Here is a 72,089-nt window from a genome sequence, read left to right on the forward strand (position 1 = left end):
GAAGACATGGATGATCAGGTCAAAACTATTAGACAAGACATCCAAGCTACAAAAGACTGCTAGAAAGCTTATGTTGATCTAGGACAACAAGAGCATATCTTCCAAGAGGAAGATATAGTTTTCATTTGTGTATGCCCAAATAAGAGTTCTCTGTCATTAGGAAAGTTCAAAAAGTTGAGTCCAAGGTATTGTGGACCATACAAGGTTCTCAAATGCCTAGGAGCTAATGCCTACAAACTGTAACTTCCTAATCATGTGAAAGTCCACAATGTATTTCACATTAGTCTTCTGAAAGCTTATGTGGCAAATCAAGATCATATTTCACATTAGTCTTTTGAAAGCTTATGTGGCAAATCAAGATCATATTCTTGATGACCATCAAATTGTAGTGCCTAGTCAAGGAGCCCTTGAATTTCAACTTGATAAGATTCTAGATGTAAAAGAGAAACCTCTAAGAAACAAAACCATTAGAGAGTATCTTATCCAATGGAAAGACTATCTTGAGGAGGGTGCCACCTGGATAGAAGAGACGGTTCTAGAAAAATAGTTTTCCCATTTATTTTCAAGATGAGGACATCTTGATTTCTCTAAGGAGGAGAGGATGTAATATTTCCACCACAGCGCTTCATATCAAAAAACGAATTCAGAATGGGGCATTTTAAAAATTACTCATCGAGTTGTCACATAAGTGACCACACATAATTTTCTTCATATCGAGTCTTGCATTGAATCAATTCTATAATCCGACATGAGAAGACGCCTCAATGTTCCCAACCAACAAAAAGTAAAGCCACATTGTAAATAATATTACGCATGACTTTTTTACGCTTGGAGGGAGAGAAAGCATAAAATAATCATCCCCATGCACCATCCAACAAGTAGGTAATCAAAATGCATTTTCAATAAAGCTCAATTGGCTCTTGACGAAAGAATGAGTCAACTACATGCTCTCCTTCATGCCTATAAATACACCCCCTCTCCTTCACAAAGAAAGCAAGAACGAAGACCTCATGATTATGGAAAATTTTCTCTATTTCTCTTTTCCATTAAATTTTGAGCCTTGAAGGAGGAAAATGCCCCTCTTCTACCTAGTTTTTATTTTCTCTACCCCCTGTTATACCTTTGCCCCATATGACCATACCACTAAGCAAAACCCTAGCGAAATTTTTTTGATAACCACCAACTCTCCCTGAACTATGTTATCAATTTTTCTTGACAGCCGATGGCTCCACGAGGTTGCAAAAATTCATAAAGCCCATTTGAAGCGAGGGAAGCAAGAAAAGTGGTCGATGGAAAAAACGACGCGGTAGGAATTGGTGAAACCCCTGTTACAGCAAACCTGAGAGAGGTAGCATCTCGTCGGTTTGGAAAAAATTAATGTTTTATAAGCATATCACTTTATTTTGGCTTTAAACGATTACAAACGCTTTCTAATGAAAATGTATATGAACTACCGCTTAGGAAAATAGCCTAAGTAAAAAAACAATTAACTATTCAATGAAAATACTTTTTCACTTGGAAAATGATTATATGCTTATCATTAAGAAAATATCTTAATTATGATTTATTGTATGATATTTATTGTTATTTCATTAATGACATAGTGATTATAATAATACAAAAAAGGTAGACATTGTTAGAGAAGAGAATATTTTATAATTTTTTGTTGAAAGTGACTATCTCTATTTCATTTTGCTAATGATAAGCAGATGCATATGAATTTTATAATAGTTTATAGAAAAACATTTAGATAATATCATGAAATAATCAATTCATTAAATCAATAGAAAATTGTATAGAAAAATATATACTAGACGTGCATAAATTACGTCCATAGAAATATAATTCAATGTTTGAAAGATGAAAGGAAAATTATACTTGTGATTTTTGCATTGCTTGCAATAAAGTTTTTAGAAAAACAATCAATATTGCACTTAGGATAGCTAAATGAAAATTGATCTTTCTAGATAACATTGAAAGTTTGGCAAATGGTCAGGGACATCATCGATTAAACTATGAGATATGAGTAGAATAAAATAAAAATTAATTTCTTACTGAAAACACACACAATGTTAATATTAATGATTATATTAACAAGAGTGTCAATATCATGAGTTGACCCATGTATGAATTAGCAAGAAAACCTAACCTAAAATATCGAGAATGTTGAAGCGGAAATAACTATGAAATACTTTACAACCCTAAAACTATCAGTATCAAAAAATTAAATAAATATCAAAATTTTATAGGACTTGTTGGACATTGATAAGAATTTTTCGATACAAATTCTAAAGCCTAAACAGACTTGGAAAAGCATTTGAAATCCTGCTAAGCGCAGGTTAGGGCAAGGCAGTGTATGAATTACCTGCCATAGGCATAAATACCTATATTATGTTTTAGGGAAAAAATACAAAATTTTTCATAAGGATAAAATATACTTCAGATTCAAGAAATAACTTGTGGATCCCAAAAAAGAGTTGCAAGTAGAAAGCGAAGCCCTAAGAATAATGTGGGACCTTAAAAGAGAAACCCTAGATTTGGGTGGGGCTTGCTTCCTATGCTAAAAACACTTGTTTTTGTTCCTTTTTTATTTGTGCATGCATTGATGGTTGCACAGGAAAGATTGATTGTGATTGCAGTAGTTAGATCTGATTGTAAATATATAATCAAGATAATAGGAGGAAAGATCGCACTTTGCCTCCCCACAGCTAGACGCGGAACCCTGCTCCAAGGGGGATTGTTTTGTACCACCCCGAGGAGCTTAGGACCAGCCCCAATAACAAGAAGTTGCTCCATGAGGAATCTATTCGGCAAGAGGAGGCAGAAGTGTCAAGGGGGGCTCTAGCCATAAATATCTCGATCTCTCCTAGGAAGTGCCTAACCCACACATGAATCAAGATGGGATCTTGGAGTCCCCAATACTAGTGAAGGGATGGAAATCTTGGAGGGTTTATTTTCTTCTATGCAGATAGAAGGGATTTTCCAGTGAACAAAGGTTTATCTTCTACGTAGGCAAAAAGGAAAAATCATTGTAAATAAGTTTGCAAAATATATTTTTCCAAAAGACCATTTTCTTTGTCTATATCTTGTGCCCTAAAAATTACGTAAAGGAACCTGTGATAATGGGTTAATTAACGAAGCTACTTTCATATGTCATAACTTAATGTGATGGCTAATTAGAAAACTAAAGAAAACCATTTGTGAGAAGTGAGTGGGCGAGATCCCTAACGGATCCGTCCTACCAATGGGTGGTCCTAGTAAGTTGGGAGCTTCTCTCAAGAGATTGAATGAAATGTTAATTAGAAAAATTTTAGGTAGAGCCAAGAGTTGACTTACCTAGGATCAGGTCATAAAACCTTGATTAGAAATTATCTTAGGGGAAAGGTGCGGTGGCTATGCCAAAACTCCATTAAAGTTCCCTAAATCCTAACCAGTTACTAGAAAAAAATGTTGCACTCCATGAACCATACGATCACTCTAGTCAGGACAAGAAGCCCTTGTGGGACACCTCCGATGGAGCTAGTTGATGTATCAAGACCTCAGTTGTCAAATTCAGATCCTGAACTTGTAGATTGATCCTCGTGGGGACAGCACATACCCTCCATTATGGGTTGGGCTTTGGGAAACATAGATGATAGACCCCATGTATTCTCGCGAGTGCCAAGCAAAGCTATCTGGGATAGTTCCCCGATGGACCACTAAAACATGCTACTAGGGAATTGTTAAGCAGGCACATGACAAAGAATAAACATTTTTAGCAAGATTCTAGATAACCTTTCATCCCTTTAAATTTAGCCCCATATGGAGGTGGTTTCTGAGGCACTTCTATGCCTAATAAGAGCCTGAAAGTACTACTTACCCCACCCTCCATGCTAAAAGAAACATGGGCACTTTTGGGACAACATTTGGCTCTAATGCCGAGAATAAGTATGTTGAATACAAATAGTCCATTGCATCACCTTCCCCTGGCTCCAGTATAGCCAACGCTTCATTTCTCTAGACGTTGTGAAGGAACAGAAGGAAAAAGGTCTATGCTTTAAATGTGGGGATAGATACACTGTTGACCACGCCTCCAAGTGATTGTACAAGATGACTAAGGTCAAGGTTCATAGCATGTCTGTCATAGAGGATTGGCACAATGATGAGGATGACCTACCCACCAACCAGACTAAGCTTGCTGAGGATGTTAATCACGAGTAGTTCTATGACCTAAAGGATGGGTTTTCTTTTTACCTAGGTGGTGATCCATCACAAATACTTGATCTGACATCCCACCCACCTATCACTTCCCTTTTCTCTATCTCCTTGGATGCTTTGAAGAGTTCTTGAAGCCCCAAATCCCTACACATTTGAGAAAGTATCCATGGAAAGCATGTCTTTATCCTTGTGCACATGGTAGCACTCACATTTTTGTCAATAAATCAGTCATTGATAAGTTGAAATGCACCCCTATGCAATTACACCACCGCTTGAAGGTCCAAATAGAAAATGGAGAGGAAGAAATCAACACACATGTATGTCTCACAGTCCCCTTATGCTTGGCTGAAAATTATGTGGTGCTCGTCAATCTAATTGCCCTAGATGTTGTCTTAGGTTGTGATTAGGTGAAACAATTGGGAAAATTTTTCATGGACTTCTCTCAGCTCTACATGGAGTTTATGATGCATGGACAACCCATCCACCTAGAGGGAGTTCAATATCATTTTGATTTTCAGCTCATTACAGAAAAGCAACTCAAACAAGAGTTTAAGAAATGCTCACAAATATTTGTCTTGCAATTGAATAAGGACAATTCTGGTTAGCCCTTTGCAATATCTAATGATTTAGCCTTTCAAGCCTTACTTAAGGAGTACAGGGACCTATTTCAAATTCCTATAGCCCTTCCTTCTAAGAGGCAAGTGGACCATCCACTTGATTTAGAGCCCCATTCCAAGACAATAAATAAGCCCCCTTACAGACTCTCCACGTGTGAGCATGAAGAGGTTGCAAAGCAAGTCAAGGAGTTGTTGGATCTGGGTTTCATTGAACTGAGTTCTTCCCCCTATGCATCCCATGTCTTGTTAGTCAAGAAGAAAGATGGCTCCTTTCACATGTACATCAACTACAAAGACTTGAACAAAATCATGGTGAAGAACTGCTACCCCATCCCATGGATTGACGACTTGCTAGATGAGTTGAAAGGGGCATGCTTCTTCACTAAGATTGACTTGTGCTCTAGCTACCATCATATTTGTATGAGGGATGAGATGAGGTCAAAACAGCCTTCAAGATTGATTGTGGCATTTATCATTTTCTAGTGATGCCTTTTGGGTTGACTAAAGCCCCCCACCGCATTTCAAAGCCTCATGAACAAAATCCTTCAACCCTTTCTATTCAAGTTTGTGCTTGTTTTCTTTGATGGCATCCTCAATTTACAACAAGTCATCAAAGGAGCACTTGGCACATGTCAAAAGGGTGTTTGACATATTGAGAGAGCATCGACTCTTTGCTAAGGAGAGCAGATGCACCTTCATGCACACACATGTGGAGTACTTGGGACACATTGTGAGCAAAAATGTCATACATGCCAACCCGAAGAAGGTGCAATGTGTTAGGGACTACCCACTCCTTCTAGCACCACTTCATTGCGTGGACTCCTTGGTCTCTTTTCATTATATACACGCTTCATTAAGCACTATGCCATAATTGCATAACCTTTGACTAATTGATTAAAATAGGAGTCCTTCCTTTGGGATGCCACTGTTGATTATAGCTTCAAGCAGTTTAAGGACGTGCTTACTTTCACCCCCATCCTTGTCTGCCCTAACTTCTAAGTTGTTTACCATTCATTGTGATGCCAATGGCAGGGGTATTGGTGTAGTATTGTTGCAAAAGCATGGTGTGATTGCATTTGAGAGTCACAAGATTGATGAGAAGGAGATGCAAATGAATGTATATGACTAAGAGATGTTGGCCATCCTCCATGCCATCAAGAAATGGCACCACTATTTGTACGGCATCCGCTTCTAAGTAAAAAGTCACCACTAAGTCCTCTAGTACTTTTTGACTCTGTCCACTTTGACTCTTAAGCAAAGGCGATGGGTGGCAAACTTACAAAACTATGACTTTGACATTTCTTACACTTGAGGCAATGATAATATTGTGGTTGATTCACTCTCTTGGATGTGGGCATGCAAAGTATCCTCTATTTCAAAATTGCACAGTGATTGGGTTGAAGAGCTTCAAGAGGCTTACTTGTTAGATAATCACTTCAACCACATCTTCCAAAAATTATAGCATGGGGTCATGGCTGAAAACTCCCAATATTTGCTCAAGCATGGCTTTATTTGGTCCCACGACAAGATTGCCATCCGACACACTTTCCCCTTCACAAAAAAGATCATGGAAGAGATGCATTCTTGCCCCACTACTAGTCACTTGGGTATTTGCAAAACATATGATAGGATTTCCAAGAGCTTTCATTGGAAAGGCTTGTGGAGGGATATCAAGAACCTTGTGACCAAATGTGCTCCATGCCAACAGAACAAGGATAGTACACTCAAGCCCATTGGCCTCTTGTAGCCCCTCCCTATCCCTGAAGGAGAATGGACTCATATCACAATGGACTTCATCATTGGCCTTCCTGCAACCAAGAAAGGTTGGAATAGTATCTATGTGGTGGTTGTCGCCTCATTAAAGCTGCCCACTTTATCTCCACTAAGACCCAATACACTGCCTCTTAGGTGGCCACTAAGTTTCTGGAATATGTCTTCAAGTTGCATGGCTTACCACAAGTCATAGTACCTAATTGGAATGCAAAGTTTATGAGAAACTTTTGACAGACATTTTTCACATCCATGGGGACCAAGCTTGCTTCATCCACTGCATACCGCCCTTAGACTGGCTAAACTGAAAGAGTGAACAAATGGCTTGAGACATATTTTAGGCACTTTTTCCATGATATACAACATGGTTGGGATATGTGGCTCCACTTGGCTGAGTTTGCATAAAATAACTCCACCCACTTCAGCATTGGAGTTTTCTCTTCTGAGGCCTTATATGGGTATTAGGTTCCCCTTCCCACAATCTTATTAAATAATAATATAAACCCTCAGAGTCAAGGTGAGTTGGATCTCATGCAAGCCTTACTTCAACAATGTAAAGTGAACCTTCAAAAGGCCCAAACACACATGAAACTCTATGCTGATGAGAAAAGAAGGCATTTGGAATTCTAAAAAGGGGAATTTATCCTTTTGAAAGTGCCTAAGTCCCACTACTCCACTCTCAAAGAGGGCAGTAGTAACAAGGTGGCCCATCGCTTCTATGGCCCATATCGGATCCTAAAGAGAATTGGTGACTTGTCCTACTGATTAGAGCTTCCTGCTACCACCAAAATCCACAATGCGTTTCATGTCAACCAGCTAAAACTCTTCATGGGCTCCTCAATGAACTATGTGGAAGAACTTCTCCCCATAGATGAAGAAGGCATCACTCAATATATCCCTAAGGCAATCATTGGGCAGCAAGATAAGCACGTAAGGTCTCTATGAGGTCTCGGTCCATTAAAGAATACCTCATCAAATGGTAAGGCCTACCCTTGGAAGAAGCCTCTTGGCACTTGGCAACCATTGTCAATGAATTTTCCCACCTCCAAGAGGCCCAACGAATTGAAGACTAGCTGGTTATGCCCCTTTAACTACCCTCTACCTATAGACTGCACACTATTTTAGAACAGGTTTGTACTTATCTAAATTTCATGCATATGCACCTTACATAACTTGAAAGTAGTCTTCATAATTAGCTCCATTTTGACATGTGGCATGCCCCATTTGGAGTAGCCTATCAAAAGTTATGACCCGTTTACCTCAGCAGGCCAGTCATGGATAGCATGATATCCCTGGTCTTTACCCACCCATTTTTCATTATAAAAAGGCTCACATTAGTACTTTGTATCCCTCCCTTAGCCCATCCATCACTCCCCTCCAGTTCTCTTTGTTTTTTAGGGAAAAAACCTTCAGGGTGGGGATGGATTGTATCAAGTGCGGGATAGATACGAACTAGGAGTTAGACACCCATTCACATTGACCGGGGTATGTAAGGTGTAAGAGTTCCAAATTAGGGCAACCAATTATTATCAAGAACATACCCTCCAGATTCATCTTCAGTTTCATCTTCAACTTCCATGGCTTCCACCTTCCTTCTCTCCTCTTTTCTATCTTTTTCTCTCCTCTTTTAGTCTTATTTTCTCTTCTTTTTGCTCCCTTTCTCTCTCTTTAGATCTTTTCCTCTCTCCTCTCAACATCATTCATTACATATAGAAAGACTGAGTGTGAAAGCAATAACTACAATGTTGTCATGACGCTATGCGTCCACCACTACGAACCTGAGGATAAAAATTTTTGCCAAGAATTTGAACTCATTAATCAATGTAATTAGGAATTTGTTTTCTATTATGTGTGTCTTTTCGTTTGTCGTTCAATTTGAACTATTAGTTTGAAATTTTGATTGATTGGTTCCATCCTAAATTTTTTGTATTTTTTAAGTAGTACTCAAGGGCAAATAGCGTGCATGTATGTCTATGTGTGTGGTAGCTCATATGAATGCTTGTTTGTGTGTCTACACTGTTTGTGTATCTAGAAACTTCTAAAAATGATGACAAAGGTTTTCAGTGTATGCAGTTTAATATAAAGATAAGCGGGAGCTGCCACTCGTGTTCACTCACTATACGTTGTACCTACAATCAGAATTCATATCCAAGTTAACAAGAAAACTACTATGAAACCTGAAGATGGAGACTTAAACTCTCAAGGAACTGCGTGATGGTGGTAATGCTAACAATCATAACACTAATAAGATAATTGTTGTAGATGCTATGAATGTTACAAGTGCTACAGATGCAAAGGCAGAAACAATGATATTGCCAAGGGTGATAAGACAATGAGGAAGCCTTGTCTTCTTTGGGATTGAGCCACAAGGAGAATTTGATAGGCAAAGAAAATGCTTCAATTTCAAAGCCTAAGGCTATAGTGCCTCAAACTTTAGAAGGCCTTACAGTGGATAGTAGCAGCAAATAAGTGTCCTTGGGAAACAATTCCTCTACCAGTGACTTGGATGGAAACCTCAACAACAGTGTTGTTATTTCCAGTGTGGATAAACCTAGCAAAAACAGTAAACAGGGCCACAAATCTTTGGCATTAAGAAATTCAGGTGCTGCAAAAGCAAAGCTAATGATAGCTAGAAAAAAGCTTTGATCTTTGGAGGAGGAGGAGAAGCGTTGTGGTGAAGGTAGAAGAGGCAGATCGGAGGGAATTGGAAGTCACAACTAATGCTAGGGGCAGCATGACGTGTTTTTTGGAGGACACGAAGGGGTTGTTTCTTCTCTCAATAGCATGCTTTTGGAGCCAGAGATCTAGGGGGCATATGGCGCAACATTGTGGGGGACGGGGCACGAGGTTCTCTAATCGGTAGTTCAGTTGAGTCCATATGATCTTTTGGAAGCTAATTGTGAAAGTGAGACCAAACTATGCTTTGCACTAAGAAAACAACTTGAAAATCAAAGAAAGCACTGATGTGAGGAGGAATCATCAAACTAGGGCATATTTGGTGATGAAAGCTTTGCTCATGACCTATAGGGACTGCATATGCTATGTCTCACAAAATCTAAGAAAGAAGACATTGATGACAATAGTAGCATAATGAAAGTAAGTCAGCAGGAAAGGTATCATCATCATGTGAACTCGGTTGGCATCTCCTCAATGTGTTTTGCAAGTAATCTTAAACTTGAGGAGAAGACGCTTCATGAAATGAGAGAGCACTACTTCTTCCTTGGATGTATTGAGACGGAACTCGAAGTCACAACCAATGCTATGGTGATGCTAAATTGCCCATATTAAGCATCCTTTGAAGTAGAATTGAATGACTTGATTCAAATCATGAAGATGTCAAAGCTGTCGAGAATCGTATTGCTAAAATATTGAAATAATCAGGTTGCTACTACAGATAAGAATTTGATTGAGAGGATGTTGTTTGTGCAGGAAAGAAGCTACAATGATGATGTTCTATATTGGATCAATTGAGTGCTTTGTTTTCAACAACCATGAAGGCAATACTTGCTCAGAATATGCAAAGAATGCAGGAACTAATCTGGCTATGTATGCAAAGTTGACATGAAGACAAACCTAGTGCTGGAGGTATATTTCAAGAAGCATTTGTTGTTGTTGATGAGTTCATTACATGGTAATTTAATAGGCTTCAGGGGTTAGAACTCCTGTGCTAACATCGAGAGCTCTTCTTCTATCATCAAAGAGAACTTTGGGACTTTCCATGTATTACTACAGTATGGAATAAGGGTTGCAAAGAGTATGTATATGCTTTGATTTGATTGGGCTTTGGATTTGTACTTGGAAGAGAACTGCAATATACTAGATCTTTGTCATCAAATCTATTGTCTTGAATCGATCTTGATCTTTCTTCCATCTTACATCGCGTCCCTACGACGAGTGACTTTTGCAAACTCTCACACATATTCTGTGTGACATCTAGTGGACCCGACGTGAAAGTGTCACTTCTAATCATTGAGATGGGAGACCATTTGAATAATCCACCTTCATCATCAACTGTTTCTTCCTTTTGGACCAATGAGATGAAGACTTTGTTACAAACTCTTTCGTCAACCATTATGATGCAAAATCAGGAGATGCAATTATCTATGCATTAGCAACAGTTGGATTAACAACGTTTGTTGCATCAAGAACAAGAGTATATGCTTGGTGTGACTAAGGCGATCGAGGTTGTGGCTAGTGAGCAAAAAATATTTGATGGCCAGAATGTTTCAGCCTACATTAAGACCTTTGAAATCCAAATGTGCTTCTTCAAAATTTTAACCAACTAGAGCAACTATTTCTTATGGCTTTTAACACCTGCTTTGCGGGTTAGAGTGACAGATTTGTTTGTATAGGATTCTAACTTGAATACTCTCAAGAAAGCGCTCAAAGACAAATATTTTCTAGAGGATTACGGTATTCTATGCAAAAAACATTTAGAGAGTGAGTTTATCAGTCCAACAAAGGACTTGTTGCCTCTGAATTGTTGCGAAAGTTTGAATGGTGATACAACCAGTTGGTTGCACTAGAGCAAAGAGCTCTAAACTTAGAGAAAGTGGAGTTATTCTTACAGGCGGCTAATCCTGCACTTCAAGATGAGTTGGGAGAACTATTAGAGAACCATATGCAACTACGAGATTGAAAACGGATTGGTAGGATGTTGTTGATGTGGTTTATACACTGACAAAGAGGTCAAGATGAAAGGCTCACTTGCAGAATGGGATGTAGTCACCACCAGCGATGTCTTCTCCTACCACGACTTCTACTTCTCCTGTTGCACCATCCACTACTTCTCCTATTTCTTAGCCTGTGTGTATGCCTATGCCTATTCCTGCTACAGTTCTCAGACCAACTGCAAAACCATTTGTTGAGTATATGGTGGAGGAGATATCAAAGAACTTAAAAGACCTACAAATCAAGATGATTAGAATGGAACAATAGCCGCTTAGTCCAACTTCAATTTCAACCCCAACTTCTTTTACTCCTGCAAATTCTTCCAGGAGTGATCATGTCCATAATTGTATGTGGTATGATAGTCTAGATCATGAGTGGAAGGGCTGTCAAGATTTTGAAGAGGTGAGAAGGCTAAAGTTGGTAGTCTAGAAAGACAAGATGATATGTTTTGGAGATACAGATCAACTAATCAAACCAAATTTGATAAGGGTGGAATGAAGAAATTGTTAGAGGAGTCTTTTTGTGCTCTTCTTATGTGATGTGAGAGGCGGCAAGAGAAGCTATTGTCTATGGCCTTCAGTTAGAGCAGTTTGCCTAGGGACAAATCTCCTTTACGGTCATATGCACTACATGTAGAGAAAAAGGAAAAAGCTTCAACATCCAAACTTTCGGCCATAGGTCATGAGATCAAGAAAGGGACTAGATGGGATGATCGAGTTGATGTCTTTTCTATCTACGTCTATATGGTGAAATATCAAGGATTCAAGGCACTTATTGAGGAGAAGTGGAAAAGAGATGATGATCAGCTGGAGGGTTTGAAGAGGGCGACTAGGAGGAGTGGTCTAGTTTCTCAGCCTTCTTCTTCAAGACCAGAACAGAGTATGGTTGATGTTAGAAGCCAAAAGTACAGGAAGAATAGAAAGCCCCAAAGACAAAAGATCCAAAGCCAAAAAAGTAACTTGGATTCAAGCTACTTTCCGACATTGAGACAACTATAAACTTGAGAAGAAGGTGCTTGAGGATTTGATTCTTAACTACAAAATTGAATTCACTCTATTGTCTATCTCTACTTCTATTTTCATAAAGATTGTCTATCCAATTGCTTTGTTAGGTATACTGTTGATGTTGGATCACTCTAGGTTTGAGTTTTGATCATGGTGAATGCCTTAATCATAGATTTTGCACTTAGCCTTTTTGTGAGCAAGATTCTTTTGTATAGACTATACACTTTACCCACATCATTCTGCTTACTTTCTCTTTCTCGCTACTCTGCATTCATTAGCCATATCATGAGAGGTTGTCTTTGTATCCATGTTTGGAAAAGTGGATTATGAAGAGGTTGTCAAGAATGATTATTTCTCTACCATTTCTAAGCCACTAAACCAAGTTTTCCCTTTCTCACCTTCTCAAACAATCCAAAGGTATGCACTTTTCTAGAGTTAGATATAAGGATGTTGGCCTTGCATTACTCTCATACTATTTTATAAAAGTATAGGGATCATCCCCCATACTACTTTTATTGCCTTTTTTAGCAATAAGGGGATTAGTTGCTTACTCTTGATTCCCAACTGTTTTATCTAATCATAGTGGTAAGCCATTGGCTATGTACATTCCTACTTAGTGCGTGTTGGAGTTATTGGGATTTCAATGTTGTACTAGGTTCATTAGGGAATCATTAAAGAATCTAGTTCCATCTAAGTTCAAAATTAACCTCTTGAGATTTTTGGTTTCTCTTTGTATTTCCACTTTTTTTTTTGTGGCTATGTTCAATTCTAGCAATCCATTGAGAGTGTCTTTTGCCTTGGGTTTGAAGAGTTTGTAGCATGTCTAGTACATCTTCCTCTATTGATGGGCTAAAGTCAAATTTTGTGGAATTTTGAAGTTTTAGATGGACTCTTGTAGGTCTTGTAGGATATTGATAGGAGTTAGTAGATTACTTCAATTTATCCCTCTATAGCTACTTTCCCTCTTGTATACTTGTACTTTCCATAAAAACTATGACCCAAGTAGCAACCAACACATAAAAATTTTCTAATAGTAATGGTAAACTTTTATTAAAAGGTTTTAGTCTTTTTTATTTCTAAATGTATACATTGCAAGTAGCTTCTATGATTGCAATCATATAGACATTTTACAAGCAAGGGAACATATACATAGTGCAAACTAGGAAAAGTCTCTTCAACCATGGAGCATGTACATAGGGCAGACTTTTTGCAATCAAGGAAACATGCATATAGTGCATAAGTTTTACGATTAGGGAAACACATAAATAGAGCAAGTTTTTTACAAGAAAGGGAGCATGTATATAGTGTAGATTGGGAAAAGCCCTTTCAAGAACCATAGAAATGCCATAGATCTCTTCAGATAAATATCCAAATAGTATGACCCCTCTGATGTGAGAGGGGAACTCTAAAACGAGGTCCACTTGTCAAAGAATTTCCAAGATTTTATCTCAACACATGGGCATGCACTTGAATCAACATGCCATACATCATCATGTGTCCCCTTTCCTGTAACAGCATTCATCATATGCTGCATAACAAACAAAGGCTCATTTTGGTCTTTATTCTATCATGAAGACAATGCATAGTTTTCTTGATCCAATTTACCATTGCACATATCATCCTTCTTAGCATTACAATGGGCCACAATATGACTTGTTTTGCCACAATAACGGCAAACGATAACAGAATTTCAAAAATCTATGCTCTGTAACAAGCGAAATACATACAAACTAGGGGTTAGACACCCAATCACACTAACTAGGGTATATAAGGTGTAAGAGTCCCAAATTAGGGCAACCAATTATTATCAAGAACATACTCCACCTTCATCTTCAACTTCCATGGCTTCCTCCTCCCTTCTTCTCTCTTTACTATCTTCTCTCTCCTCTTCTTGTTGCTCTCTTTCTCTCTCTTCAACTCCTTTCCTCTCTCCTCTCAGATTCATTCATTATATAAGTGGTATCAGAGCTTCATACCGTGATCCTTTTCTTCTTTCCCTTTTCTTCCTTTTTAAATTCCAAAAACCCTAGTTAATGAGCTTATAGGTACATGTATAGCAAGAAGGACTATAGTTAAGGACTACATTTAACCTCAGCTTTTTGGATCAAGCAGGAGCTATGGTTGGAGACTCATACATATTTGGAGGTAAAATGGTTAAAATAGTAGGTTTTCACTTCTTTTGATGTAAATTTTAGGGGTTCCAAGCCAAGTTTAGAGTCCTAGGAGTTGGAAGAGGGAAAAAACCCTAGTTACTTTTTCCCTCAACCCTCCTCTCTCCCTCCTACAAGGTGCGATGGCTGCCAACCCACACAACCTCTCAAAGATTGCTCCAGACACCTCCAAGACATCATCCAAAATTGGAGCCTAATCCCCCTCATCTCCAGTGCCATTTAGAGTACTTGGGCGGTCAAGGAAACCCTACCACAAGCAACAAGCAGCAGCTCACAATTTGTAGTGCAAATTGCACTATTGCCCTTGGCCTCTCCTCCTACCTCTCCCACTCTTGCTCTTGGCCTCTTCCCTAGAACTCTTGGCCTCTTGGGGCAAGGGATGAACCCTCTTTCAGTAAGATTTGACCCTCCGTCCCCCAACATTGAGCCCCAATTGAATTCCCTAATGTACACTACCTGTGTGGGTAGCCATTACTATTCAGTTTAAGCTTTTGATTCAGCCCACAACATATGGGAGATCTTTCAACCCCTTTTGCCTTTCCCTACCCGGATTAAAGACATGGAGCTCAGCATGCATGGGATTTTTGTGGGCATCTATGAAAGCTCTATTTAGAGCTTTCCTTCTTTGAAGCTTAGGCTCGGTAACAAGCACGAGAGCCAACATCATCATTGGAAGCATTCAAATGCTAAAGCCTTCATCCATGGGAGTGCCCCAACCAACTGGATTTGCTTGATGGAGAAAATGGGCTTCAACCATCTTCTCCAAGCACTAAAGAGGAATGACCATATGATCTTAATCTCTCCTTTTTATCCTCTTGCTGAGCTTAATCCCTTTGTTGGAAGGATTAAAGATTGCATAGGCTCAGTGGCTCAATCCCTCTTGTATGCATGCATCATAACTAATCATGAAATTCATTGTATTGGCTGACATTAACCCCCCTCTTATCTTGTGACCTTGGATAAACCTCAAAGTGAGTAATAGCCATTATAATTGGGTAAGTAGCAGCCAGTGAGTCATTGGACTGCCAAGGCAACCCCTACCCCAACCCTTTTTCATTCCTTGCATCTCATAAAAAGGCCCAATTTCTCCTTTCCAATATGCATATTATGGTGATTGCTTAATAAAAATGTCTGCCATGTATGCTTCGGCTCAGGAAAAAGGTCGATGCCAGGTGAGGTGGTAAGACAAAAGAGAGGTGAGCCTCCCTTACCACTTAAGACTCTGAAGGGCTGCACAACTGTAACGTGCCCACCTGTTGGCCATCCAAGCACGTTTTAGCGGTCCATCAAGAAATGAATCTAAGCATCACCACCCAACACTCCCATGGAATGTTCCGGGGTTTATCGCCTAAGGTTTCCCGAGTCTGCCTCGCAACGAAACGTTCACAACCAAATCCACTAGGATCGACCTAAAATTTAGGTTTCTATTTACCAAGGTCTCCTAACATCATTCTGGTGGTGTCGGATCCTAGACTTCCTACTTTACATAGAGATACCCAGCTCAAAGCACATCCGTATCGCACTTGGTTCAAAGAGAATGGGAAACGAGAGGGATGCACTGCTCAACCTCTCTACCCATAAGGCATAGTCCCATTCCGGTCCCCTAAAATGACATGAATCGGGTTTTATCCTAATATTACCTAAAGGTTGTATGACTATAGACCTTGTGAGAAGCCTCCCATCTCTCTAGGACTAGCCTTCCGTAGGACAGACCCATTAGGGGCTCCGCCCACCCGCTTCCCTCAATGGGCGTTCGTTAGTTACCTAATTGGGTCCTATCACATTTATGTGTGATATTTAAAAAATTCAGATTTCTTAATTAAGCCTTTTAGGAAACAGGGTTCATTTGTGTAACTTATGGCACTGACATGAAAATAGTTTAGACAAGTTCCTTGGAAGTAGACTTTATATTAGAATCTTAATTGAAATACAAGTCTTGTTCAAAAAAGGATAGATTTCACAATCCGTGAGGATGCATCTTATTTCTTCCAAGTTTCCACCCTTGCACTAGTATCATGACCTCGAGCATTCATCTAGAGTCACGCAAATCATTTGAGTAGGACCCAGAGGTAGGGAATTTATAGCAGAGTCCCCCCGGCATCCAAGCATCCTCCTACATTCAAACTGACCCACAGAGAGACCTCTCATGGCGGGTTTGGCCCATGTTCCTGTCATGGTTATTTGGAACCCCCTTGGCTAGGGTTGGCGGCTAGCTAGGGGTAGCTTGAAGGCGAGTGCTCAAGACATCTGCTAAGGTGGAGTCCTCATCTTTGATGTTGGCATCGCGCTTCTTGGTCTTTCCTGCCTAGGCATTATTTTCCATTAACTTTTGAGGGATAGAGAATACCCTCTTTTCGACCTCTCTCCTATGTAATAGGAGTGAGAAATTTTGCTATAGTTTTGGATGACAACTTCCCTAAGTTACTAACCTTTGGTTCTCATCCTAAGATCCCAATCTAGGATTTTAATTGATCCATTTGTAACCATTTTCCAATCCTAGAATTCTATGGAGGTTCTGAGTTCATCCTAGGGTTTCCTTCCCTCAAGATAGCAGGACTTGTGTCTACTCCCCTTGCAAGTCAAGCGTAAATTAAGTCTATTTACCATTCTGAGATAGTTGCGAGCATCGAAAGTGACTTAGTAAATAGTCATTCTTCATGTGCATATGACATTTGAACCTTCAAGTCAACTTCAAGAGGAATCATATTTTGGAAATGATATACTCAAGAGTGTTTTGGGTCCATCGTGGTTGGCTATTGGGGTAGGGACCAAAGAGCATGTTGACTCTAAAAAAATATGGACGTAAGGGCAACTTGACCTATTTGCGATTAGAACCCTAGTTGAGTCGAATTAAATCCTAGATTCACTTGTCATGTAAGGATTCATTTACTAGACTAGCCCTTGCAGTTAAGTTTAGCACTTGACATGTGCATCTTAAATCTACCATTTTAGGTGCATCCTCTATTATGTGGTGTAATTGAGGCTATTCATGATGCCATGCAAACCTAGATGCATGCCTTTCCTGATTTATCGATGTGATGCGAGATCCTTATTCGTAAAAATCCCTTCTCAAAAGGCATGACCTAATTATTCAAATGCAAGTGTACATGCATTCATTGTAAATGTGAGTTAATTTTCTACAATGGTATACATGATGCAATTGATCTATATGGAATATTTATGTACCCTGGCAATCTATGATGCATCTACGAAAGTTTGAACCTGATACTTGACTTAATTTCTATAGTAACCCGTAGATGCTTAGTCTATTCTTCACAACTCATGGTTATTAAACCCTTTTCGGCTACCTTTCAAAATATGCAAGTTACTCGATGCGAGGTATGACTTTTTCCTAATGATGCCCATGCTTAAATATTCAATTTCAATTTCTAGACATAGTAGCGGTACCTAGTTATGGAGTGTCGCGTTAGCGTTCATACCTGATAACCCATTCATGTTGATGGTGGTGTCTTTTCCCGATCCCTCTACTGTAATCGCAGATTTTCCAATTACTTGGGAGAGTTTACGCTTTGGGGCTACTTCGGAGCTGGAAAGTGACCTCCACTTCTCTCGAAGGACTCCTTGGTGCTTGAGTTCCTACGCCTTGTCTTGAATTTCGCAATCTTTTGTCTACTTCAAAGCAATCGATGGGGTGGTTACGGGACTGACGATGGGAAAGAGAGGGTACTCGAGCCTTTGCCCACGAGACGAGTTGTCCTTTGCCTCTTTTCTCTCTCTCTCTCTCTCTCTCATTCTCTTTCTCTCTTACTCTAGGTTATCCTTCCCTCTCTTTCCTTCTCTCTTCCTCTCCTCCACTACCTCTCCCTCTCCTTCCTTCTCAAATTGGCAGCAAGGGGAGAAGAAGAATAACGATTCTGCTTGCTGAAAGGAAAAGGGAAAAAATTAAGGGGAAAGGATGTCAATACTAAGGGAAAAAGAAGAGGGTTTCCTCCTACCTGTTTAAAGAGGGGCGTGGGGAGGGGGGGGGAGGGCAATGCTATGATAGGGGGTCCTTAACTACACAAGACCCCCATCTTTTTTTGCCACCATGCGTCCTATTGAGGGAAGGAAGGGATATTGGGAAGGGGGGGGGGGCGGGGAGGTGGAGTCGATGTGGCACACGTGTGCCCCTTCCCCCATTGTAATTGTCGTCTTCTTCACCTATCTCCTTGTTGACTTCACTATAGCTCGGTGATTTCCATCATCCTCTTCTCTTGCTCGTCTACATGTTCAGCTCCCTCCCTTCCCTTCTTTACCTTTGATTTCTCCTCCTTACTCTCGTTGACTCAGAGTTTTACTCCCTCTCCCTTCGTCACTCAACGGCGATATAGGGGATGACGTTTAGGAAATAATTTCATTTTTCCTATTAATTTGTTAATTTGGATAAAAAAGGGGGGAAAGAAATTTGACGGCAACGAAAAATTGAGGGGGGTGATGTTATTAGAACGGCAGGATGGTGGCCTATTACAACAACTTAGCCCGGGGGGAACTTTGTCCGCCTCTCGATGATCTAGAGCCTGATACTTGTATGCAGGTGCAGGTACTTCCCCATGACCACCACCCCCCTGATGGAATGATCCCCTTTGGACACCCCCAATGCTAATGGCACCCATATATGACACTTGAAGTGCATGCAGTCAAAAGCGATGTATGGTGGTAATTTCACCTATGCATTGATGATGGGACAGATGGATATGCAATGATGCTTGGGATAATACTCATTATGATCAGGATGCTATTCATGTTGTTGATCAGGCCTCTCAACATATGATCCATCCATTCTATATTGAATTTGAGAGTAAACCCTATATCTCACCTCAAAGAGGGATTTTTCCCCTCCGATTTGAATAAAAAATCTCCCAAACCGGAGCTACCGGTTGGAAGTTATGCCCATTTTTGTGCACTAGGATCAATGTGGACAAGGTGCAGACTGTTCTGGGACAAGCACAGTAATACCATTGCAAAAAATTCTAATCATTTTCTATCACAAAGGTTAATAGCTCATCTCAAAGAGGACCTTGTCCTCTCTAACCTGAATCAAAAATCTCACCAATCAGAGTTTCCTACAAAAAGTTACACCCCATTTACTGACAGCTGGTCCTATGGACTACATTCAGATGGTTGGCCAAAAAGGCAAAAGTAAGGCCCATGAGGAACTCAAGAGGGAGATTAGAGATTCTCGAACCTCCATGAATGATGAACCAAGCTCGGCACAAGATTACCATGGTGATATGCAAGAGAAAATGCTTGAAACAGACCCATACACCCTGCTCAATCACACCCTATGTCAGCATGAGCTTCCTCACATGGAACGACATAATGACATGGTCACCAACCACCACCAAATGATGTCCAAGCTTGATGAAGCAATCGAGCACATGGCCCTCCTAAAACTTGAGGCCTCAACAGACCTTGGGGTAGCTCACTACTCTTGTTGCTCAATTAGCTACTACTTCATCTCAAGAGAAGGTCAATGACTCTAGGCATGAATCTAGATGTCCATTACATCAGGAGCCATTGCATGGTCCACACGGCATACTTGGTTCTAAGGGAACTCCTCCTTCTACCTATGAGATTGGTGAACCCTCTCATGGACATAATGAGCCCCTGTTGAACTCCCCCATCAACCATGTAGCCAACACCCCACTAAGGCCCTCCCCCACCCTTGGTAGAAATTCCCCTACTCTCCCTAGAAGCCCCCATGCACCCTACATGAATCAGCCCCATCATGGACAATATGGTACCAATGGCCAACAGGGCAATCATGGGCAGCCTGGCTATAATGGACAGCATGGGATAAATGCACCACATGGGATGTATGGACATCAAGGTATATATGGCCACCACAGGATGTATGAGCAGCAAGGGTTTCATGGGCAGCATGGCCCTCATGATCTGCATGACAAGATCATCCTAACAAAGTACAATGGGCAATCTCCCTCACCATCTAACTTGGAGGAATGGACATCCAAGTTGGAGTCCTACTTCAATATCAAACCCCACACTGATGATCAGAAAATACATTTTGCTTCTTTCCACTTGGAAGGATTCGTCCACACATGGTGGCACTATATCAATCGAGAGAACCATCAATTCATTGGCTGGGAAGATTTTAAAATGCATATGGTCCAAGTCTTTGTATCTCCTGTGGAAAAATAGTAGTTGGCAAGATGATGGTACACTCTTAACCAACGTAACCTCATTGTACGTGAGTACATAAATCAGTTCATGAACTTGACCATGTATGTGGAGAGCATTAGCAATGACGCTAAATTACACAAGTATATCTATGGGTTGGAACCAAGCCTATCGGCAGATGTCATGGCCCAAAAACCTACCACATTGTTTGATGCAATTGAACTAGTTGAGATATATGCAAGTATCATAAGAATAAACATTTTTAGCAAGGTCCTTGCATCCCTTCAAGATCAGTCCCATATGGAGGTGGTTTTTGAATAAATTCTATGCCTAATAACAGCCCCAAAGTACCCACTTACCCTGTCTTCTATGGTAAAAGAAAAATGGGCACTTTTGGGACAGCATTTGGCTCTAATGTTGAGAATAAGTATGTTGAAAACAAACAATCCCTACATCCCCTTCCCGTGGCTTCAATAGCCAATGCTTCATTTCTCCAAATGTTGTGAAGAAATAGAACGAAAAAAAGATAGACTACCTATAAGGATGTAAGTTGAATATCAAATTTTACTTCATTGGCCTACATTGCAATACTTATTTGTCAATAAGGCTTTCCTTAATAACTTTAACTTAAAAATATGAATGTGGTATGTTCTTTCTTAAATCCAGTGACCAAATTGTAGTAAGTATGGTAAATTTGTATCCCCAAGTCTATCGAAAGTTTTTCTATACCTTTCTAAAAACTAGCTTCTTTTTCTACATCCAATTGTTTATATATAGATCATTCTATGGAAGATGCCTCTAAATATAATGGAAATCTATAAATGATCTCAAGTATCCTTTAAATATCCCTTTTGTAATCTAAAGCGAGAGGCCTATAGCATTCTTTTTAAGAGGCTAAGAGGTTGTATTTGCTAGAAAAATATGTAGAAGAATATTGCAAGATGTGATTTTCATATAGAATTATGTGAAGAAAAACTTCATGTTGTGCTAAAGGGAGATTAATCCTAGATTTTTGACTACTTGGAAGCTATCAAGAATATTTGGTACTCTATTCTGCACTTGAGGAAAATGGTCTAATATCTATCTCAAGTGTGATGGTAGCTAAGTAAATTGATTCTTCTTACAAGACTCGGGGAGGTTCTCTTAGAGTTCGGAAGTAAGTCGCCATAGCTTTATTATTGCAAGCTTGATTATGGCTAAACTGAAGAATTGTTATTATTGAGAATATTTCTCCTCTAATGGGATATAATTGTGTTACAAGAGGTTAAGCTATTATCCTCAAAATGGGACATAGATGCATGAACAAGAATCACATATCTTGTCTTCTATTTTCAATATTGAAGATCCTTAATTGAATTAAGTATACTAGAGCACTAGTTGCAAGAACAAAAAAAACTCTTTAAAAACCAATGAATATAACATGAGGATTTGAAAATGGTTTGTTTTTCCATTTTAGAATTTATATGCGTTAACTGAAATACAAACATTGCATGCATCTAGACCAATGATCTATTAAGAGTTGCAATGAGTAAGAACCTACTTCATTCCATTTCATGTCCATATTTTACAAAAGGATAGATTAGCAGTAAAACATTTTAGGAATAATAAGCACAAGTGGCATTAGCAACATTGTACGAAAAAGAGCCAGTTAGCATCGATATTGGTTGCATAAAAATAAACTCTTTAGGTGACTTGAATGTGTAACGACAAATATGTGTGGATGGTAGAAAGGGAGGATAAGAGTATATTAGATTTTAACTATTCAAATGGCTAAAAACACTTTAAAAAAACACCCAATTCATGTTTTCCTAGTGCTCTATTGTTTATTAAGAAACAAGAGATTATTAAAGGAATGTGAGATGCAAAAGGGATATGAGTGGTATCAAAGACCAGCCATAGAAAGGGATATGAGTGGAATCAAAGATCAGTCATAGAAATGTTTCTTTTTGGTACATTGTAGTGATAAAATGTCTCATTTCTTTTTCCCTCCTTCTTGGAACCTTGTTGTATATTATGTTAGCCTTCATTTTAGACTTTCCAAGTTTGAAATCAAGGAGTTCACCTCATAAATTGAAAGCTTTTCAAAATTATATTCCAACAACATAGTGTGTTCTCTTGCATGAATTTTTGAGAAGTTTTATATGCTCTTACATTTGGGGAGTGTGAAAAGATAAAAACCAAAAAACATTGAAGCTTTCTAATTCAAAAATGCTATTTTTACATGGTGCTATGTGTGTGTCCACATGGCATGTCATTTGTCATGTAGTCTAAGAATGAAGTCCAAAGTGCACCACTTTTATATGCCATTATCATAATTTTGCAATCTATTTCTTCATCCAGTGTACTCATACTTGTATTTCCATATTTATACCGATACCATCACATCATAATTGTGCAATCTATATCTTCATCTACTATACTCATACCTATACTTCCACACTTGTACTACCATTGCAATTTTCAAATTTTGGATGACATATAAATTCCTTACGTGTAGTAGTAGAGTTGTGGTTCAATTTCAAAGCTAGTGTTTGTCCATTCAACAATTAAGTGCCATGACATAATTGGAGCAGCATCTCTTAGATTTCCTTTATGGGTGAATGATTTTCATATAAGTATTGAACCCCTATTTTTGTTAGAGCTCTTCTTTATTGGACCATTCATGAGAGAGTTAATAAAAGATGATTGGATATATGGGATTCATCTAAGGTGGACTCAGCTAACTTCTACATGGTGTAATAATGAAGTTGATTGGTTGAGTTAAGCTTTTATGAAAAAGAATAGTTGGTCATATTCCTAGAAGATTGTGGGTGGCTACACATTGAATTTGTTGTTTTTCAATAAGATATATCTCGACAACTTAAGCCAGACTATGGAAAACATCAAGCCTATGTTTGTCAAATGCTATGAGTGATTCCCATGCCACATACAACATTTTCTTTCAAAGATCATTATGCAAATGCTTTCAACTGAAGACATAAATTCTAAATGATTTTAAGGTCCCCCGATATCATTTTTGTCATCAAAATGTTGAAGACCCCTAGCATTTTTTTGGGAATTGTAATAATAAAGCTATACATTTTTTAAGAACTATGCCAAATTCCCTCAACAAATTTGGTTCTCGTGAAAGGATTACTTAGAGGATGGCAGTAATGACACCTTGATTTTTTTCTCTTATAAGACTTCCTAACTAAGTAGCTACTACTAATGATGCATGCCTAATAATGGACGGGAACTCAATATTTCTTCTTGAGAGTTTTTTTTTTGGGATGTGAATCCTTAAACAATATAAGTTAATAATCAAATTTGAAAATGAAATGCACAAAAATAAATAATATACTCTAATAACATGCGAGCCCATCCCAAGACATGAGACTATATACTTTCCTCTGAAAGCAAAGTGTTGCCAAATTTATGAGTGTTTTTCATTTTTCCTAAGTAGTGATGGTGTGACATGAAATGTTCATAGGTTTTATTATCTCATTGAAGAGTCATTGGCCTCCAAAGTGGGAAAATATTGTAGTAGTATCAATGATGAAGGAAAATTCTTGGATATAGGTAGGGATCTTATGTCTTATGCTTAAGACTTCCTTACACATATACAAGCATATACAAAGTTATTTTTTAAAAGCCTCAAGCAAAGCCTGAAATTTGCTATTCTTTGCAAAATGGTTGAACTAAGATTGAGAATATTCTCCAATAAAGCAACAAATTAGCCTAGTTTAATGATGCATTAAGGCATTACAAGTCAATCTAATATATATATTATATATTTGCAAAAGAAAATGGAGAGGTGGACTAATTGTGAAAAGTTTCAAAGCTCTTAAAAGAGCTAGCAAGTGACACGTGAAAATGAAACACGTGTTTTGACTTCTCTCTTCACCATTCAAGGTCTTAAGTCAAAGCAACTATATTAGAGTGATACTTCAAGGAAAACAACTTTTCCAACCAATGAAAATTACAAGAAGCTCCCACAAATTACTTTTTATCCTATTATAGCAAAATTTATAGTCAATGCATTTACTAAGATTCATAGACCATGCATACACTTAGAGAAATTTTTACCAAGAGTTGCAATTGGGAATAATATAGTGATATGCAAAGCCATTTCTTGTCAAGGTTATAATAAGAATATGGACTAGCATTGTTAACGTTGTAGGAGTAAGAGGAGATAGCATTGTTATTGATTATCATTTCATTTTTAGTAGGATATAAATTTTATCAATAGTTGCAATTGACATGAATACAATGATATACAATTCCATTTCTTGTTAAGATTGTAGGAATAAGAGGGTCTAGCATTGTTCATATTGTAGGAATAAGAGGTGGCAGTGTTGATATTGACTACTATTTCATTTCTTAGTAGGATTGGTAATGATTGTCATTTCATATATTTTTAATACATATAGGAGTAAGAGCTAGTAGTATTGACATTGGTACAAAGATCCCTCTTGGGGTGGGAGACACCAACATGGTTATTGGTTGTTATTTCATTTCTTGTCATCTTATGTAGGGGAATATAATGGGCAAGAGGATTGATATTGATTGCATACAAGGATCCCTCGATGGATAATAGGCACTAGCATCAGCATTGACTGTCACTTCATTTCTTGTCAACAAATGTAGGGAGAATAAGAGACGCACGAGGATTGATATTGATTGCATACAAGGAACCCTCTTTTAATAATAGGCACTAGCATTGATGAGATGGATTGTCATTTCGTTTTCTTGTCAAGGCAAGCTGGAGGAATAAGAGGCCGAAGCATTGATATGAAGGGTCATGTCATGTATTGTCAATATATGTGTAGGAAGAAAGGAGAGGAGGGTTGATATTGAATGATAGTAGTTGGTGGGTGAGTGTTTTTAAATGGATACATGGTTGGGTGACATGGAGGGCACAAACCACGGGTGAGGGTGAGGGTATATTGAAGGTATTCATACGGGTTAGGGACGTCTTGCAAGAGAGGTTGGGTATGGGCTAGGGAAGCCATGCAGGAGGAGGCTTGATTGATGATGGGCTAGGGAAGCCATGCAAGAGGGGGTCGCTTGAGGGAAGATGGGAGGAATGGAGTGTTAAGCATCGAGAGATGGAGTGAAAGGGATGTGAGTGGAGGGGAGCCAGCGGTCGGCTTGGATGGCGGGGGAGAGGGTGAAGAAGGCGGCCTGGGAGAGGGAGAGCTGGGAGGCCCAGGGGACGCGGCGGGCGGGGAGGGAGCCGGGCCCGGAGTCTCGATACTCGCCGTAGAAGAGGGTGGCGAGGGCGAAGCTGCCGTTCCAGGGCAGCCAGCCCTCGGGCCGCACCACCGCCGCCAGCTCCGACTGCAGGAACACGGTCCGCGAGTAGGCCTTCCAGGGGCGGCCCAGGTAGGCTGCCCTTTTGTCCGGCAGGCGCGCCAATCGGGCCCCCCAATAGGCCTCCGTCCCGTTCACCTCGCAGCCCTGGAACACCAGCCCCGTCGTCTCGGCCGGGTCCGTCCGCCCCTGCGCCGTCGCCACCGCCGTGCCCACCCCCGCCCTCCCCGGCCTGTACATGACGGCGCAGTCCTGGAACACCGCCGCCGCGTTCCCGAAGATGAAGTCGATCGTCCCCTCCACCCGGCAGCTCCGGTAGAACTGACGGAGGCTGTGCGCGTACAGCGTGTCCTGGTGGCCCAGGAAGGAGCAGTTGTAGAAGGCCGAGAAGTCGCTGTCCACCCGCAGGGCCACCGCCTGGTGCCGCTCCGGCCCCGCCGTGTTCTCGAAGGTCATGCCCACCGCCACGAAGTAGTCCCCGTCGATTGCTACACACACCACACAAGCCAAAATCAATAACCCTTCCTCACACTCCACATAATTGAAAGCACCTTCCTTCCGCCATGCCAAGAATATAATGCACTTCTATGACTTCAATAAAGTTTGTTTGGTGTGTAAAAGATAACATGATATTTACAACTCCGCCATACTAGCACATGGGTATGAGCCTCTCTTGGCAAAAGGCTTTTACTAAACACCTTGAGCACTTGATTCAACTCACTTTGGTAGGTAAAAGATGACATCATGTGTACACAGCTCCACCATACTAGAAAATAGGTCTGACACTCCTAGTGTGGCAGAGGGCTTCGGTAAGAACCTCGAACACTTGATTCAACTTACAAGCACCCTTGAACGCTCCTATCACAACAATGGGATTTTCTTGAAAAGGAGGAAGTTTCTGAATTGATAGATATGGCAGATTACAACAAAACCCTTTGAGCCTTTGGCCCACTATGAATAAGTGATCAAATGATCCTATTTGGTGAATAATCAAACATGGACCAATGATATCTCTAAAAGTTCACCAGTACACAAGGTAATGATCTATTCCTTTTAGACTTTTTCTAATTCACTTTGTCCTCTTGGACGCAACCAAAGCAAACTAACACATCATCTTTTGAATCAATTCAGTTTGGGCCTTTTCAAAATTTGGGTTAATGCATTTAGGAGTGGTGTAAGAACATTGGTTATATGTGGTGTTGCAAAAGGATGTCACCCACAAATACAAGACCTAACACACAATGCTTTGTTTTGTTATGTGCTAGTTGTTGGGACCAATCAAATTAACCTATTTGGAAAATCTTAATATACACTCCATGCACCCTTGTTTTATTGCGTTTGAAGGGATAGCATGCTTTTTTATTCGAATACTAACATTGTCAAAATCCTTTTTAGTCATAATAGCTTTTGGAAAGGTTATACAAGAGGACTTTCTACTAATGATTATCAATTATTTTACTTAACCAAATAAGGGGGAAAAAAACTCTTTAGAAACTTCAAACCACGCTTACCATCACTATAAGTGGCATCAAGCCACCAAACAAAACAACTATTTATGGTTTAGAAATAATATACAAGGCTATCTTTTTTATTGTAGCCAACCTACAAGGCAAGGCCTCAATCTTTGAGAAAGTATTAAATTATATGAATACTAGGAATGTGTCTAGCACATAGTTCATGGTAGTCAAGAGCCCCACATCATCAATGAACATCTATATGGTTAGCAAATCACCTTTTGCCCAATCTAATGAATAAGGCACCTACTCCTATATTCTAAGTGCTTGTTTGTCTTCCTTCTAGTGTCCAATAAAGTTGGTTGACAATTCAATTTTCTACAAAAGTACAAAAAAATGATTGCTCGAGCCAACACTCAGGGCATTTCTCCTGCTATTAGTAACATGTAAGTTTAATGTCACCCATAAATCTATCAAACATTAAGGATTTGTGTAAGAAAACTAGTTATATATGGTGTTGCAAAAAGGATGTTATGATTACTTTAAATCTTAGCTAGCACGAGCCTCTACTATTACTACAACTCATACAATGTTTACAAGAATATTATTTGTTTGAAACCTTGCACTCTGTTTGACAAGGCTTGGATTGCATGCCTTATGCGCATCGTTATGTTAAATGAATGTGAATCTTTCCTTTTAAAATTCCTAATGGATCTTTCCTTCAAAGGTGGAGGATTCTTAGGTGCACCAGGATATTTGGATGAAATTATGAGTCTTTCATGTGTTAGCAACTCTTCTCTAGGCTCTTATCTGTCAAAAAGCTTAGTCGATACAAACATTATCTAAAGCCGAGATGAGTTTAAAAGGAATATTTGATGACCTTTGTTAAATTTTATGCACCTACTACAATAATTATAAATGCAAAAATGGATTGGATTTACTAGAGGAATTTTGCTCGATCCATGCGAAGTCCTACAATCACAAGGAACCTTTTATTTGGAATGCAGAAATGGATTAGATAACTCAAGGAACCTTTGCTTGGATGTCGGTTAAATTGTAGAGTAATAAGGAACCTTTGTTTTTAAATGCAAACATGTTAAGGAACCTTTGCTCGATCTTTGTGGAAAATTGTTGTAGGTGAAAGGAAGGTTAGGAGGAAACGGAGAAAGGGGCTCTTACCGACGGTGGCGGAGTCGTAGGTGGTGACGCCGGGCATCTGGGCGTTCATTTGGCCGGTGACGACGCTCTGGCCCATGCCGTCGCCGACGAGGGCGAGCTTCCGCTTCGACGACGGGACGCGCACAGTCTCGTGGTAGGTCCCACGCCGGACGTAGATGATGAACCAATCGTCCGCCCCGCCCAGCCCTTCCGGCGCCGCGTCCACCGCCGCCTGCACGCTCTCGAACTCGCCTCTGCCGTCCTGCGCCACTGTGACGGACGGCGGCCGCTGCCACCACCACCCGCCGTCGCCGTCCCCGGACGGCGCCGTACCCGCTGCCGTAGACCCCCCGTACACCGTCTCCCGCGTCGGCGGCCTCCAGGCCCCCACGTCGTCGCCGTACAGCCGCCGCGCCCCCGCCATGCTTAGCGCGTTGCTCGTCAGCGCGATGACGTGGCCCACCTCCCCCATCAGCTCCCCGACCGCCGGCGCCACGTCCACGTAGCTCAGCGCCGACCGGCAGTCGTTCTCGTACGTCAGCGCCGCGCTCATCCAGGCCTGCACGTCCTCGACGGCCGCCCGCGTGCCGAGCCTGTAGGCCTGGAGGCTCCGCTGGCAGAAGGCCGAGGCGCGGCCCAGCAGATACTCGCAGATGGCTGCCGCGTCCGTGAGGTTCGGGTTGCCGGCGGGCTTGGTATCCCTCAGCAAATCAGCCGCCGACGCGTGGACTGGCAGGCCGCCCGCGTACGCCACCCCGATGGCCGCCTGCACCAGATCCCCTGGCGTCGTCGCTTCTCGTGAGGCCATGTCCGTCGCCAGGGACGCCTGGCACACGTCCGGGTAGCTGGTACCCTGGCACGCTGTCGCGATGAGCTGGAGATCGTCATTCACGTCCGGGTAGCTGGGGATTACGTCGGGCGGCTGCGGTTGCCGCAGGTACAGCTCCGATTTGCCGTCGTGATGATGCGACCCTGCTTTCGCAGACCTTGGAAGGACCACGACCAGGCAGAGGACCACGCCGATCATCATGAGAACCGAAGCGACCATGATTGAAATCCGGAAGGCTTTACTGAGGCCCCGGTCGTCGTCCTCCTCAAAAGCCGGGAGAGCGCCGCCGCCGCCACCGCCCGTCTTTAGCGCCTCTAGGGACTGGGCCTCCCAATGGTCCAAGCTGGACGTGCCTGCCCGCGAGGCCTGGTCTTCAGGAATGTGATTCACATGCCCACCAGCAGCTGCAGCTTCAGCTGGTCCAACCTGCGCGTCCTCCTGCTCTATATGGGTAGCCTGCCGCATCACTCGACTAGGAAAATCGAGCTGCCGTCGGGCAAGAAGCGGCCATTACTGCGTGGATGCATATATCGGGAACATGCGCTACCTATAAGGAATATAATGTAGCTGTCTGGGCATAGCCTTTGCAGCTAGAAAAGCCTAAGCTTGCAGTGCGAGCAAACTGGTCCAATTCTTCTTTGCAAGCGATTTCAACCTTTCCTTCACCCTGCCTATTATCTGACTGACTGTGTCGAGCTGAAAAGGAAGGCCGCAGGCGTGCTCCAAAAGAGGATCGAGAAGTGCCTCTCCTTTGCTGCTTCGAAGTTCGGAGAACGTGAAAACCTGACGCAAAGCCTACAAAAAAAGCTAGCATTCTCTCGGGCAGCTTTTATCCTATTGTCGAGCAGGGGACAACAGATACACAAGGTCATCCTCGTGTCATTTTTATGGTACAGACACGCCGAAGGGAGACGCAAGACGTCAAGGGCTACTACCTACCTCTCTCTACGTACTCAACGGCAGAGGCATATTTACCCAGGTCACAAGCAAAAACGATACATACATATATATTTTTTATACACGAGGAATGCCTCCGCCTACCTAACACCGAGTGGGTCGGGGTTCCAGGCAGTAAAACCGTAAAACCCAAGCACTCTAGCGCATGCTTTCGGTGGACAGTTAATCATACTGAAACCGACCGCTCTCTCTCTCTCTCTCTCTCTCTCTCTCTCTCTCTCTCGCTCAATCAAAAGAAGGCATCTCTTCTGCAGATACAAAGGAACTTGCTGCTTGTTGGGCTTCAAATCAACCTAATCCTACGCCACCGTTTCTGCTCTTCCTTGGTCATCAGCTGGTTTGCTAAATTGCTACAGAGTTAAGCTCTAATTGCGCAGCATTGAAGCGTTCTACAGGCCTTGTCGTGATGAGCGCTCCATGTGCAGGTTTCTCGACTGGGGGCCGCCTCGCAAGTTTTACCGTATTCAAGTGTTCCATCTTGTCACAGGATGAAAGTCGAGAGATCCACTTCACGGATGCGTGCAAATAACGGAGCCCATTCCACGGACTTCACAAATAACAATTTCCGAATGGTCGCCCAGACAGAGTTCTCACAAGTGAATCTAGAGTACCGTTTCTAATTAGTCATAGCGCTCTAGAATGTGAGACACACACACTCAGACCTCTCTTGCAGAACAAATCATCCATGTCTCTTTTTTTCTTTGTTCATATTATTAACATCAACTAGCAAGCTAATTTCTACAAGAAGAACCTCTTAGCAATGAAAAATCGAATATGTGGTTTCAAAGAGGATAGAGAGAAGAGCTCTAATCGAGCTTTCAAGTTTTCATTTACTAAATAATTTAGGATAGCTTAGTCAAGAATTCATGACTCTAAGATGAATAGCAAAGTTCATGTGGGAGCTTCTTGCATGCTTCTTTCACAACATCCATAGCTAGTATGCAGTCACTCATATGCATATATGCACACCATTTTCACAAGTATAATTTTATTTGCATCCTGCAAAAATCTATGGTGCAATATTTATAATAATAATATCTTGTTCATATTTGTTGAAACTTTAAAAGTTCTTGCTTTGAATATCAATAGATCACGCAACTGACAAACTTAAAAATAACATCCATGGATGGTATTTGCAAGTGCTGAAGAGGTCAAAGAACCAAAAGGAGAAGCACATTAGAGACCAATAGCAAGAGGATCTTTCATTATGTGTCTTTCAAAGGCTATGCTCAAATACTATGATAAAAATAGGTGCATCTCATAAGACAGACACCTTTGACTCCTTGATAGGTCCTGACAGTATTTTAGTAATAAGTTATACGGGAAGTGAGGTGTTATATTACTCAGAACATGGAATAAAACAATCTCTATAAGGTTATGAAACTAAAATTTGATATAGAAACAAGAAAAGGGCTTTGTATATATGGATCTGGAGTGATATTATATGTAAAAGAAGATAGTCATTTTTGCAAGGTTAACAAAATAAGAGAGTGACTTCCCAAACTTAGGGAAAAATTAAAGAAGTAGTGAAAGGGCAATATCTACCTCCATCTTTTGAATCAAACAAGATGAATGAGTTCTACAACCTTTGCCAATTGAACTTAACTTTGGAAGGATATTACTCCAAGTCAGTGAGCCTTTGCAAGTATGCACCACTAATGATGGCAACTCAATAGATTGCAAGGTTCTACCAAGGGCTAAATCCACCTTTTGATACTTACCTTAAATCAATGAGGCTGGCAACACTCGAATATGTCCTAATGCGAGCAAAGCCCATAACCAAAGAGATTGCTTTTAATGGTCAAAGGAACCACCCTTTGAATAATAATATGGAATGAACTATCCAAATCATGAGCTAATGTGGTCAATAACATATTTGCAAACCTCTTGGGTGAGTTGCATGTTTCTCCTATAAGGAGATTTCCTTGGATTTTGAAAAACTAGATGAAAAAAGCATATAGCTTTTTTAAAAATTTAATCTTATGTATTTTTAAATAAAAAATACTATGGTAAAATGATTTTATTTTTAAAATTAGATCATTTTCAAATGATTTTTCAAATAGGAAAGCTAGTATCTTGACATCATAAAGTTTATATAGTGTAAATATATTTCTTCTTTAAAACTTAATAATTAATCGGACATGGTACATGATAATTATCTTGAAACCTGGAAAATTTAATTGACAAAACTTCGATGCTTAATTGATAAGAAAGATCTTCTTATAGTTATTTACCAAAGTGTACAATCATTAACCAATTCATATCTTTGATCAATAAAAAAGAACATTAACATGCTATCATTTCAAAAATATACCATCAACTTGCTTTTGCATAAGCAAAGCTTTAGATTATCAAACAAAATCAAATATCTACACAAAAATCTTGTATACCAAAATATGAAAAGTACATTTTCAAACCCTAGTATGAGTTGATAAATCTATAAGTACTATTTAGTATGCTACATAATTAGAGAGAGATTTATATTTTTTATAACATTCTATACTAAAAATATCTATAGAAACTATAATATCCAAATATAAATGATTAAGTATAGTAGTATGAGCTAGTATATTTTGATGAATGCTTAACTGCGATTGTCACTAAATTGATTGCTTATTACGCATTCTCTATTTAATAAATTTATGTCAATAAATTAATGACACTTTTTTTAAAAGTGTTAATGATGATCTAGCATGGCCATGAGACCATTTAGAGACTAGTATTCCTAGTGCATCACTTAATGGGGTGACTAGAGCACTATGACGGGGATATCTGGTACATGCAGTACAAGTCATGAAGGGGGAAAGAAGTGTCTGTCAAGTGTAAGAGTGTACACAAGAACCAAGGAGTTACACATAAATGAAGATGGATTGAGTTCTAAGAAGAGGAAGTGCATTAGCATTGTGTATATGTATTTATGTGTGCATCATCCGAGGACGCCTGGGAACGTTTACTTGTGTGTGTAATGAGCATTGTATTCATTTGGGGTCATCCTCTCCCTTACAAATCAAGGTTTAAGGTATTTTCTTTCATTAAGAAAGATAAGAGAGGTAATTCTCTCACTAAGGAAGACAAGAGACACGATCCTCTGGAAGTGAGGAGAGAAGTGATTTTCTCTTTCTAAGGTCTAAAATGACACAAGCTTTTGTGTGGAATCCAATCTTAAGGTTGAGGCCCAATGCAATCTAATGAACTCTCCTTATCTATGACTCAAGGTGGTTGCATGGACCACAAGTTAAGAGTATAGTTTAAAAAGCTGTTTTTTTCTTTTTAGACATGAAAAATCCATTTTTAAAATATCTCGCGATAGAAAAATGATGTCTAAAAACGGGCCAGATGGGTTATCGAAAACACCGAGATCTACAACTTTCATGTTGGATGTTTTTTAAACCAAACAACGCACAGAGAGATATCTCGAAATTAGTGCTGCAGAGTAGGTCTTGGAACAACCACATGTTGCATGAAGATCAACTCAAGTCTCTCTCCAAGAAGAGAAGCTCTTGAAAGCCTATAAAAGAGGAGGCTCTCCTTGGGTGTAAGGAAGATGGAAGGAAGCATCACTTTGCATGCATCCAAGAGAAGAAGAGAAGGTGCAATTGCTGTGGAAGCTCTGCTGAAATCAAGTGTTGCGGAAGCTCTGCTGAAATCAATTTCCAAGACGAGAAGAGAAGGTACAAGTGCTGCGGAAGCTCTCCTGAAATCAAGCACCATGATGGAATCTAGAACGGGCCGGCACTGGCTCGTGCACTAGCCGGACCTCTATCTCATGCGCTCAACAACCCCACGGCCTCGCGGCCAGGAGTGTTGATGACACATACATTGCCTTCCTAGACATCTTGCGTTTGTATTACGTCGTTTGTAGTCCACTCTTCTCTCACCCACTACTCCTCAGAGGGAGTCCCTTACACATTGCCTAATGGCACGAAGCACAAACATAGGGGGTCCTCCAACGGCTGAATGCCGCCACCCCTCTGCGACTCTCCTACACGTTGGGGATTGGCCCCTCGATGCGTCGCTCAACATATGAACATTTCGCACAAAATCCACTCAAGGTACCATTTAATCGTATACAGGAATGTACCATTGTCCTTACTTCTCTTTTCCCTAGACCCCACGACTAACCTATGGCTTAGGGTGTCCTGTCTCTCACTCCACGTGGGTCAAGGTCCTAATGAAAGCAACTGCTGTGCATCCAGGATTTCTGATACCTTTAAATATTTCCATGATTTATGCATAGTGTGGATGCCAAGTGCTCAAACAATTATGAAATCAATATTGTGCACATATAGAAAACATCCTTTCAATGATTTTCAACTACCGTTCTTATGTGGCGTTGCACGAACCTAGCACCAAGGAAACCCTCGTGCTACTAGGCTCTTATTTTATAATTATTCACCGACCTATATGGTATGCAAACAAAACAACAATCTTTTCATCATTTTACTTTGCATTTAAACACATTTTAACCACTCTACCCTCCCATCGATCAAATGTTGCATTGTGGTATGGATTTATAGGGTATTTTGCCATCATTTTATGTGTAAAAAAAGGGAAAAACACACTAGAACAAGAAGGTGGGGTTGAACTGAGGCAAATCCTCATGCTGCAGTCCCCACAAACATTCACAAACATTGTTCTTAATTTTCATTAATTTTTCGCACCCAAAATGCATTTTTTCCCTATTTTTAGTGATTTTTCTCTATTTTCCTTGTATTTTCCCTTATTTTCTGCATTATTTAATTACTGAAAATTAAAAATAGGTTATGGGCTGTGGCCCTTAGTTCCTTCTTGCAGCAAAAATGAAAATTTAGTTGGTGTTCCTATTCATTTTCCCATTTTTATGCCCAAAACCATCATTTTCCCTTGATTTTCCATATTTTACGTGTTTTAGTATATTATTTTGAGCCACAAGATGCATATTTTTCTGATTTTTTGATTTTGATCAGCAAGTACTCATGGAAAACAGCAACATAAACAATTTTTAGCCCACATGAACAACATTTTATCAATCAAAAGCCATGAAATCTCAAATTTCCTTTGAAAAAATTAAATTACCGCTTATTTGCGTGTTTCTGGTTTCATGTCCATGGCTGCAAATCTGAAAATCAGCAGCACTTCATGCTCAGCACGATCACAAATCACCATTTCCAGCCCGTGGAGCAATCCGATCGATGCCGGACAAGCCTCCACTATTCTTTCTTCTTCCTTCCTCTTCCCACATGAACTTGCCTTTAGAAGAGAGAGAGGGAGGAGAGAGAAAGACTAGATCTGGTTCTCTTCATTCAGCCCACCATTCTACGGGCGAAGGGCGGCGATAAGATCGGCCAAGAAGGAGAAGATCAGCCCCAATGTCTGTTCCATGGGGTACTCACAACCCACAATCATGATGAGAGAGGAGAGAGAGCGAAAAATGCGCCATTTCTTGATCACGCCATGTCTTTCTTCTCTCTCCACGTTTTTTTGATCAAGAGGTGCATAAAATTTTGGGAGGGAGGGTCCAAACTCAAAAGACATGCCCAATTTTGGCCTCCCAAGTGTCCACCTTTTCATATCTTGACCGGTTTCTTGGCTCCTTCCCCGTCCGGACTCCGAATTGAGCTTTGAAAAATCCTGGGCGTCCGGCTTAGCATCCCGCATTGGCCAGTAACTCTTGTCAACCCGCACGACTATCTAAAAAATTATGAAAAATCAACAAGTGTCGCTCGGGCGCCTTTAAAGCACTTTGGCGCTTAAAATCGTCCTAGATCGAGCCGCCGCCTTCGACGTTGAATATTTTTCCCTTGATATTCATAATTTTTAGCTATTTTTAAGCAACTCTCGGCACCAAAATTCCGCTCTCATTGGCGACCACAGGATAGGGCGACTCAGCCCGTCGAATCCACGAACATATCTGCACATAACCAACCAAAGAAGCATCAAACGGATACAAAACAAATATATCATGAAACTCAGCACAATGCTCCCCCTACCCCCTGGACAAAACCAAGGCATGACATCCACAAGGAGTAGGCCTAGCATCATCGAATAGACGATCCAAAGTGAGTCACTAACCAGCTGCTCCAACACAGCCAAACTAAAAAAAACCTATCAAAGAGGTTGCCCTAAGTGGTAGTCTGAACTACTTACCAACTAAAGACAACACAACTAGGAGCTCCTACAAGGCGAGGACTCCTATAGCCTGATCAAGGAGTATTTTCTTCTAATGCATTTCTTCTTTTGGGGTTTTTATTTTATCCATCATACTTGGGTATGTAAAAAGGAGGGAGCTGAGCGTAGTGACCCAAGGAGAACAGGGCATCGGCCTCAGGACCTGTCTCGGCACCCAAGAACCTACCAAGCCCTCGCAAGGCGACACTTAATCCTTTTCTAACGCTCACTTTTATTTTCGCTCTAACCTTCCTTGTTTTGTCACCATTTTTTTCAGCAAGAAGCCACCCCTAGGAAGACAAGGTATCGGCCCCGGGTCTGACTCGTCCCCAGGAACCTACCAGGCCTTCGCAAGGTGACGATCAACTGCCTATACATTTTCATTTCATTTCTTTTCTTTGATAGGGGTTAGAACCCCTTTTTACACACCTTCGTATTTATATTCATCTTTTGGGATGTTCAAGGTTTCTTGACATCATCATTATTATCTTCTGGCAAGCTTCTCTAACTGCCTCACTACTAACAAGAACTCCTAGAACGGCTGCCTAGCAGGCTAGCAGAACAGGGCCACTAGGACTTCCTTCTAAAACAGGCCTTTTGATGCCTGACAATGTCTTTACAGGAGGTAATGACTACTCCGACCTCCCTCAAACATACTTAGCCTAAACCTGGGACTTCATGCCTTGGTTGCCGGTCCCCAACAAAAATATATCCCCTCGACAAGTACAAATACACATATAACGGGAAAGAAAGGTACTCGTAAAGGAGAGATATCACCTGGATGGCCACAAGAAGCTTCCATCGCAGCAAAGGCTCCTCCGGGCTCCACCAACATTCACGAACCCGAAACCTGTCCAGCACAACACTTAAAACAAAAACCCGATTAAACGCACCCGCACTAGACAGGGAACTGGCCCTCTTGGCCTAATGAAATGAAACACTTCACTACAAAACTGAATCGGCCCTATTGGCCTAATGAAATAAAACATGACTACGCATAACATCCTCCTGGAAACAACTATGATAGACATCAAAGCATACCATTCCCAGGGGAACAGGGCTCGTAGCCCTAAACTAGGTGCATTAAATTATGACCCATCCCTCCTGCGTATATCGCAAGAGGTGTTCGCATCACATGTCGTCTAATCAGTCTGTGGGACCCAGATAATAAAGGCAGATGAGTCTCGCTTACCCTCTGCATCACCCAGATCAACCATCGTCTGGCGGATACCACCCTTCTTTGCAATATTCAAACCCACAATCAGGTCTTTGTATTCGGCCATGTTATTGGTAAAATTCACCCCGAGATAAGCAGCTAACTTCATGACAATGCGTCGTCGAGGGTCTCGGATGACAACTCCTACACTTCCTTTTTTGCATGCACCCCTAGACGCCCCATCAAAGTACAAGGTGTACGTCCATAAAGGGTTTACATATCCCGCCATCTGGAACTCTATTCGTAATTATGGTAATCGAAATTCAACATATTCAACGGGCGGATTGTAGGCTCCATCCCTCCATCATCATTGAATTCAACAGGGATGCTCGTCAAAATTTGTAGGCAGTGATGGCAAAAGACCTTGATCTCCCAAATAAATGTCCCGCCTTCTTGCTCAATCACCTTATATCCTTTGCTCCACCAAATGAGCTTTCCCTGATGATACTGCTGTTCTAAATACGGGTGTTCTAAATAAGGGATCAGACGACCCATCAACCTCTATCACGATTTCCTTGCATATATTTGATCAATCTCGCCTAGACCTGCAAGGCAGTCATAGTATTAGTGCAATCAGAAATAATAAGGTTTAATCTTATTAAGATTAACCTTATTTTTAAATTCTATCCCCTCAAGGTCAGCTAACAAGACTGTGGATTTATTCTTTCCTATTCTAGCGATCCTATAGGGCCCATCCCATTTGGGCTCTAGCTTGCCTGGAAATAATTCACGTCGTGCGTCATAATACAGAACAAGCTGTCCTTTCTTGAAGGTGTATTTCTTGGCTTTGAGGTCGTATAACTGCTTCATTCGGCGCTTCGCCACTTCTTGGTGCAATAAGCTCTGTAGTTTAAGCTCATCTAAATGTGCCAGTGTTGTCAAGCGCTCAAAAAGTGCATCTTCATCACTCAAAGAATGATTGATGGCAAACCGAATAGTCGGCAGCTCAATCTCTAAAGGCAAGACACACTCCTCCCCATATACTAACTTGAACGGGGTATGGCCAGTGGCTCGTTTGAAGGTCGTATTATAGGCCCACACTGCCACGTATAACTTTTTATTCCAATCCCATTTCTTTTCCGATACAATTTTGGACAGGATGCCCACAAGCTGCTTGTTGGTGCTTTCAACTTGCCCATTGGCTTGTGGATTATATGGGGTTGTCTTGTTATGCTTGATTTGCCACATCTCTGTCAAATCTTTGATCACCTTATTCAGGAAATGGGTTCCGCGGTCCGACACTAATTCTTTCGGTGGACCAAAACGGCATATTATCTGCTCTAAAAGGAAACTAGCAGTTTCTTTAGCATCATTCTTCCTTGTCGCACGTGCTTCTGACCACTTTGTGAAGTAGTTAGTTGCTACAATGATGTACCTCTTTTGCGCAGTCGACGACGGAGTAATAGGACCCACAAAGTCTATTCCCCACTTCTCAAATGGAAGTATCGCCATAATAGGGGTGAGTGGTCGTTTCCTATTCTCTCGACTATCATGTCGTTGACAAATATCGCATCTCTTAACATATGCAAACGCATCCTGGAAGATGGCAGGCCACCAATAACCTGCTCTTAAAGCCTTTTGTGTTGTAAGCCGTCCAGCAAAATGGCCACCGCAAGCAGAATCATGGCACTCTTCCAAAATGAATGGCACCTCGTCAGGCATCACACATCGGCGATAGATGTCATCAACCCCTTGCCGATATAATGTACCTGCGATCAAAGCAAACTTTAACGCTTGCTGCTTAATTTTCCTTCTCTTAGCTTTTGAGAGCTCGGATCCTGCCTCTCCCGTCGATAAATAATGCGTTATTGCAGCATACCAGGAGGGTATCTATTTTAAATAACAATTCCATATCACTACCTTCAGCCATAGATTCTTTCGGCTCCCCAAAGTCCACAAGACATTCCACGATGCCTTGCAACCTTGGTGGCTTACTCCTGATTTCATAATCAAATTCTTGCAAAGTGATCAACCACTTTGCTAGACGATCAGGCGGCTGTAGCTTATTCATCAATAATCGAAGCCCCTCCGCCTTCGTATAAAGCACGACTTTCTCATAGAGAATATAATGCCTGAATTTCTTGGTCCCAAAGACCATCGCTAGACACAATTTCTCCATGTAGGTATAATTGATCTCTGATACCCCCAGCTTCCGGCTAGCAAAAGCAATCGGGTGGTACCACTTCTCTTCCCAAATTTGGGCTAAACAGCACAGCTGATACTATGCATGGTGGCTGCTGAGAATATATAGAACACCTCACCTCTTTTAGGTGCTTTTAAAACGGGCGCTCTTGCTAGCTCCTGTTTCACATCCTCGAATGCTATCTTACAAGGGTCACCCCATACAAACGAACAGCTAAAGTACAATAAATTTGTAAGCGGGAACGTTCTTTCTGCCAAGGCGTTTATGAATCTACGGTAATAACCAACCGAAGATAGAAAGCTATGAACTTCCTTCGGAGTGCGTGGTGGACCCATGGGAACTATAACTTTGACCTTCTCGGGGTCTTCGCAATTCCTACCGAACTGACCACATGACCCAACAATAGCCCATAAGGTACTCCAAAAACAGACTTTCGTGGGTTTAGGGCGATGCAAAATTGTCTACAACGCTCAAAGCATTTTCTTAAAATGATCAACTGCCTTTCTCTCACGGTGGCGACCTCTAAGTCATCAATAAACACCTTCAATTCTTCAGGGGATATGTCACCGAATGTCTTATCTGCTGTTCGTTGCCACGAACCAGGTGCATTGCATAAACCAAAGGCCATCACATGGTAGGCAAAAGTACCAAATACAGTGATAAAAGTTGTTTTCAGCTTGTCCTCTTCTGCAATTGCCATTTGGTTGTATCCTGCAGAGCAATCCATGAACGAATATATTTTCCTACCTACTAATTGATCCAAAATCTGGTCAATAAATGGCAACGGGTAGTAGTCTTTAACTGTCTGCTTATTCAGCTCTCTAAAGTCTACACATAATTGGATTTGATTATTCTTCTTCTTTCTAATCACAACTGGCGAACACCATTCCGTGTGTTGCACAGGAAAAATCAAACCCGCTTTCCGAAGCTTCTGTAACTCTTCAAACAGCCCGTCCCTCAGTTCGAAAGGCATACGCCTTACTTTCTGTCGTACAGGACGACTGCCCTCTTTCAACGGAATTGTATGAACAGCAAGACTAGGAGGAATGCCTCTCAGCTCATCATAACTCCATGCAAAGATATCACGGAATTCCTGAATCAAGGCCACATAGTCCTCCCTTTCTGCTGTGCTGAGCATAGAACCTAATTTGATTGGCCGTGAATCATCAGGCATACCAAGGTCTAGCTCGATAACATCTGCATCTTTTATACGATCTTGGCCCTCTATCGGCTCGTTCAAAGTAATCTGATAGATGTCTTCCGTGGTGGATCCCTCTTTGGACTCATCACTCGATGATGTCTCACTGGCAGATAAATCTTCTAATGTCTTCAACTCTGTAGAAGATAGAGGAGCTCTCTCACTCTGCGGGGACTCAGGATAAGCATCAACCACCACACGTTGGGCACCTCTGCCGAATATTAGTCGACCGACGGGTATGTCTACTTGGCAGTCCACTTGCAAGATCCAAGGCCGTCCGAGTAATACTTGGTAACTTGGCCGGCCTGCAAAACGAATCACCCTGAAGTCCAACAGGCATTCTACATTTGCAACAGTGACATGGACCTTAGTAACGCAGCCTTCCGGCTGTCTCAAACTATCATCTGCCATTCTGAGAATTGTGGAGGTATCTTTCTGGATCGCAAGACCCAACCTTTCCATCAGTTCAGAACTCATAATGTTAACAGATGATCCTGTGTCGACAATGGCATAATCTACTAATATTCCATCGACATAGGCTGCAACCCTTGGGCAATGCTTCTCAGCATGCTCGAACCAGTCATCACCAACTCGCACAATACCCAAAGGTTCAACGATGTACCCGGTACGTAGGATCTTCCTAAATTCCTTGCGTACTCTTGGGGAAAGCTTAATAAGCTGTAAAAGATTCACATCCGGCTTGACTTCGCAAAGAGAGCTCGCCAAATCGAATTCATGATAGTTCGATAGAGCTCGCTTTTCACGCCAAACCATCCGCTCTTTAGGTCGCTGAACCGGCTTTATTACCTCTTTCTTAACTTTCACCTTCTTCTTTGGTGGTTCCTTATCGGCTTTACTCTCCACGGGCTTCAAAGGTCCCCCTTCCATGGCAGGATCCAAAACTTGCGTTCCTTTGTCGCCTTGTTTAGGGTTTCCGTCGACAGGCTTATCCTTCTCGGCTTCTCTACCCTTTTGACCTCTTGTAAGAACAGGTCACAGATTAGAGGTTTCAACATCATTAACGCGTACAGCCTCAATAAAACTGACCCCACTACCACTTGGTAGCTCCTCCACTGTAGTCTTTGGTCGTTGAAGTATTTGTTTAGGCCCGTCTTCTCGCTGGGAATCATTTCCTTGGGCACGATGATTAATAGGCCCTGGTTGCCGACTACCTCGCTGGAGGGAACTGATCTTACTCCAGCAAGTAGCTGCTAAATGGCCGGATTTTCCACAGATGTCGCACTTAACATTTGGGCAATTTCTTGGATAGTGCTGCCCACCACACCATTTGCAACTAAACCTTGAAGGTGCACCCTCATCTGGGTATCTACTTCCTATCAAATTTTGTTGTTTTTTAAGGAAGTTGACATCAATGGCTATTTGTCGATACTACTCCGTAATCATGTCGGTATAATGCTTCATCATGTCCTTAACCTCGCCAAGAACATTGGAAGCACTCGACTCATAGCCTTGGTCATTACCATGTCGTTCCATCGGCCTAACAATTCGATTAGGCACTAGTTGTTGAGCCACAGGCATGGTATTAGAATTGACCGCCTGGCCTCCACCATTTGGAGCCATTTGACTGCCCGTAGGCATCGACATGCTAGGGGGAGCTGGTAATAAAGGGACATTCTGCATCACGTTCCCTCTCCCATTAGGATTAGCCATCGCTATCCCTTGGCCACTACTGCCATTGGCTATTGCCACATTATTTCCCAATACTAAACCCATATTTGAATTGCCTCGAGAAGCATAGGCTGCTTGTAGTCGGGATTCCACCTCTTGTGCTCGTGTAATGGCAGTATCTATATCCCCCAAGGGGACACTACTCAACTGCAATTGGATATTAAAGTCCAAACCATGAAGGAAATATTGCAATTGGGCAGCTGCGGGGATAGGAATAGAGGTGTCCAACTTACGGAAAACCTCTTTTATCTTCTTCGCATAAGCACGAATATCCTCGTGTGGTTCTTGGCGGGTCACGTTAAGTACACGCAACCAATATTGCCCACCCCTTTCAGGGGCAAACTCCCTTCGAAAAGCTCCATAAAATGAATCAATATTCAATATGGTTCCGGCTTCTAAACCATGATACCATATAGCGGCTCTTCCTTTGAGAGTCATATTGAAGAACATCATTAAATGTCCTTCTTCTTGGATGCGACAGTTAAACATCAGCTTTTGAAACTCCCTGATGTGGAGTTCTGCATCTTCCTCAACTAGCCCATTAAAAATGGGTAGCGGGTAACCTAGGGCCGGCAAATCCGTCGTTCCTGCTGGAATTGCAATAGGCTGCGCCATGATGAGAATTGGATTTGCACTAGGAATAGGGGACGGTGGGGTTGCACCTTCCGCACTTGATGTAGACTGGCTTATGGAAGAAAGGGGAGCACTAGAGCTTCCACCTTCTCCTAACTTACTGCTTGTGGTCCCAAGACCACTAGATCCACTCCCTCGTAAAGGTTCAGCACCGCTACGCTTAGGGGAATATCTCCTAAAAATTTCAGCACGTCGCCTAGCTCTTTCGTCTCTCTCTTGCTTTTGGATTTCTGCTAGACGATGCTTATCGATAAATAATGGATCAATCTCAGTATCCTTTGGCATAAACTACTAATTGGTCCCTAGATAACCAAGATTTGAGGACCGCCACTTCTAAGCGGCTCCCGGTAGACGCACCACTGATGGAACCTAGAACGGGCCGGCACTGGCTCGTGCACTAGCCGGACCTCTATCTCATGCGCTCAACAACCCCACGGCCTCGCGGCCAGGAGCGTTGATGACACATACATTGCCTTCCTAGACATCTTGCGTTTGTATTACATCGTTTGTAGTCCACTCTTCTCTCACCCACTACTCCTCAGAGGAGTCCCTTACACATTGCCTAATGGCACGAAGCACAGACATAGGGGGTCCTCCAACGGCTGAATGCCGCTACCCCTCTGCGACTCTCCTACACCTTGGGGATTGGCCCCTCAATGCGTCGCTCAACATATGAACATTTCGCACAAAATCCACTCAAGGTACCATTTAATCGTATACAGGAATGTACCATTGTCCTCTTTTCCCTAGACCCCACGACTAGCCTATGGCTTAGGGTGTCCTGTCTCTCACTCCACGTGGGTCAAGGTCCTAATGAAAGCAATTGCTGTGCATCCAGGATTTCTGATACCTTTAAATATTTCCATGATTTATGCATAGTGTGGATGCCAAGTGCTCAAACAATTATGAAATCAATATTGTGCACATATGGAAAACATCCTTTCAATGATTTTCAACTACCGTTCTTATGCGGCGTTGCACGAACCTAGCACCAAGGAAACCCTCGTGCTACTAGGCTCTTATTTTATAATTATTCACCGACCTATATGGCATGCAAACAAAACAGCAATCTTTTCATCATTTTACTTCGCATTTAAACACATTTTAACCACTCTACCCTCCCATCGATCAAATGTTGCATTGTGGTATGGATTTATAGGGCATTTTGCCATCATTTTATGTGTAAAAAAACGGAAAAAACACACTAGAACAAGAAGGTGGGGTTGAACTGAGGCAAATCCTCATGCTTTAGTCCCCACAAACATTGTTCTTAATTTTCATTAATTTTCCGCACCCAAAATGCATTTTTCCCCTATTTTTAGTGATTTTTCTCTATTTTCCTTGTATTTTTCCTTATTTTCTGCATTATTTAATTACTGAAAATTCAAAATAGGTTATGAGCTGTGGCCCTTAGTTCCTTCTTGCAGCAAAAATGAAAATTTAGTTGGTGTTCCTATTCATTTTCCCATTTTTATGCCCAAAACCATCATTTTTCCTTGATTTTTCATATTTTACGTGTTTTAGTGTATTATTTTGAGCCACAAGATGCATATTTTTCTGATTTTCTGATTTTGATCAGCAAGTACTCATGGAAAACAGCAACATAAACAATTTTTAGCCCACATGAACAACATTTTATCAATCAAAAGCCATGAAATCTCAAATTTCCTTTGAAAAAATTGAATTACCGCTTATTTACGTGTTTCGGGTTTCATGTCCATGGCTGCAAATCTGAAAATCAGCAGCACTTCATGCTCAGCACGATCACAAATCACCATTTCCAGCCCGTGGAGCAATTCGATCGATGCCGGACAAGCCTCCACCATTCTTTATTCTTCCTTCCTCTTCCCACATGAACTTGCCTTTAGAAGAGAGAGAGGGAGGAGAGAGAAAGACTAGATCTGGTTCTCTTCATTCAGTCCACCATTCTACGGGCGAAGGGCGGCGATAAGATCGGCCAAGAAGGAGAAGATCAGCCCCAATGTCTGTTCCATGGGGTACTCACAACCCACAATCATGATGAGAGAGGAGAGAGAGCGAAAAATGCGCCATTTCTTGATCACGCCATGTCTTTCTTCTCTCTCCATGTTTTTTTGATCAAGAGGTGCATAAAATTTTGGGAGGGAGGGTCCAAACTCAAAAGGCATGCCCAATTTTGGCCTCCCAAGTGTCCACCTTTTCATATCTTGACCGGTTTCTTGGCTCCTTCCCCGTCCGGACTCCGAATTGAGCTCTGAAAAATCCTGGGCATCCGGCTTAGCATCCCGCATTGGCCAGTAACTCTTGTCAACCCTTGATATTCATAATTTTTTAGCTATTTTTAAGCAACTCTCGGCACCAAAATTCCGCTCTCACACCAAGAGGAGAGCCCTACACATATTGTGTAGGAGAGAAAGAGACTCAAGAAGGATCAAAACGTGCCAACTTCCAAGTTATGCAAGTGTTAGCTGGTTGTATACCATGCAAGGAACCGTGATCTTGTTTCCAAGATCTACAATAAAGAAATTTCAATTGGTTTATGTGTAACAGAGAAGCTTGCTCCTTGTCAATAATATAACTCCACAAGGGGGGGGATTGGCCCATTTTCCAATCCCTAGTGTGTTGTCAGTCTCTCTCTCTCTCTCTCTCTCTCTCTCTCTCTCTACATCTTTCTTTTCTCTCATTTATTCTCCCTCTGTGCCAGCATAATATTTGCCATATATTTTTTAAGTATATAAGAAAGTCAAGTGTGTATCTCGGATCTTATAATAGTGGTATCAGAGTAGGTCTCTTTACTTTTCTCAAAGTAAAGGCGATCCTTGCAAGAAGAAGGTAAAGATGGCAACTGATGAAGCATCTACAAGTGAGCAATTACAGGCTCAATTGATAGAGTATCGTAGCTTGTTGGAGATTCCCAAAGTACATCAATTGATTGAAAACTTAAGGGCAAGGGAAAAAGCTACTTATGAAGGACCGAATCCTCCAAAAGATTGTGATACTGGAGGAAACACTATTGCACCAATTGATGGTGAAGGCGCAAAGCATCCAATTGCTAAGAAGCTTCCTAGAAGGAAGAAGGACTCTCATGTCAAGAAGAGTAAAAAGACCTCACCTCGAGTGAGGTGGATAAGGAGGGAGTCATCTCCCTCAGCAACCAGCTACTCCCCTGATTACTCAAGTTCCTCCTCCTCATCATCAACTTCTAGTTCCTACTCTCTTGGTTCTAAGTCTCATGCAATCCGCAAACGAACAAAGAGGGACCATAAGAGGAGCAAGCTTAAGAAGACTAAGACTTTCAAGTCTGGGGATAAGGACATAAAGTTTGACTCTTACTCTGGTAAGAGAGATCCTGCTAAGGTGTGCCTTTGTCAAGAAATTTGAAGTTACTTTTTCAAATGGCAATTTCTCAGAAAAGTCCAAGCTCAGGCATGTAGGCATGCACTTGAAAGACACCGCTAGTAGTTGTTGGTTGACTCTCATTTTGGAGGGAAGGAAACCCATGACTTGGAAAAAGTTCAAGAAGAAGTTTTATGCTCAGTTATTGTCTCCTGATTTTGAGAATGATGTCAAGAAGGAGTGGGATTGGCTAGGCCAAAAAGAGCATGAGAAGGTCACTAGTTATATGGACAAGTTTTGGTCTACTCTTCTCAAGGTTACTTCTTTCATGGAGATCAGCGATGAAAAGAAGAAAATGAATTTTGAAGCTGGTTTACTCCCTCATTTACACAGAACCATGAAGGTGTATCCACATGAAACCTTATCTCGCATGATGGAGTTTGCCATCATAGCTAAAAGTTTACATACACATGGTATATCTCGAAAGTTGGAGCTGAGTTCTTATAGAGCTAGACAAGAGCAGCTCTATGATCAACCAAGAGACAGGACTAATCGAAGAAGACCTACCTTTACCCATGACCAATATTCAAAGCTAGAGGGTAACAAGAAGAAATGCAAGTATCTCTCACCCTCTGAGATACAAAAGTACAAAGACGAAGGAAGGTGCTTTCTTTATGGTGAGTTAGGGCATATGAAGCTTGATTGTCCTCACAAAAGGAAGGAAGAAAATGTGGTTAAAGATCCTCCTCCGCCATCCTCAAATTCTATTCCGAATGTGCAAGCTAACACATTCAAATGAGAAGAAAAGACAACTCTTAAAGGGTTGGGGGACACTCAACAATCAACCAATCCTGATACTCTTTGATCCAGGTTCCACATATAATTTTTTGTTAGTAGATATTGTTGAAAGGCTACAAATTCCACCCGATCGATTGGGAACAACAATTGGATCAGGTTCCGCATTTGAAGGACTTACAACCAATTCTACTCCTATCCAAGGGAAGTTGAATCTTAGAATTGGGGATTACCGCGACCAAGAATCTTTTCTACTTGCACCCATTGGTAACTGTGATGCTATCTTAGGCATGCCTTAGCATTACAAGATTAGACCTCTTCCTAATTTTGTTAAGAAGACCCTTGCATTTCAATTCAAGGGTCAGAACATAGTATGCAATGCTGATGTTGGAGATTGGCATGTGCCAATGGTTAGTCATGTTAGCATTTCTAAAGAAATGAAGAAAGCTTTTTCTACGTACATGATTTTGTGAGAGAGTCAAAAGAAGCTAATGATTCAAGGGCACTTGATGCCTCTAATGAACACACAATGTCAACTAATGCTTCTAAGTCTCAGACTTTAAAAGAACCCCTCTCTTTAATTGATCAAGCCAGATATGATTTTGTTAAACAATATGAAGATTGTTTTAGTGATTCATTCCCAGGAGAGTTACCTGCTAAGCACCCGGAAGATCACACAATTGATCTTATCCTAGGCAGTTCACCACCTAACCAACCGCCTTACTGAGTAAGTGCAAATTATCAAGAGGAGATCTTAAAACAGGTAAACAAACTGTTGAAAAAAGGGTTAGTTCAACCTAGCTCTTCTCCATACTACTCTCCAATCTTACTTGTTCAAAAGAAAGACGGTTCTTTCCGTATGTGCATAGACTATAGATCTTTGAACAAGATCACAATCAAGAATCATTTTTCTATCCCAAGGATAGATGATATCTTGGATAAGTTGCAAGGGGCTAGTATCTTTAGTCGCATTGATCTCAAATGCGGCTATCATCAAATATGGATAGCACCTGAAGATGTTCATAAGACAGCTTTTCGTACAACATTTGGACTATACGAGTTCTTAGTCATGCCATTTGGTTTGACTAATGCACCCGCCCATTCAATCGAATGATGGAGAGAATTTTCAGACCTTACTCAAAGTTCATAGGTGTCTTCTTTGATGGCATTCTAATATTTTCACTATTTGAAGAAGAGCATAGAAAACATATATCTATTGTTTTTCAAGAGCTTCGCAATCATAGACTACAGGTCAATGCTAAGAAGAGTGAAATTTTCCTTTCAAAAATTCATTACTTGGGCCATATTATTTCTCACAATTTGGTGAGAATGGATCCTGAGAAGATTCAAGCCATTGTTGAATGGCCTACACCTACTTCTGTACATGAAGTTAGAAGTTTCTTAGGCCTATGTTCATACTACAGGAGGTTCATACGAGGTTTTGAGTATGCTGCATCTCCTTTACATGACCTTACTAAGCAAATGCCTTTTCGTTGGGGATCAAGGCAACTACAAGCCTTTGAAAGAATTAAGTTTTTTGTGACTCAAGAACTAGTTCTCATAGTTTTGGATCTTCAAAAACCTTTTGAAGTTCACTACGATGCTTCTGGGGATTGCATTGGAGTTTTCCTTAACCAAGAGCATCATGCAGTAGCATTCGAGAGCCGACGCCTCAAGGATCATGAGCTACATGCTCCAATATATGAGAAAGAGCTTATGGTAGTGGTACATGCTCTTCAAGTATGGAAACACTATTTACTTGGTGCAGATTTTGTTATTAAAATAAATCACCAATGTCTAAGATACTTTCTCACTCAGAAGAAGCTCTCAAAGAAACAGATGCATTGGGTAAATTTCTTGTCTATGTTTCATTTTTAAATCCTTCATACATCTAGAACCAAGAATGTGGTAGTAGATGCTCTATCACAGAGACCTCAAGTGAATGCAATCACAACTATTTACCATAACGAGTTCATGGATTTACCCAAAATCTATACAACTGATTCCAACTTCTCAACCATATGGGATCAGCTTAACTCAGGTCAGTCAATTACACCTTACTCAATTAGAGATGGTTATTTGTATCATCATCAGGTAATTTGTATATCATTACCATTGTGACACAAGGTAATGGATGAAGCACATGCATCTCCATATGCTGGACATAGGGGTATTCTACCCACTACTCAAGTATTAGAAATATATTTCTTTTGGCCCACTCTTAGAGTTGACATTGAAAGATATGTCCACGAGTGCAAGATATGCCAAAAAGTAAAGTATGACAGGCATAAACCACATCGTCTACTGAAGTCATTACATATTCCCAATGAGCCTTGGGAAGTATAGCCATGGACTTTATCATGGAGCTTCCTTGCACACAAGCAGGCAACAATGCAATCTGGACTATCACTGATATATTCAGTAAGCAAGCTCACTTTATATCTGTGTGTGAAAGACAATCAAAGCCGATCATATGGCTAAGCTATTCATTGCTCATATTTTCAAGCATCATGGCATGGCTAAGTCCATTATAAGTGATCGAGATCCCCGCATGACCAGCCTCTTTTGGCAAGCTCTCTTTGAGAACCTCGGGACTTAGTTAAAGTTTTCATCCTCTTATCAAACTCAAATGGATGGGTAGATTGAAAGTGCTAATTCTACTATTCTGGACCTTTTGAAATCCTATGTCTTTGATAATCAAAGAGAATGGGAAAAGTATTTTCCTTTAGTAGAGTTTGCATACAATAACATGGTACAATCTAGTACTGGTAAGGCACCCTTTGAGATCACCTATGGTAAGCCTCATTTACCACCCATCCTTCTTATGAAGGATAAGATCTTTGCATCAGATGAGTTTGTTAGAGACATTGATACAGCTTTCACTCAAGTAAAAGTTGTTATCTAAAGAATACAAGAGAAGCAGAAACGCAAAGCTGATAAGTATCGTCGTAAGTTAGATCTCAAGTTGGGACAACATGTTATTCTTAAGTTTGAGAAGGCTCGCTTGAAGAAGCAGAAAGGTCAAAAGGGTAAAGTGGTTAAGCTTTCTAACCGCTATTATGGCCCTTTCAAGATCACAGATAAGATAAACGATGTGACTTTTTTTTTTGATCTACCAAATCATTGGAACATTCATAATGCTTTCCATATAAGTTTGCTACGTCCCTATATTGGAGAACCTCCAATGGAGCCAATCAAGCAATATTTTCCTGACATAGAAGAAAAATAAGAGTTCCTTGTGCCTGAAAGAATTTTACACCATCAGGCCAATACTCTAAGGTCAGGTAAGGCATTACGAAAGTATCTAGTTAAGTTTAAGAATGATCTCCCATTGGACGCTTAGTTTATGACTGAGAGAGAACTACAAGACTTTCCATGTCTTCTTGACTGTGTATCCCCTCTACAGTTGAGGTCAACTATTTAAAAGCCAAAGGGATGTCACTAAATTGATTGCTTATTACGCATGATCTATTTAATAAATTTATGTCAATAAATTAATGACACACTTTTTTTAAAGTGTTAATGATGATCTAGCATGGCCATGAGACCATTTAGAGACCAGTATTCCTAGTGCATCACTTAATGGGGTGACCAAAGCACTATGACGGGGATATCTCGTACATGTAGTACAAGTTATGAAGGGGGAAAGAAGTGTCTGCCAAGTGTAAGAGTGTACACAAGAACCAAGGAGTTACACATAAATGAAGATGGATTGAGTTCTAAGAAGAGGAAGTGCATTAGCATTGTGTATATGTATTTATGTGTGCATCATCCGGGGATGCCTGGGAATGTTTACTTGTGTGTGTAATGAGCATTGTATTTATTTGGGGTTATCCTCTCCCTTACAAGTCAAGGTTTAAGGTCTTTTCTTTCATTAAGAAAGACGAGATAGGTAATTCTCTCACTAAGGAAGACAAGAGACGTGATCCCCTGGAAGTGAGGAGAGAAGTGATTTTCTCTTTCTAAGGTCTAAAATGACACAATCTTTTGTATGGAATCCAATCTTAAGGTTGAGGCCTAATGCAATCTAATGAACTCTCCTTATCTATGACTCAAGGTGGTTGCATGGACCACAAGTTATACGTACAGTTTAAAAAGCATCTTTTTTCTTTTTAGACATGTAAAATCCATTTTTAAAATATCTCACAATAGAAAAATGATATGTTAAAACGGGCAATGGGGATTATTGAAAACAATGAGATCTACAACTTTTGTGTTGGACGTTTTTTCATCCGAACAATGCACATAGAGATATCTTGAAATTAGTGCTGTAGAGTAGGTCTTGGAACAACCACATCTTGCATGAAGATCAACTCAAGTCTCTCTCCAAGAAGAGTAGCTCTTGAAAGCCTATAAAAGAGGAGGCTCTCCTTGGGTGTGAGAGAGATGGAAGGAAGCATCACTTTGCATGCATCCAAGAGAAGAAGAGAAGGTGCAACTACTGTGGAAGCTCTATTGAAATCAAGTACCGTGGAAGCTCTATTGAAATCAAGTTCCAAGAGGAGAAGAGAAGGTGTAAGTGTTGCGGAAGCTTTGCTGAAATCAAGTGAAATCAAGTTTCAAGAGGAGAAGAGAAGGTTCCAAGAGGAGAAGAGAATGTGCAAGTGCTGCGGAAGCTCTGCTGAAATCAAGCGCCAAGAGGAGAAGAGAAGGTGCAAGTGTTGCGAAAGCTCTGCTGAAATCAAGTTCTAAGAGGAGAAGAGAAGGTGCAAGTGTTGCGGAAGCTCTGCTGAAATCAAGCGCCAAGAGGAGAGCCCTACACATATTGTGTAGGAGAGAAGGAGACTCAAGAAGGATATGTCATGCAATTTGAAGTTGCTTTTTCTGATGGTAATTTCTGAGAAAAGTCCAAGCTCAGACATGTAGGCATGTACTTGAAAGACACCGCTAGCAATTGGTGGTTGACTCTCATTTTGGAGGGAAGGAAACCCACAACTTGGGAAAAGTTCAAGAAGAAGTTTTATGCTGAGCTCTTGCCTGCTGATTTTAAGAATGATGTCAAGAAGAAGTGGGATTGGCTAGGCCAGAAATAGCATGAGAAGGTCACTAGTTATGTGGACAAGTCTTGGTCTACTCTTCTCAAGGTTTCTCCTTTCATGGAGATCAGCAATGAAGAGAAGAAAATGAAGTTCGAAGCTGGCCTACTCCCTCATTTATACAGAACCATGAAGGTGTATCCACATGATACCTTATCTCACATGATGGAGTCTGCCAAACCATCATAGCTGAAAGTTTGCATACACTTGGTACATCTCGAAAGTTGGAGATGAGTTCTTATAGAGCTAGACAAGAGCAGCTCTATGATCAACCAAGAGACAGGACTAATCGAAGATGACCTACCTTTACCCATGACCAATATTCAAAGCCAAGGGTAAAAGAAGAAGCCCAAGTATCTCTCACCCTCTATAAAATAGTATAATAGATTGAGAGACCTCAATTAAAGAAAAGTGAAATTTATGTTTATCTACAAAACCTATAGTGATCTAGTACATGAATAGCTTGTTTTATACATCCTCACCTTGTTCATCTTCATGGTATTGCCTCTCCTCTTTGGCCTTTTTTCCGTCATCACTATTATTATTATCATCATCATATTCTTCATTCTCCTCAATTACTTCAACCAACAATTTCAATATCGATAAGATTTGCAACTTCTCCTTGTTAGAGGAGGTATGTGGTCCTTAGATATAAGCATGACTTTCTCAATATCTGTTATGACCTTTTTTAAACATACTTCTTGATCTTCATCTGGCAATTCAAGGACACCTTGAAGTTGCATCTTAATAAATGTCACTTGAATGTCATCCTTTTCCATAGCAATACAATGTCTTTCTTTTTTAATAGCACGTGATTGTTGTTTCTATTGATGGTATAAAATTCAAATATATTATTTGTTTATCGTGGGCTATCTATATCTTTGTTATGTTATTTAAATATTTTTCCTTAATAGAATAACTATATACACACTTGTTCTTGAAAATAAATCAAGTACGCAATCATCTTGTGCAGAAAATAAGTCAAGTAATCTATTGGTCAAGCTATATGACTTTTAATATGAGTTTGCCATAGACTTGTTGCCATCCATGTGCTTTCGTTTTCTTATGATAGTTGGATACTTGAAGATATTCTCTATATTTATTTTAGTTGTATGTGCTTTGACTCCTTTTTTCTCTACATCCCAATATACTATAGTGATTATCTCAAAGCAATTCTCGAATCCGAATTGAGGGGTCTGGTCAATATTGATCTTCTCCCTATATAAAAAGATACATAGCTTTAGCAATGTAAAAAACATCAAGATATACAATAACATAAATTATTTTGGGTAGAGAGCAAAGAAATTATACCAAATGAATCATTTTCTCCATGTATTCATTTTTGAAAGAAAGTGCTATGCTAAGGACTTGGTGTGTATCGTGGAAGATAACAAATATAAGTAACAAAGATTTGTTATTTTCTTGAAGTTGTTTAGCATTTACATGAATTCTTTGAAAATGAAAGCATTATCATCATTAGTATATCTCGGCATGTTGAATCCATATGGTATATCTGTAATCATAAGGGTGAAGTAATGTGGATTTGCCAATTTATCTAAGTCATTCACATTACCATCAAGCTCTCCACACCATCAAGTTGTACTATATATTGCTTCTTTAGTAATCTATGTGATCTCTCTTGCTTTGCCCTCTCTAAATGGATCAAAAAATGTGGAGGGCAATCATCACCTTGGAATTGTACTTTTCCATTCCTTTTACCTTTGAGTGGTTTCTTTAATTGGAAAAGAAAACTAGTACTATCTATACACTACAAATAAGCTATAATTTCAAGATAAGAAAAAACAATATTTACCCAATCCTTGAATGCTAAGAAGAAATCTCTTAACGAATTCATAAAATTGGACACTGGATATTCACGAGTGACTTTATTTCATGAAGAACAATTGAGACACTTTATCATCATCTCTTGTATTTTCATATAAATTTAATGCATGTAAATAAAAATACTTTGTTAGTATTTGAAATAGTAGACTATAAAATAAAGCAAATATATTGAAAAAAAAATTACGAGTTCAATTTAATGACAATCTTATCTTAGGAGAGTTCATTTGCTATTATATTAGATAAGGTGGATATAGGCACCCTCTCATCCTTCACACCTTGAAGAGAGCACCATAGTAACAACTTTAGCAAGCTCTTCAATGGGGATACATCTATCTTCTTAGGCCTTTCCTTCAAATTTATATTTGCATCATCTTGAGACTTCTTTAACTTCTAATATTTTAATTGTTTATCTTCTCACATGCGAAATATTTGATCCTATAAATCCAAAATCTAGCATGTCCTAAATGCAAGTTGGAACATTGGATCATGCTTATGAAAAACCTCAGTCTTTGAGTTCTCATCAATTACCACGCCAACCTCTAATAAGCATAGTCTTCTAAGGTTCATGTTTACCTTCCCAATGCAAAATCTAGCATGTCCTAAATGCAAGTTGGAACATTGGATCATGCTTATGAAAAACCTCAGTCTTTGAGTTCTCATCAATTACCACGCCAACCTCTAATAAGCATAGTCTTCTAAGATTCATGTTTACCTTCCCATACTTTTGCATATACTCCTCAAATTTTGCATGAAAAAATCTTATCTTCTCGGTGAAGGATATTTTCATCCTAAAATCATTGTCATTATTATGATCTTGCACCAAAAACTTCACTTTTTTAAAACTCAATCCTACACATACTTTACACTTGGCATATTTAAAGTGATGCATATGAGGATACGCTTCTAAAAGCTTCCTTCTTGCTTCAATTGAGTATGAGCCACCTACGATATAATAATTATATATCTCTACTTAAACATGTCAAATTTTTCTTTCTAGACACCAATATGGATTCACCATAACCACCAAAGGGAAAAACTATAGCATAAGAAATTATTTTCATTTTTCTCTTCAAGTTACTAACATATCATTTGATGGATTCTTGCACCTCTAATGGTCTAAGCTTTATACTCCCATCTATGGGGGCCACAATATATTTGCCTAATTGTAAGGGAGATGAAATTATGTTGGACAAGCTTATTTCCATGTTTTGAAGGTAAGTTACTTGATTTGAGCTCCCCACCTGGCATTATGAGTTCCTCTCCTCCAATATTTAACTCATCCTTGAGCTCCTCAAAATCAATACTACTACTTGGCTCATGTTCCACCTCCTTCTTAGATTTCTTTTGTGGCATTTTCTTTAATGGAGGTATTGGCCTTGGTGGACTCCTCTTCTTTTATATAGGGCTACTACCTTCTCTGCCACCACTAGTCTTGATTTCAATAGGATGAGAGGTCTCATTGGCTTGAATAGACTTTTGAGATGCAGGTACAACATGTGACGATACATTGCTTTGGATAAAAAAAGACAATGCCGTGGTAAGGTTTTCTTCTTGTTGAATTTCATCTCTCAAAGGCTCTACACTACACTGAGTTCTAACTAATTTTGTTTCATCCAAGCCAAAATCTTGGACCATTGAACCATTAGAAATTGTCAAGTAAACCATGGAGATATTTGGATCTACGTAATTACATAACATAACCTTCCCACATTGCTTTGGCTCATCAATTGATAGAATTTTTGACTTAGGACTTCTTGCAATGCATAAAATGAGATTCCCTTGGGAAGGATACAATAAACACTATTCATGATTAGGGTACTCTCATGTGACATCCTTTATTAAAGGCCCTTTCGCAAGAAGAGATAACTCAGCTTGCCATGGCTTCTCAATAAATCAGACAATTTACTTTGCCCGAGGTCATATTGGCTCCTCCTCACTATTGAAACTATAATTTGATGTTAAAGAGTTGGATCCAGTCTCTACAATTTTACGTATTTGAGGCTTCTATTTAGGTCTTCATTTTATAGATGAGAACTTTGATGATAGAGGAGGCTATTGTTGAACACCTAAGGTTAGTCCTCATGCCCTTTATTATTATTCTGCCTTGATGCTTGTGTGATCTTACTTTGTTTAGCAAAAGCACCACTTGGGAATAATTCTCTCTTGCCAGGGGTTTGATACTTTAGTGGCTTACCCGAATTTCCACTAGGATCTCTCTCACCACCTTCTTCAACTTGAACTACTTTTCTTTATCATAGTAGTGGAGGGAGAAGAATCAAATGGACCGTAGGTCCTCTTAAAGAGTATACTCTTGTGTCTTCTTGGACTTCTTACTACTCTCTTCCCAAGTCCTATCTAGGAAAAAATTGACAAAAAGAGAAAAAAGATGATACAAAACATGAAGTTAATGAGACATTGTACTTAGAGTTTGAGCTAATTGATAAGAATCAACAACAAGATGTAAGAATCATTACATAAGATACATTAAACATGATAACTCAAGGCAATGCCTCTAGTTAGTATAAAATTTACCACAAATTCACACCAAGTCGATGTAGTGTATTAAGAAGAGAATGAAGTATCATAATTGCTTGCCCCACTTCATACTTTGCAAAAAGCTCATGTAGATTTAGAATAAAATATAATGCTAACTTAGTATAAAATTAAGATAAAAAATTATACTAACTTGATGCAATGCATCAACTTAATATAAAATTTACTACCAATTTATACAAACTTAATGTGGTGCATCAAGAAGAGAATGAACTGTCATGACTTTAAGTCTGACTTGATGTATTACATCGAAGGATGAAAATTTCATCATAATTTCTAACCCCTCTTGATGCATTGCCCCAAAGTGGAGAATAAAAATCACATGAATAATAATATCACTTGATGTAGAACATGAAATGCCATTGCAATAAGGTCAATTATAAGAAAAATTGATGCAATGCATCAAGTTGTGGATAGAATATAAATTTTGTACAATATACATATACTAATTGTATAGATTACTTATGTATCAAATAAAATTTACCAATTTACTTGGAAAATATAACAAAAACTAAGAAGTTAGAATAAAAAATCTAAATAAAAATCCCAATATCTTTGTATGATATAATATATTATCAAGATATCCTTATTATTTTGGCAACTCTTGAATATGCAATGAATAATCCATTAGATAAAGTTTTTCATAGAAATATAGAAATAAAATTTCTAATCCTTAAAATTTATGTAATTATAATCATAATATTTAAATTTTATTAAAACTTATTGACATCCAACTTGCAAATTTACATGCAAATGACAATTAGGTAAAGCTAAAAATATGTGTGTACCTCATCCCAAGCTATTGTGTTTGGTGCTTTGACTTAGGTTGTCTATATTCTTTGTATAAACATAAGCCACATTATAGTAACATAGTTGAAAGAAGCAAATAGCTTATTTGCAATACTCTCTTAAACCAACCCAATGATAAATAAAAAGAGTTGATCCCAAATGATTAAGACTATAACATACAATAGATCAAAAACTTCAAAAAGAATACTAATGTAAGATCAATAATGTACCAAATTTGAGATTATCATGCCTATGATCACAATCATTTGTATACCAATCACAACCATCATCATCAATAACAAGACAATCATAACCATCATAGTCCACAATTAGAATAGTTATAATAGCATAGCTAACCTTAAACTTGTCACCAATTCCATAATGAAATGGTCATCAAAATCCAAACCATGGAAATAGAATAAGTTTGAGAGTTGACAATAACCATAACCATATTATTGAAGGTAGAAATGAGTATAATTATTCCAATCTGGATGCTCAGTAAATCTAGAAGCACTTGGATTATAAGTGGATCATAGATAGCAAAGGCACGATAGAAGTGATACAAAATAATACCATAGTGGGGAATAAAGTCTATCTACAATACTATGAGTATATTCATCTCCACAACATCTAACATCTTGAAAGTGATAATGACATATCCAAGGCAACATCCATCATGAACAAAGTCAGAAACTCTATGGGTAGCCCACGACTAAGGTGATAGCTCTTCTAACTAAGCATTAAAGGATGATGTATGAATAGATGTAATGCATTTGAGAATTGCCACAATTATTGATAATGGTTGTTGAAATGATTGTATCAATAGCTTTAAAGTGGTGTTGATCATGACATGGCTAAACATGATCATCTTGATAAATCCAAACATGATCATCTCAATAATGATAGAAAAGAAGCGTGAAATTTTACTGCTTAGGCAATGAATAACCAAACATGTAAGGAATAGAACTTGATACATTGCATCAAAAAGCTTGAAAAAACTTGCAATTTCGGAGACTTTTCCAAAAACCTTGCCTCAATGATGTAAATTTGATGCATTGCATCAAGTTAGCAAAAAGAAGAAGAAGAGATTTTCCACTTTTAAAACTTGGTGATAAAAAAGTAAGAAAAGACAACGAAAAAACACGAAAGTAGAATGAAAAAAAGGTCCATTCTTAAAAAAATACATCAAAATATCATAGTTAAATTTCAATAAAATTTGACTTTGAGGGTGCTACCCTTGAACTCTTGCCAAGGGAAGTGGTGACTGAAAAAAGTAATAAGATTTCAAGGATAAGACAAAATAATTATAATGAAATTTAAGTGAACTTGATACATATCATTAACTCAGCCAAAATAATAGCTAGATTTCAAAGAGACCTGATGTACTGCATCAATTTGGTACAAAAATTAGCAAAGTTTATGAAGAACTTGATGCATTGTATCAAATGAAGTTTTAGGAAAAAATCTAGACAAATAGATGCACTACTTCAAGTTAGCTACACCATTTAACAAAATTTTGAGAAAACTTGATGTGATACATCAAGTAGGAAAAAAACTTGGTATAGTACTTGTGTGATATTGATGCATTACAATGGATCAATAGAAATATTAACAATGATAATAAGCAACTTGATGCATTACATCAAATTGGTAGAGATATTGAAAAAAATTCTATATAATCCATCAAGTTGTCTTTAAGAAGTTAGAAGTTTCTCAAAACATTGATGTAGTGTATCACATTCTCTACACTCTTGGACCACGGGAGATTCACTAGTAGTAATAAGGAGACGTCACATGCGTGTAAGAAATATATGAAAATACCCCTTATCTACCCCTTATTTATGGGACCTTACCTTATAAAATGTACCTTCCCTCCCTTAAATAACCCCTCTCCCTTACACTCACGTGGTACCATACGGTAAACCCCTATTGGACCCCCCAGGTCGTCTTGGACAAATTCCTTGCTTGAGTGATCAAACATGTTTATTATATTGATTATAACTTGATACACTGCATCAAGTTGACCTACTTTTATCAATCATTATTCTTAATTAAGTCATTGCCTAAATAGAAGGTAGACTATAAAATTCAATTATCATTATTCTTAATTACAACTCGATTGATTGCTTGAATTTTTTTGATACTTTATTGTTTCAATTAAAAGAATATTTTAACACTAGCCAAAAATCACTTAAATTGGTATTTTCTATTGTTATTACAAATTTATCACGCTCAAATTGTGTGGATTGGTCTTGCTCCTTTTATAATGCTCATATGCTCTACCTTGTTGATCTCTTGGTTGCAAATGAGAGGAATGAGGTACGCATTCCTTCTTATAAACAAAAATTCTCAAACCTAGCAAGTCCTTAACCTTAGGGTCTCTTTACATTGAGCCCTGTCCCCTTGACCTAACCCTAATTCTAACCCCCATACATCAACTACTCTCCTAATAAAAGACCATCGAACCTATTATTCCACTTTGCTATTGTTAGTGAGTTATAGTATTATCCTCGAGCATTTCTTCTGATTCTCTTGCGCACCTACACCATATATTTTCTCTTGTATGAATGAATACTTAATCTTTTGATTTACATGATGGATCTAATGCTCTATCTTTTGAATCCTTTGACTTGGAGATCCTATCAAGTGCATGCAGCCCAACCCAAATTACAAGGAAAAATGATGTGGATATTGTCAAACAATAAGATTAGTTGTCTTTTGATTCATTTGATCCCAATACTTTGGAGGATATCAAAGGTTCCCCAAATGATGAAAAGGTGAAATCATCAAAGTATCTAGATCACTCATACTATCAACATCACAAATCATTTGAAGATGCTCATGTATGCAAGAAGGATGTGGTCACAAAGCAATTATGCATTTCCAAAAGAATAGAAAAAACTATGATGTGAAGCACACTAGGTTACTTGTAAGTGATGCACAAATCAAGTATACATTGCAATGTGTATTGCTAGAAGAATTATCTTGCTACATATGGTTATCAAAAATTGAAAGCACTTCAATAGATTTAAAAAAAAAACATATAATCAAAAGGATACTTTTCTTTCATCCATGTTGATACCATGGATATGTGGAAAGTTTGAGTATTTTTTTTATAACACAATGGTCTATGTGATAATATTTGAAATAGGATTGAGCCTAAGCAATACTCGTCTTGAGAGAGTTAAATGCAAAATATCTAAGCATAATGGATAAAAATTTGAGCCAAATGTTACCATTGGTCCTCTAGGCAAGGTTGTAGTTTGTTGGATAGAAATGTACTTTTGAAATGAATGAAGTTGAGAGTGGAGAGAAGAGAAAGAGCTAAAGAGAGAGAAAGAGAGCAAGGAGAAGAGAAAGAAAAACTAGAAGAGAAGAGAGAAAGATAGAAAAGAGGGGAGAAAGAAGGAGGAAGCCACGGAAGATGAAGAGGGAGGTGAAGAGTATGTTCTTGATAATAACTGGTTGCTCTAATCTAGGACTCTTACACCTTATATACCCCAGTCAGTGTGATTGGGTGTCTAATCCCTAGTTTCTATGTATCCCACTCGTTAGAATCCATCCCCACCCAAAAGGTTTTTGCCTTGAAAAACGAAGAGAACTAGAGGGGAGTGATGGATGGCCTTAGGGAGGGGTGCCAAGTACTACTCTGAGCCATATTACAATGAAAATGGATGGGTAAAGACTAGGGACAACATGTTGTCCATGATAGGCCTACTGAGGTAAAATTGTCATAACTTTTGATGGGCTACTCCAAATGGGGTGTGCTACATGTCAAAATGGAGCTTATGATGTGTACCTTCAACCTAGGTAAGATGCACATTCCTAATATTTGGGCAAGTATAAAACTGTTCTAAAATAGTGTGCAATCTGCAAGCAAAGGGTGGTCAAACTGGGACATAACTGGCTAGTTTTTAGTACATTGGACCTCTTGGAGATGAGGAAATTCATTGATAATGGTGGTTGGGCATGAGGAGGCTTCTTCTAGGGGTAGGCCTCACCATTTGATGAGGTAATCCTTGATGGATTGAGACCTTAAGTGCTTATCTCGTTGCCCAATGATTGCCTCAATGATATACTAAATGATACATTCTTCATCTATGGGGGGGAGTCCTTCCACATAGTCCAGTGAGGTGCCCATGAAGGGTTTTAGCTGGCTGATATGAAACACATTGTGGATTTTGGTGGTAGAGGGGAGCTTTAATCAATAGGCCAAGTCACCAACTCTCTTCAGGATCCAGTAGGGGCCATAGAAGCGGTGAGCCTGCTTGTTACTACTGCCCTCTTTGAGAGTGGAGTAGCAAGACTTAGGCACTTTCAAGATGACCCTGACCCATCCAGGGACACACTGGGGCACTCCCCCAGCGACCCACCCCCACGTGAGCGACAGGAAGTAGCATAGGACCCTGGGACCCGTAGAGCGGCCATGACTACAGTAGCAAAGCCTGTCAGGCCCAAAACGAGCAAGAGTGGGTGAGACATCGGGGAATCACTCACAGCACCTGGGTTGAATTTCCGCACTTGAAGAACACTTAGGAAAGCCGAAAGCCTGATTGAGCACAAGTACACGAGGAATAACACACTCACGAGTGACCATAAGTTGAGCGCTGCATTCAAAAATTAAAAAGAACTCACTCAGATAAATCGCCCAAAAAACCCACCAATAGGAGAAGACCCAAGGTGTAGGCAAACGTGAGGAGCGACAACAACAAGGATCTGACTTACGACCAGATGCAAGAATCCAACCATGACAAAGGGAGGCTCAGATCATCAGTTTACAGGGGAGCTAGATGTTAGCGCATTTCCAGAAGCCATACAACAAATGGTGAGCAGTTACGATGCGCATGCCAGGTACGAACACCGTGGCAGGACGACAGAGGCAATCATTGCGGACCTAGAGGAGGAGAGGAGGCTAGCCCGTAAGGCATTGCAGGGCATAGCCGAGTACAACAGGGACCAACAAGCCAGGAGCCTAAGGCAGAGCATGGAGCTGCATGAGGTGCAGCGAGTGCTGAACTTGGCTGGCCGAAACCGGATAGACCAAGAAAGAGCACTAGAGGAAGAACTGACGCTGGGTGAGCTCCTCATGAAACGGCTGCTCGATAACACCGCGGTGGAACAGAATGCCACTGCGCTAGCAACCTCGCTGCTTGCAGGGCTAGGGGCAAACCAGGGCTCAAAGAGCCAAGCCAAAATACCTATTGTCGCCAAGCAACTCAACAAGTACCAGCCACTGGATGACCCGTACAGCTTTGTCAAGCAGTTTGAGCAAGTCTGTGAAGCCAATGGCCTCAACGACCAGGCCCAATGTTCGCAAGCATTCGGACTTTGCTTAAGCGATAAGGGTAGGACATGGTATATGAGCCTAGATGCTATAGAACGAGCCAACTTCAATAACCTCAAGGATCTTTTTGTCAAGAGGTTTGCCGAACCCGGATACTCTGACAACCTGCTAGTGCGCCTGATGAACGTCAAGCAGAAGGAGAGGGAGGGCATCCGCGACTATGTGATCCACGTGAGAAGCCTCCTTAAGAGAATCCCCTTAGGCAAAAGACCGACTGACAGGGCAGTGTCAACCGTATTCATCAGCGAGATTCGGGATGAAGAATTGTACAAGGCACTACCAGGCAACTCGAGCTTGCAACGGGACGTGGTGGCTAGGGTGTTTGAGGAAGCCATTAGGGTTGATGACCAGCTGAAAGAGCAGAGCTCCAGGAGCTCAAACCTAGAAGAAATCAACCCACGGAGTTTAGAGCGAACGCCAACCTCTAGCGAGCGATCCAACGCATCGTCCCAAGATAAGGGGAAGGCCACCGAGACGGACCACGGCTTGGCCGAGGTCAAGACGGTGGAACTGGCCAAAATACAAGACATGTTGAGGCGACCGACGCGTCCGCACGTCCAGTGCGTGTACTATGGAGGAAACCACCTGCTAGCAGAATGTCAGGACCCTAGGTCAAGACCCTGCGCTAACTGTGGAAGGTTCGGCCACGATGCCGCACACTGTAGACTACCACGAAGACTACCATATACGCAACCCTACGGCCAGCTCTACCCGGCTAACAGGCCACAGCCATTCTTCGGAAGGGGAGCCCCGCTAGCCCTACCAGCGCCTAACGACATGAAGCCAGCGGTCCCTAGGCTGGACATAAATCCTACTGGTATTCCTAGACCGCATGGTCCCTATGTGACCCACCCACCGAGCGATGCTCCCATGCACTACGTAGAGGAGCCCAGTGACGAAGAAACCTACATATACCCTTACGTCTCGCATGACGACGAGGGCAATGCAATCCTCATGGATTACCGACCGGTGCCGGTGATGGCATTAGGACGAGGACGGGGTAGAGGCCTGGGAGGGCAGCCATAGGATCCGGTCACTTGTTGGACGTGTGGACATCCCGATCACGTCTCATCACGCTGCCCAGAAAGAGAGCAGCAACGTAGGGACAAAGTTGACCAAAGGTGCGCGGAGTGCGGAATCACCCATCTTTTCCTAGACTGCCCAAAACGGAAGCCGCCTTCTGGTTCAGCTAATTTGCCGTCTGTCCTGCTGGGACTGTTTGGTGTTGAAAACCCCGATGGGGAGGCCACACCTATCCCCCTACGAGTGATGACCCGAGCACAAATGAAGCAGGCCGGCGTCTCTCTGCCAGGACCTAGCAATCTCGACGCGACCTCAGTAGGAAAGAAGAGCCGTAGGCAGAAAAAGAAGAGATCGGAGGCTAAGGTTGCACTAAAAACCGACAACGTTACGACCTTACCCCACGGAAAGAAAGTCTCAGACGCAGAGGCAGAGACTTCAGCCCCTAAAACTGCCCAAAAGGAGAGCGCTAAGGTAGGGGAATACCCACACCCCAAGCGGCAATTGGAAGCCATAGAAAAGGTGAAGGAATGGGTGAGGGAGGCTCAACAGCACCTCAAGGATGTCGAACCCATCACGGAGGATGAGATTGATGATCTCTCCAGTATAAGTGCACCGCTATCACTACCCCAACCTAAGTCTGCCGAGGCTGCTACGCCACAGGCAGTGCCGTCAAGGCCAAGCCTAGACATAACAGACCCGCAGGACAGCCGTGGCCATTGGCCCGAACAGTCTGAACGAAGGGAGGGACGAGTGTTTAGCAACCTCCTAACCACACTAGTGACCACCCCTGTAACGGTTGGTCTGGGAGAGCTGCTCAGGCAGCACTCTGCCCTATGGCAGGACCTCAAACATTGGGTCGAGAGACCACACGAGCAAGCTCCAGCAGATGCTCAAGACCAGGATGCGGAAACACACTTACCAAGTTTGACGCTACACTCCGGCCCTAAAACCTTGCACGTCAACGTCTTCTGGGAGGGCTCGGAGATGCACGCACTCCTGCCAGTCCTAGCCCTGGGAGACGCAACGAGAAAGGGGATTGTAGACACAGGAGCTGGGGTTAGTGTGCTTAACCACGTAGTGTTACAGAAGTGGGGAAACCCGCCTGTCGAAGCTGCTCGGTTTAACATCACGCTAGCAAACGGTATGCGAGTGAAACCATTCGGGGTCTTGAAGAATTGGCCAGTGAAGATTGCAGGAGTCCAGTTCTCTGTCGACTTTATCGTCATGAAGGGAGTGGACTATGATATCTTATTGGGTCGACCCTGGATGCGCAATGCTAGAGTTATCGAAGACTGGGGTAACAGCCTGATCTTCCTGGGCAGCCGAACTAACGCTGTGAGAATAGAGATGGACACTTGGAAGACCTCGCCAGTCGATCTAGACGCCATCTCTACTCTACTCAAGGGAAACACACAGGACAAGGAACCCTATGGGTCCTTAACTAAGTATATCCCTTGCCCAAAGGACGAGCGAGATTGGATGCACGTTCTCACTACACTCGACCTGTCGTTCTCAGATCATGAGGCGTACGAGCAGGCTGTCAAAACAGTTGGCAAGCCAAGAGAAACACTGCCTACACTTGTCTACATGATGGCAGCAAGCCTCCATGAAGGGCCTAAGCCAGTCGCTTTCCAAGTGCCTACCAATAGGAGAGAACTCCAGGGAATACTGGGGCACTTAACGGACCGACTGGCACGCAACGCAGCCGCCAATCTCAAGCCTCTCCAAGACCTCTTGGAAGAACCCGAGTGGAAGTGGACCAGGGTACACGAACTGAACCTCAGGTACAACTGGGCATTGGTCCCCGGCCAACAAGACGAGGCAGAGTAGGCCTTGGGGGACGATGAGCAGACTAGCGAGGCAGATTCCGGTGACGAATATAAAGATTGCCAACCCTTCGATGAAGAAAGTGAGGGTGAGATGGACACCGTAGAATATGACACCGAAGGGCGAGAGATTGAGCAAATTCGGGCAGATGCTAAGCCGCAGACGAGACCGGCCCTTAGAATGGACCAAGGAGTCATGTGTGCGAAATGTGATCGTTCTTGGTTGGAACAGATGGAAGCTGTGGATTTTAAGCAAGCCGGCCTGACCCAACCAGGAACGGCATCAATGCTTAGAATCGAATCGCCATCCGAACTGCGGCCGCAAGGGGAGACCACCTCCTCTAGTGAAAATGGGGAATTCGACTCTGAATCGGAAGTTACTTCAGATGATGACCCAGAAATCCCTAGGCCACCCATGACCAGACGCACCAAGGGAGACTTACCCATCCACCTGAGGTGCAGACGGTTACGGCAGAATGAAGCTAAGTGTCCCAATGATGCGTGATCAGAGGAACAAAGGAAGCCACAAGACCTCCCTAAGCCCTTTTCGAAATTCAAAAGAGGGGACAGGGTGGTGGTTCTGCTAAGTGCCAAGCGCCAAGGGAAAACCTGCGAACCAATCGAAGGGCCAGCCAAGGTCAAGGAGGTAAACCTAGCCCTGGAAGGGGAAGTACCCCCACCAGTGTTCATTGCCGAGGACTTGACCACGGAAGAAGAATCCAGCCTTGTCACTCTTTTGCCGGAGTACCGGGACATATTTGCTTGGTCTTTAGATGAGCTACGAGGGGTAGATCCGAGTGTTGTGACTTACAACACACCCATAACAACGGATGCAACGCCGGTCAAGCAGCGACCATACCCCATGAATCCAAAGCACGCCCATGCTGTCAAGGAGGAAATTGACAAGCTGATGAGAGCCGGATTCATTTACGAAATTGAGCACACGGACTGGGTGTCACCCATAGTCATTGTGATGAAGAAAAACGGCAAGATTCGAGTGTGCCTCAATTACAAGAAAGTAAACGCGGCGACAAAGAGAGACAACTACCCCTTACCGTACAACGAGCACATGCTTGAGAGGGTGGCAAGTAAGGAAGCCTACAGTTTTCTAGATGGCTTCTCGGGGTACAATCAGGTGCAAGTGCACCCTGCGGATAGGCACAAGACCGCCTTCGCCACTGAGTGGGGCATCTTTGCATACGTAGTCATGCCATTCGGGCTAACCAATGCCCCCGCCACCTTTCAACGCCTCATGTGCACCATATTCAAGGACATGATTCGCAAGGAATTAGAGGTCTTCGTCGATGACCTGTGTGTCCATTCAGCCTGGACCCAACATCTCGAAAAACTCCGCGCGGTCTTTGAATGGTGTCGTTTATACCGCCTCTCCCTCAACCCCCTGAAATGTCAGTTTTGGGTGAAGCACAGATGCATCTTGTGTTGAGATATCGAGCTCCACTTGTGATATGCCAGGGTGACCGTTGTGCATTTATGTCACCGACGTGTCAGTTGCAGATGTGGTTGGTACACCGCCCATGAATAATAGCTAGATGACAGCTATCCTTATCTACTCTAGTTCGTGGCTCAGTTAGTATGCCACCTTAGTTAGTTGAGTTTGGTTTGAGACCCATATATAGGGTTCTTCTATTTCTTTGTATGAGAGTTCTTTTTGGCTTACACAACTAAGAAGAGAAAAACTGTTTTCAGCCTCCACCTCTGTGTGTATTCCCCCATTGTGCAAGCAAGAAAGCTACAAGTGAGACTCCTTCCTTCTCTCCCACAATCTTGACATGGTATCAGAGCCTTGTTCGTGGTAAGGAGCTCAAGAAAGCAAGCCAAGCTCGCAGTGTTCTGGTAAGAGGAGCAGTGTTGCTTTCATTTTCTGTTTTGGGAGCAGATCTCTGCAGGTAGCACAGCCGGAAATTGCAAGAGTGCATTGTCTCAGGTTGAGACGCCCTTCGCGGTGAAGCAAGAGGGCAGTATATGCTGCGGGTGAGGGCTTTAGCCCCCGGCGACCCTGTTTTTTTGATTTGAGGCCATTTCGGGGCCTGTTTTGGAGGCGGAAGTTTTTTGCACACACTCAGGAAAAAGCCCTGTTTTATGCTGTGCAACCACTGTTCTACAGGTCGGTGAAAAGTTACCACAGATATTGCATCGTATGCTCGTGTGTAGAGACATTGGGAGTTACAGAATCATCCTTGGTTCCTGTATATGCAAAATCATCACTAGGAAGTGACTGTGTGGTCAAATACCACTTTCGTCAGTTTTGCAGATTTGCCCTTGTGAGGCTGAAGCTGTGTTCTTTGCAGTGACAGAATTTTTTGTAGTGTTCTGTAATGGCGTCTGATTCTCTTTCACAGATTGTAACTGAAAAGCTTGACAAGAACAACTTCCAAGCATGGAAGTTTAGAATGACGAATTTCCTTATGGGAAAAGGATATTGGGAATTTGTTGCAGGAAATGAAGAAGAACCAGTTCTTCCTGATGTTCCCAATCAACAGCAAATGCAGGCATTTAAAGCATGGTATGAGAGAGCCAGGAAAGTTATGTACTGGCTGTCTATCAGCATTTCAGACTCTATGATTGTGCATATTCAGGATGCAAGTACGCCAAAGGAGGCATGGGATACTCTGTCAAAAATGTATAGCACAAATACACAAGCCAGGAAAATGCAGCTCAAGCAAGAGTTGCACAATGTGCAAAGAGAAAATATGAGCATCAATGACTACCACATGAAGGTGAAGAAGATTGCAGATGCACTTGCTTCATTGGGTCGCCAGTGGAAGATGATGATTTGGTTTCTGTGACCTTGAATGGTCTAGGAAAGGATTATGCACAATTCCGAACATCCATTTCCATCCATGAAAGATTTCCTGATTTTGAGGAGTTGATTGCTCTTCTAATTTCTGAGGAGCAGAGAAATGGTGGTGCATCTTCTTCAGGAGGAACTTCAAAAGAAGCTGTCTTCTACTCAAATGCTGGAAGAGGTAGAGACAGAGGTAGAGGAGGCCGATCTGGAGGCCGTGGTAGAAATCAGAATATGCAGCAAACTCAAGAAAACCAGTCCTATGGAGGAGGATGTGGTAACTCTAGAGGCAGGGGGAGCCAAAGAGGTCATGGTGGATGGCAAAGAGGCCAAAATGCAAACAGTAATGTTGAATGCTACTACTGTGGTAAAATGGGTCATATGGCTAAAGACTGCTATAAAAAGCAGAATGACATCATGAATGAAAAATTGCAACAAGGGAATTATGCATCTTCTAGTAGACAGGGTGATGACAGAAATGAGCATTTGTTTATGGTGCAGCACATGAATAATTCTGTGACAAGTGCAGAAGAAAGCAACGATGTATGGTATGTTGACTCAGGTGCATCAAACCACATGACAGGTCATGCAGAATGGATGGAGGATGCACGGAAAATGGAAAAACCAGGATTTGTGGAGACTGGTGATGATACTGCACATCCTATTGTGCAGATTGGAAAAATTCCTTTGTCTATGTAGGATGGGAAAAAGAAATACCTGTCCAACGTATTTCACATCCCGAATATCACCAAGAATCTGGTCTCTGTTGGTCAAATGGTTGAACAGGGCTTGCAGGTCAGATTTAATCCTCATGGATGCTTTGTTGAGGATATGAAAAATAAAGGTCGCTTGATAGCAAAAGGAAAGAAGAAGGGCAGAATGTTTACGTTGGATGCAGACATGCCTAAATTGAGTGCAGCAATGTTTGCACATGGGACCGGTGTAGTTGCAGATATTGATATCTGGCATAAACGCATTGGTCATGTTAATGTACATCGACTTAAATCAATACAGGCCCAAAATATTGTTGCAGGATTGCCTAAATTCAAGGTTGCAGAAATGCATAAGGTATGTGAAACCTGTCAATTTGGAAAACAGGCAAGGAAACCATTTCCTAGACATGTTCAAGAGAGTAGGAAGCCATTGGAATCAATCCACTCTGATGTGTGGACTACTAAAGCTGCATCTCTTGGAGGCTGTCATTATTTTGTTACTTTTATTGATGACTATAGCAGAAAAGTTTGGGTGTATTTTATGAAAAAGAAAAGTGAAGTTTTTGGGCATTTCAAAACTCTTAAACCTATGGTTGAAAAAGAAACAGGCCTGCAAATAAAATACCTAAGGTTAGATGGAGGGGGAGAGTACCTCTCAAATGAGTTTGCAAGGTTCTTGCAGGAGCATGGCATAAAGCAGCAATATTCATGCAGTCATACTCCACAACAAAATGGAATTGCAGAAAGGAAAAACAGGCATATTGGAGAGGTATCTCGTGCCATGCTCAACAAAAAAGACTTGCCAGATTTTTACTGGGCTGAAGCAGTTGCTACAGCAGTCTATATAATGAACAGGACTCCCACTGCAGCAATACATGGGATGACTCCAGAGGAGAGGTATACTGGTAGGAAACCAGATATTTCTCATTTGAAAAATTTTGGTTGCATTGCCTATGTACATGTGCCAGATGAGTTGAGATCCAAGTTGGATCCAAAAGCTGAGAAGTGCATCTTTATTGGTTACTCTCTGCAGCAAAAAGGGTATAGATGCTATAACCCTTCGACTCGTAAGTTTACAGTGAGCAGAGATGTTGTTTTTGATGAGATGAGTAGCTGGTATAAACCAGTAAATGGGATTGATGATGTAGATGCACAAAATGGTAATGCTGCACAGAATTCACAACAGCAGTCACAAAATATTAGTGGACCTGGAGTGTCCTCTAGCAGTGGTTCACATTCTTCGCCATGGACAGGCAGATTGAGATCAGGAGAATCTTCTCAAAGCAATGCAGATAGTGGTACACAGGTTTCACGAAAAGGAAAAGAGAAGGTAGATCAGCCCATGTTTGATGTGAATACAGGTCACTCTTATGTGGATGGTGAATCCAGTGGCTCAGAACAGAGCATTGATGATGAGTTGGGTATCCCCTCTATTGTTAGACCACGAGTAAGGAAGACCAGGGATGTTTTGAGAGCACCTGGAAGTGAGCCTACTTTGCGTAGGTCTACCAGAGCTAGGTATCCTGTGGATAGGCTGAAATATGATGGATTTACAGCCATCCACTATGCATATATGGTCAAAGTGATACAGGAACCAGAACCCACTTCTTTTGAGCAAGCCATGGGAAAAGAAAAATGGGAGAAAGCCATGGATGAAGAAATGGATGCCTTGGAAGCAAATGCTACATGGGAGTTGGTACCTTTGCCTAAAGGTAAGAATGCAATTGGCTGTAAGTGGGTTTATAAGGTGAAGCACAATGCAGATGGTTCTGTGAACAGATACAAGGCAAGATTAGTAGTCAAGGGGTATGCACAAACATATGGCATTGATTATGAAGAAACATTCAGTCCGGTTGCAAGGATGGCAACCGTAAGAGTAGTCATTGCTATGGCTGCATCAAAGGAATGGTCTTTACATCAGATGGATGTAAAGAATGCCTTCTTGCATGGTGATTTGCAAGAAGAGGTATATATGGAGCAGCCACCAGGTTATGTGCATGTTGTTCATCCTGAGTTTGTTTGCAGGTTGAAGAAAGCATTGTATGGCTTGAAGCAAGCACCTAGAGCATGGTCAGACAAGATAGGACAATATCTTGTCACTATTGGCTTTCAGATTTCCAAGGTAGATTTCTCACTTTATGTGAGAAAAACAGAGAAAGGTATTATGCTACTTGTCATTTATGTTGATGATTTGACTATGACAGGTGACAGTGATGAAGATATCCTTCATGTGAAAATGCTATTGAAGCAGAAGTTTGAGATGAAGGATTTGGGAGAGCTGCGTTATTTCTTGGGCATTGAGGTAATTAGATCACCAAGTGGGATACAGCTCTTGCAGAGACAGTATGGATTGGACATGCTGTCCAAATATGGGATGACAGGCTGTAAGCCTATTTCAGTTCCTTTGGAGCAGAATGTGAAGCTGAGCACAGATGTAGGTGAGCTTCTGGAAGACCCTACTATGTACAGACGCATAGTAGGAAGTTTGATTTATATGACTATTACCAGGCCAGATTTGAGCTATGCTGTTGGATTGATAAGTCAGTTTATGCAGGCTCCAAGGAAACCGCATTTGGATGCGGCTAGACGCATACTCAGGTATGTGAAGTCCACATTGCAGTATGGACTATTTTATGAGACTGGGGTTTAGATACAGTTGCATGGATACACTGAAGCTGATTGGGATGGTAGCATTTCTGATAGACGTTCTACCAGTGGATATGTGTTCTCTTTTGGGAGTGCTGCAGTCACTTGGAGCAG

General features: G+C 41.0%; 1 protein-coding gene across 1 annotated transcript; it reads right to left on the bottom strand.

Moving 5' to 3' along the window:
• Positions 1-24,820: 24,820 nt before the first annotated feature.
• Positions 24,821-30,233, bottom strand: LOC148008902 (putative pectinesterase/pectinesterase inhibitor 51). The gene is made up of 2 exons (XM_087673930.1): positions 28,494-30,233; positions 24,821-26,348 (listed from the first exon to the last, which is right to left on the bottom strand). Exons 1-2 carry the CDS (start codon positions 29,764-29,766, stop codon positions 25,642-25,644), a joined length of 1,980 nt encoding a protein of 659 aa, XP_087530056.1. The 5' UTR covers positions 29,767-30,233; the 3' UTR covers positions 24,821-25,641.
• Positions 30,234-72,089: the final 41,856 nt, after the last annotated feature.

The sequence above is a fragment of the Lygodium microphyllum genome, unplaced genomic scaffold, assembly GCF_053477565.2.
Source record: "Lygodium microphyllum isolate KBCC unplaced genomic scaffold, Lygodium_microphyllum_v1.1.10 scaffold_49, whole genome shotgun sequence".
Classification (NCBI taxonomy): Eukaryota; Viridiplantae; Streptophyta; class Polypodiopsida; order Schizaeales; family Lygodiaceae; genus Lygodium; species Lygodium microphyllum.

What these genes read in the sequence shown, in the direction of transcription:
- LOC148008902 (XM_087673930.1), bottom strand. Translation starts at nt 29,766, where the DNA reads ATGCGGCAGGCTACCCATATAGAGCAGGAGGACGCGCAGGTTGGACCA. An exon ending in CTACGACTCCGCCACCGTCG is followed by an intron (nt 26,349 to 28,493) that starts GTAAGAGCCCCT and finishes TGGTGTGTGTAG; the next exon opens with CAATCGACGGGGACTACTTC.